This window comes from Budorcas taxicolor, chromosome X, assembly GCF_023091745.1.
Source record: "Budorcas taxicolor isolate Tak-1 chromosome X, Takin1.1, whole genome shotgun sequence".
NCBI lineage: Eukaryota > Metazoa > Chordata > Mammalia > Artiodactyla > Bovidae > Budorcas > Budorcas taxicolor.
The window spans coordinates 67,210,779-67,282,867 of record NC_068935.1 but is presented as its reverse complement, the minus strand read 5'-3'; the positions used below and the strand labels follow the sequence as shown (position 1 = coordinate 67,282,867).

General features: G+C 37.0%; 1 pseudogene; it reads right to left on the bottom strand.

Annotated features, from left to right (window-relative positions):
* Positions 1-13,376: 13,376 nt before the first annotated feature.
* On the bottom strand, positions 13,377-35,362 carry LOC128069503 (succinyl-CoA:3-ketoacid coenzyme A transferase 1, mitochondrial-like; annotated as a pseudogene).
* Between the last annotated feature and the right edge of the window lie 36,727 nt (positions 35,363-72,089).

Here is a 72,089-nt window from a genome sequence, read left to right as displayed (position 1 = left end):
TTAAAAGATCTGTGACTTTATGATACATGTAATAGTGTTCCGACTTGGTTCCTCTTGCTTATTTGTCCTTTCACCATGGAATAGGATCAGGTGATGAATGAGAACTGTTAAGGTTATTCAGACATACTCAGTGCAGCAGAATGCTATCCACGAAACGTTACACACAAAATTCCAAAATCATTGATGGGAAATGACCTAAAAATACAGGCATAAAAGTGTTGGCATCTTTTAGCTGTATTTGCTAACATGGACATTTAAGCAGTTGATAAAAGAGCAAAGTTGACTCAATTTTGTATTTCGTCTTGTCCTCAAATAATTTTTGATTCTGGATTGATGCAGTGATGCTTTTGTTCCTTCCGTATTTATGAAGGAAACACTTTTTTTTTAGTGTTTCTGAAAATAAAATCTGCTTGGTTTGAAATCAAGTGGTTGGAACACTTGACTTTTATTTTAAGCACATTGTTGATTCAAAGCTTCATTGAAGAAGCTTTCAATCAATGGATCATTCTGATTTTCTGTAATTACACACAGTACCTAAAATGATCATACTGCCCAAGGCAATCTATAGATTCAATGCAATCTCTATCAAATTACCAATGGCAAAAATTTTACCAATTCCATTCTTCATAACACAAAATTTTAAAATTTGTATGTAGGAACAGAAGACCTCAAATAGCCAAAGCAAACTTGAGAAAGGAAAATGGAGCTAGAGGAATCAGGCTTCCTGACTTCAGACTATACTACAAAGCTACAGTTTACAAAACTATATGGTACTGTCACAAAAACAGATATGTAGATCAATGGAACAGGATATAAATTCCAGAAATAAAGAGAGACAGTTATGATCAATTAATCTACAAGAAAGGAGACAAAGCTATACCATGGAGAAAAGACAGTATCTTCAATAAATGGTGGTGGGAAAACTGGACAGCTACATGTAAAAAACAAGAAATTAAAGTATTCTTTATCACCACACACAGAAGTAAATTCAAAATGGATTAAGGACCTAAATGTAAGATTATATGCTATAAAACTCTTGGAAGAAAACATAAGAACACACTTTGACAAAAATTGTAGCATTATCTTTTTTAGTCAACTTCAAAGATTGACTAAAAAATAAACAAATGGGACATAATTTGTTTTGCTATGCAAACACTTTTGAGTATTTTTAAAATGTGAGATAGGGAGGCGGTCCTAAGATGGCGGAGAAATAGGACGGGGAGACCACTTTCTCCCTCACAAATTCATGAAAAGAACATTTCAACGCTGAGTAAATTTCACAAAACAACTGAATGCTGGCAGAGGACATCAGGCACTCAGAAAAGCAGATCATTGTCTTCAAAAACAGTCACCATCCACCTAAGAAGGGGCGCCAGTTGTACACCCAGAAAACTGAGCAGCAGGAATGGAAAAGGCGATAAGTCACAGCGACCGCGCTTGTCAAACACCCAAGCTACTTGGACCTGGGAAGGGCACAAAACGCAGGCCCAACTGAGTCTGTGCCGCTGAGGACTACCTGAGTGCCTGAGCCTGAGTGGCTTAGACCGGGGAGGTGCATGCATCCCAGGGCCAGCCTCAGACTGTTCCTGGTGGAGCAAAACAGAGCCTAAGCTGTGGGTGCCGTGAGCCAGGGCAGGCCCAGCGTGGCTGAGACACTGCGAGCACATGCCAGTGTTATTTGTTTCCAGCATCCCTCCCTCCCCACAGCATGACTGAACAAGTGAGCCTAAAAAAAGAGCGTCCACCACCTCCCTCCTTCTGTCAGGGCAGAAAACAGACACTGAAGAGACCAGCAAACAGAAGAAGCTAAAACAGAGGGAGCCGCCTTGGAAGTGACAGGTGCAATAGATTAAAACCCTGTCGTTAGTACCAACTACATAGGAAGGGGCCTATAGATCTTGAGAAATATAAGCCAGACCAAGGAACTATCTGAAAATGAACTGACCCCACACTGCCCACAACACCACCAGAGAAAGTCCCAGATATACCTTTATTTTTTTTACGATCATTCTTTTTGTTTTTTTCTTTTCTTTTTCTTCTTTTTTTTTGAACATTTTTAAATGTTTAACTCCTCTAGTTCTCCTTTAATTTTTATTTTTATAACCTACTATTACTTTAAAAAATATCCTATTTTTAAAGCAAACACCATATATATATATATATATTTTTGTGGTGGTGGTTGTAGTTTTTTAATAATTCCTGTGACTTTTTTTTTCTTTCTTTTTTTCTTTCTTTCTTCATCTTCTTTTCTTTAATATTGTATTTTTGAAAATCCAACCTCTACTCTAGATTTTTAATCTTTGCTTTTTGGTATTTGTTATCAATTTTGTACCTTTAAAAACCTAATCTTCAGTACCCATCTTTACTTCATAGCAAGATTACTGGCTTGACTACTCTCTCCTCCTTTGGACTCTCCTTTTTCTCCACCAGGTTGCCTCTGCCTCCTCCCTCCCCCTTTTCATCTCTACCCAACTCTGTGAATCTCTGTGTGTTCCAGATGGTGGAGAACACTTAGGTTAATGGCTGGATCTGTCTCTCTCATTTTCATTTTCCTCTGTTATCCTCTTGGCCACCTCTGTCTCCTTCCTCCCTCTCCTCTTCTCTGTATAACTCCATGAACATCTCTGAGCGGTGCAGACTGTGGAGTGCAAATAAGGAAGTGATTACTGGCTAGCTTGCTCTCTCCTCTTTTGATCCTACCTCATCTCATTCCAGTCACCTCTACCTCCCCACTCCCTCTTCTCTTCTCCATGTAACTCTGTGAACCTCTCTGGGTGTCTCTCATGTGGAGAAACTTTTCATCTTTAACCTAGATGTTTTATCATTGGTGCTGTATAGATGGAGAAGTCTTGAGGCTACCATAAAAATAAAACTGAAAACTAGAAGCAGGAGGCTTAAGTCCAAATCCTGAGAAGACCAGAAAACTCCTGACTCCAGGGAACATTAATTGATAGGAGCTCATCAAATGCCTCCATACCTATACTGAAACTAAGCACCACCCAAGGGCGAACAAGTTCCACAGCAAGACATACCATGCAAATTCTCCAGCAACACAGGAACACACCCCTGACGTTCAATATACAGGTAGCTCAAAGTTACTCCAAACCCACTGACATCTCATAACTCATTACTGGACACTTCATTGCACTCCAGAGAGAAGAAATGCTGTTCCACCCACCAGAACTCCAACACAAGCTTCCTTAACCAAGAAACCTTGACAAGCCACTGATACAACCCCACCCACAGTGAGGAAACCCCATAATAAAGAGAACTCCACAAACTGCCAGAGTACAGAAAGGCCACCCCAAACGCAGCAATATAACCAAGATGAAGAGACAGAGAAATACCCAGCAGGTAAAGGAACAGGATAAATGCTCACCAAACCAAACAAAAGAGGAAGAGATAAGGAATCTACCTGATAAAGAATTCCAAACATTGACAGTGAAAATGATCCAAAATCTTGAAATCAAAATGGAATCACAGATAAATAACCTGGAGACAAGGATTGAGAAGATGCAAGAAAGGTTTAACAAGGACCTAGAAGAAATAAAAAGAGTCAATATATAATGAATAATGCAATAAATGAGATCAGAAACACTCTGGAGGCAACAAATAGTAGAATAATGGAGGTGGAAGATAGGATTACTGAAATAGAAGACAGAATGTTAGAAATAAATGAATCAGAGAGAAAAAATAAAAACAAAATAAAAGAAATGAGGACAATCTCAGAGACCTCCAGGACAATATGAAACACTCCAACATTCGAATTACAGGAGTCCCAGAGGAAGAAAACAAAAAGAAAGACCATGAGAAAATAATTGAGGAGATAACAGTTGAAAACTTGCCTAAAATGGGGAAGGAAATAATCACCCAAGTCCAAGAAACCTAGAGAGTCCCAAACAGGATAAACCCAAGGCAAAATACCCCAAGACACATATTAATCAAATTAACGAAGATTAAACGCAAAGAACAGATATTAAAAGCAGCCAGGGAAAAACAACAAATAACACGCAAGGGGATTCCCATAAGGATAACAGTTTCTTTCAATAGAAACTCTCCAGGCCAGGAGGAAATAGCAAGACATACATAAAGTGATGAAAGAAAATAACCTACAACCAGATTAGTGTACCCAGCAAGGATCTCATTCAAATATGGAGGAGAAATCAAAAGCTTTACAGACAAGCAAACGCTGAGAGAATTCAGCACCACCAAACCAGCTCTCCAACAAATGCTAAAGGATATTCTCTAGACAGGAAACATGCAAAGGGTATATAAACCCAAACCCAAAACAATAAAGTAAATGGCAACGGGATCATACTTATCAATAATTACCTTAAACATAAATGGGTTGAATGCCCCAACCAAAAGACAAAGACTGGCTGAATGGATACAAAAACAAGACCCCTATATATGTTGTCTAGAAGAGACCCACTTCAAAACAAGGGACACATACAGAGTGAAAGTGAAGAGCTGGAAAAAGATATTTCATGTAAACAGAGACCAAAAGAAAGCAGGAGTTGCAATACTCATATCAGATAAAATATACTTTAAAAACAAAGGCTGTGAAAAGAGACAAAAAAGGACACTACATAATGATCAAAGGATCAATCCAAGAAGAAGCTATAACAATTATAAATATATATGCACCCAAAATAGGAGCACCAGAATATGTAAGAAAAATGCTAACAAGTATGAAAGGGGAAATAAACAATAACACAATAATAGCAGGAGACTTTAATACCCCCACTCACACCTGTGGACAGATCAACTAAACAGAAAGTTAACAAAGAAATAGAAACTTAAATGAGACCATAGACCAGTTAGATGTAATTGATATCTATAGGACATTTCACCCCAAAACAATGAATTTCACCTTTTTCTCAAGTGCTCATGGAAGCTTCTCCAGGATAGATCACATCCTGGGCCATAAATCTAGCCTGGATAAATTCAAAAAAATTGATATAATTCCAAGCATCTTTTCTGACCATAATGCGTTAAGATTAGATCTCAATTACAGGAGAAAAATCTATTAAAAATTCCAAACATATGGAGGCTTAACAACACGCTTCTGAATAAACAACAAATCACAGAAGAAATCAAAAAAGAAATCAAAATATGCATAGAAACTAATGAAAATAAAACACAACAACACAAAACCTGTGGGACACTATAAAAGCAGTGCTAAGGGGAAAGTTGAAAGCAATACAGGCATACCTCAAGAAACAAGAAAAAAGTCAAATAAATAACCTAACTCTACACCTGAAGCAACTAGAAAAGGAGGAAATGGAGAACCCTAGGGTTAGTAGAAGGAAAGAAATCTTAAAAATTAGGGCAGAAATAAATGCAAAAGAAACAAAAGAGACCATAGCAAAAATCAACAAAGCCAAAAGCTGGTTCTTTGAGAGGATAAATAAAATTGACAAACCATTAGCCAGACTCATCAAGAAACAAAGGGAAGAAAAATCAAATCAATAAAATTAGAAATGAAGTAGGAGAGATCACAACAGACAACACAGAAATACAAAGGATCATAAGAAACTACTATCAGCTATTATGTGCCAATAAAATGGATAACGTGGAAGAAATGGACAAATTCTTAGAAAAATGCAACTTTTCCCAAAACTGAACCAGGAGAGAAATCGAAAATCTTAACAGACCTATCACAAGTGCAGAAATTGAAACTGTAATCAGAAATCTTCCAGCAAACAAAAGCCCAGGTCCAGACAGCTTGACAGCTGAATTCTACCAAAAATTAAGAGAAGAGCTAACACCTATCCTACTGAAACTCTTCCAGAAAATTGCAGAGGAAGGTAAACTTCCGAACTCATTCTATGAGGCCACCATCACCCTAATACCAAAACCTGACAAAGATGCCACAATAAAAGAAAACGACAGGCCAATATCACTGATGAACATAGATGCAAAAATCCTTAACAAAATTCTAGAAAAACAGAATCCAACAACACATTAAAAAGATCATACACCATGACCAAGTGGGCTTTATCCCAGGAATGCAAGGATTCTTCAATATCCGTAAATCAATCAATGTAATTCACTACATTAACAAATTGAAAATAAAAGCCATATGATCATCTCAATAGATGCAGAGAAAGCCTTTGACAAAATTCAACATCCATTTATGATAAAAAAAAAAAAAAATCTCCAGAAAGCAGGAATAGAAGAAACACGTCTCAACATAATAAAAGCTATATATGATAAACCCACAGCAAACATTATCCTCAAAGGTGAAAAGTTGAAAGCATTTCCCCTAAAGTCAGGAACAAGATAAGAGTTGCCCACTTTCACTGCTACAATTCAACATAGTTCTGAAAGTTTTGGCTACAGCAATCAGAGCAGAAAAAGAAATAAAATGAATCCAAGTAGGAAAAGAAGAAGTAAAACTGTCACTGTTTGCAGATGACATGATCCTCTACATAGAAAACCCTAAAGACTCCACCAGAAAATTACTAGAACTAATGAATGAATATAGTAAAGTTGCAGGATATAAAATCAACACACAGAAATTGCTTGCTTTCCTATACACTAATAATGAGAAAGTAGAAAAAGAAATTAAGGAAACAATCCCATTCACCATTGCAAGGAAAAGAATAAAATACTTTGGAATATATCTACCTAAAGAAACTAAAGACCTATACATAGAAAACTATAAAACACTGATGAAAGAAATCAAAGAGGACACTAATAGATGGGAGAAATATACCATGTTCATGGATCAGAAGAATCAATATAGTAAAAATGAGTATACATGCCAAAGCAATCTACAGATTCAATGCAAATCCTATCAAGCTACCAGCAGTATTTTTCACAGAGCTAGAACAAAGAATTTCACAATTTGTATGGAAATACCAAAAACCTTGAATAGCCAAAGCTATGTTGAGAAATAAGAATGGAACTGGAGGAATCAACCTGCCTGACATCAGGCTCTACTACAAAGCCACAGTCATCAAGACAGTATGGTACTGAAACAAAGACAGAACTATAGATCAAAGGAAACAAAATAGAAAGCCCAGAGATAAATCCACACACCTATGAACACATTATCTTTGACCAAGGAGGCAAGAATAAACAATAGATTAAAGACAACTCTTTATCAAGTGGTGCTGGGAAAACTGGTCAACCTCTTGTAAAAAGAATGAAACTAGAACACTTTCTAACACCATACACAACAATAAATTCAAAATGGATTAAAGATCTAAACGTAAGACCAGAAACTATAAAACTCCTAGAGGAGAACATAGGCAAACAACTCTCCGACATAAATCATAGCAGGATCCTCTATGATCCACCTCCAAGATTACTGGAAATAAAAGCAAAAATAAACAAATGGGACCTAATTAAAATTAAAAGCTTCTGCACAACAGAGGAAACTATAAGCAAGGTGAAAAGACAGCCTTCGGAATGGGAGAAAATAATAGCAAATGAAGCGACTGACAAACAACTAATCTCAAAAATATACAAGCAATTTATGCAGCTCAATTCCAGAAAAATAAATGACCCAATCAAAAAATGGACCAAAGAACTAAACAGACATTTCTCCAAAGAAGACATATGGATGGCTAACAAACACATGAAAACATGCTCAACATCACTCATTATCAGAGAAATGCAAATCAAAACCACAATGAGGGTACCATTTCATGCCAGTCAGAATGGCTGTGATCCAAAAGTCTACAAGCAATAAGTGCTGGAGAGGGTGTAGAGAAAAGGGAACCCTCCTACACTGTTGGTGGGAATGCAAACTAGTACAGCCACTATGGAGAACAGTGTGGAGATTCCTTAAAAAACTGTAAATAGAACTGCCATGTAACCCAGCAATCCCACTGCTGGGCATACATACCGAGGAAACCAGATTTGAAAGAGACACGTCTACCACAATGTTCATCGCAGCACTGTTTATAATAGCCAGGACATGGAAGCAACCTAGATGTCCATCAGCAGACAAATGGATAAGAAAGCTGTGGTACATATACACAGTGGAGTATTCCTCAGCCATTAAAAAGAATACATTTGAATCAGTTCTAATGAGGTGGATGAACCTGGAGCCGATTATACAGAGTGAAGTAAGCCAGAAAGAAAAACACCAATACAGTATACTAACACATATATATGGAATTTAGAAAGATGGTAATGATAGCCCTGTATGCGAGACAGCAAAAGAGACACAGATGTATAGAACGGACTTTGGACTCTGTGGGAGAGGGAGAGGGTGGGATGATTTGGGAGAATGGCATTGAAACATGTATACTATCATGTAAGAAATGAATCGCCAGTCTAGGTTCAATACAGTATACAGGATGCTTGGAGCTGGTGCACTGGGATGACACAGAGAGATGATATGTGGAGGGTGGTGGGAGGTAGGTTCAGGATTGGGAACACATGTACACCCGTAGTGGATTCATGTCAATGTATGGCAAAACCAATACAGTATTGTAAAGTAAAAATAAAATAAAATAAAAAGCACACACACACAAATAAAATGTGACATAATTTCCTTTGATATGCAAAGGAAGGTTTTGCATAGCAAAAGAAATTATGGACAAAACAGACAACTGGCAGAATGAGAGAAATTATTTGCAAGCAGTGTGACTGACAAGAGGTTAACAAGGGATTAATCTCCTAAATATACAAGCAATTCATGCAGCTCTATGTAAAAAAAAAAAAAAATGCTATCATAAATGGGCAGACAAAGTAAATAGGTATTTCTACAAAATAAACATTCAAATGGCCAAGAAGTACATGAAAATGCACTCAGCACTGCTGATTATTAGAGAAATGCAAATCAAAACTACAAGGAGACATTTACTTACACCAATTAGAATGGTCATCATCAAAAGGTCTACAAATGCTATAGAAGGTGTGGGGAAAAGGGAGCTCTCCTACAGTGTTGGTGGGATGTAAGTTGGTACAACTACTATGGAGGATGATATGGACGTTTTTAAGAAACTAAAAATAGAGTTACTGTATGATCCAGCATTCCCACTCCTGGGCATATATCTGGGAAAAACATGGTTGGAAAAAGTACATGCAACCCTGTATTCATTGCAGTGCTGTTTACAATAACCAAGGCATTGAAGCAACCTAAATGTTCATCAATTGTTTAATGGATAAAGAAGATATGGTACATATATAGAATGGAATATTACTTAGCCATTAAAGAGAATGAAATAATGCCATTTCCAGCAACATGGTGGAGCTGGAGCTGGAAATTATCATACTTAATGAAGTCAGTCAGAGAAAGACAAGTATATGATCGTGCTTATATGCAGAATCTAAAATAATAGACAAACAAGCTTATTTACAAAGCATAAACAGTTACAGGATTTAGAGAATGAGCTTATGTTACCAAGGGTAAGGGTGGGAGGAGGGATAGATTGGGAATTTAGGATTGACATGTACACACTGCTATATTTAAAACAGATCACAAACAGGACCTAATGTATAGCACAGTCAACTCTACTCAATATTCTGTAATAATCTAAATGGGAAAAGAATTTGAAAAAGAGTAGGTAATTGTGTATAATTGAATCACTTTGCTATACACCTGAAACTACACATTGTTAATCAACTATGTTCCAATATAATGTATAATTTTTGAAACGAAGTATAAATAAAAACTAAATAATGTTAAAAAAACAACCAGATTTTTTCCACACACTCTGTATTCCAATTTTGTGGGACTCAAATATGTGAGAAATCAGGTTTCTCTAATCAGAATTTAAGAGAGCTAATTTTGAAAGCTAACACCATATAAGGTGATAGTGGAAACCGTGGGAAGTGTTGATGAAGAAGGTCAGAAAGCTCAATTCAGATATTTTGAGATAATAACCTCAATAACATTGTTTGACTTTATGTAGCAAGGAATCATTTATAAACTACTATCCCGTATTTGGGAAGCCTCAGTGACTCAGTGATATAGAATCCACCTGCAGTGTAGGAGACAGGGGTTCAATCCCTGAGTGAAAGGACAGAGGAGTGAAAGACAGAATGAGAGGGATGAGAAGGATCAAGGGACTAGACTATCAGAAGAACCAGGAAATTACTAGAAGTTATGGAGATATGTTAGAGAAGACTCTTGTGAGTCCTTTGGACTGTAAGGAGATCAAACCAGTCAATCCTAAAGGAAATCAGTCCTGAATATTCATTGGAAGGACTGATGCTGAAGCTGAAGCTCCAGTACTTTGGCCACCTGATGTAATGAATGGACTCACTGGAAAATATTCAGATACTAGGAAAAATTGAAGAGGAGAAGGGGTGACAGAGGATGACATGATTTGATGGCATCACTGACTCGATGGACATGAGTTTGATCAAGCTCTGGGAGTTGTTAATAGACAGGGAAGCCTGGCGTGCTGCAGTCCATGGGGTTGCAAATAGTTGGACATGACTGAACTTAACTGATGGATATATATATATATATATATATATATAGATATATATATATATATAGATATATATAGATATATATATATATGAGGAGGACGTTGTCATAAGGTTTAAATGTTACAAAAGATGTAAAATGAAACTTTATCACTAATTCTGAGCAGTATATATATATATATTTTTTTTTCTTTCTTTTTTCCATTTGGAATATTTATTGTAGTTCTTAATGCATTTCCTAATACCTATGACACTCTTTAATCAAGAATATAAAGTCATCTACTTAGAATTTGCCACTCAACATGAGGAGCTTTCTTAGAATCACAGAAGAAGTAAGTTTACAAATCAGCAACTATCAATATCATACATTTTCCAAACCATAACTCTAACACGGATGTAAATTATTCCCCAGACCATGAAAATTCTCTAGAAAGTCCATTTTACCAGTATTGGGAGAGGAAGCTTTCAAACACACAGCCAGCCAGAAAGACCATTTTATATATGGAGTGTGCTTCTCTTCTCCTTCCTCTAAAATGACAGAACTGTAGCTGTATCTGAAGAGAAAGTGAATTTAATGACAGCCATTAGCTAAAAACTTGCAGATATGCCTATATCTGGTATGAGAGGAAAGATGTATTGCACTGTAACATGCCTACCTCTGTCCAGAGGACAGCAGTCTGGCCTGTCTTCAGTTGCCTGGACTTTTCTCCAATTTGATACCCAGGACGCTTGGTAGACCCCCTGGGGAACTGTTTGATAACTGAGGATACCTCGGAGGAGAAGGTCCTTACAAAATCTAATCTACAATGTTTATTTTCTAAGGATGAAGTTCACTGCACTTCAAATCCTGGATTTGCTCATCGTTATTTTCCCTAGTTTGATAAAGCTGAATAAAAAGTATTTTGCTCAAGGAAGAAGCCTGGGCAGAAGAATGAACACTGTTCTGTAGAAAAAGGCATTCAATATTTAGAAACTTTCCCCAGAAGAAAAAAGAGACCCTAAAAAGAAAAAATTCTTAAAAAACAAACAAACAAAAAAACTAAACCTCTCCTGTCATTGTTACTGCAGGTTCATGATAAATTACCCCACAGCTCCTCTTACCTTCAGTTCAGTTCAGTCGCTCAGTCGTGTCCGACTCTTTGCGACCCCATGAATCGCAGCACGCCGGGCCTCCCTGTTCATCACCATCTCCGGAGTTCACTCAGACTCACGTCCATCGAGTCCGTGATGCCATCCAGCCATCTCATCCTCGGTGGTCCCCTTCTCCTCCTGCCCCCAATCCCTCCCAGCATCAGAGTTTTTTCCAATGAGTCAACTCTTCTCATGAGGTGGCCAAAGTATTGGAGTTTCAGCTTTAGCATCATTCCTTCCAAAGAAATCCCAGGGTTGATCTCCTTCAGAATGGACTGGTTGGATCTCCTTGCAGTCCAAGGGACCCTCAAGAGTCTTCTCCAACACCACAGTTCAAAAGCATCAATTCTTCGGTGCTCAGCCTTCTTCACAGTCCAACTCTTACATCCATACATGACCACAGGAAAAACCATAGCCTTGACTAGACAGACCTTAGTCAGCAAAGTAATGTCTCTGCTTTTGAATATGCTATCTAGGTTGGTCATAAATTTTCTTCCAAGGAGTAAGCGTCTTTTAATTTCATGGTTGCAGTCACCATCTGCAGTGATTCTGGAACCCCAAAAAATAAAGTCTGACACTGTTTCCACTGTTTCCCCATCTATTTGCCATGAAGTGATGGGACCGGATGCCATGATCTTCGTTTTCTGAATGTTGAGCTTTAGGCCAACTTTTTTGCTCTCCTCTTTCTCTCTCATCAAGAGGCTTTTTAGTTCTTCACTTTCTGCCATAAGGGTGACGTCATCTGCATATCTGAGTTTATTGATATTTCTCCCAGCAATCTTGATTCCAGCTTGTGTTTCTTCCAGTCCAGCATTTCTCATGATGTACTCTGCATATAAGTTAAATAAGCAGTGTGACAATATACAGCCTTGATGTACTCCTTTTCCTATTTGGAACCAGTCTCTTGTTCCATGTCCAGTTCTAACTGTTTCTTCCTAGGAGGTATTATACAAGAAGCTCACAATACCATAGAGAAAGACTTCTAAGGATCCTTCTGGATACACAGGAATACTGTACTGTTTGAAAATGAAAGAACTGACTAATCAGTTAGGTTTATAGCTGTCTTCCTAAAAAACAACAACAACAAACTGTCATCTTTGGCAAAGCACAGGTAGTTATTTGGTTTGTTTATAAAGGCAACTTCTTGGTTGTATGTCAGCACCAATAGATTCTACACCCTTCGGTCTCTCCCACAAACCAGGTTACTTCTCTCACAGAGATATTCCTGTTTGCCTTCTTGGAAATTTATTTTAGTTACCAAAAGTGGGGAGGGAGAATGGATGCACTAAGGTGTATCACAAAGTCAGAAGCTCCAAAAGACAAGACAGAGAAGGTAAAGGAAAAACCTAATATTTAAGACAACATTTCTCCTAATTCAATCCACACAAATGTTATCTTTTAGAATTAGCACAATGCTGCCCTGGGTATACTCTGAGTGGAGTTCTTCTCCCTCCTTTTTTATTACATGTCATAATTTAGTTAGGAGGGAAAGTATACCAATTAAATTCTCCCTAAGGGCTCATCTTGGTACAAATTGTGCACAATTTAATGTATCTACCACAGAAGATGAAGATAAATCCAATGTGAGCACCAACTGTAAATATGACCTTCTCAGCACTTATAAAACAAATAAGCTAAACATATATATTTTTCCTTTTGGTTATTCATTAAAATGCCATAGCACGCTGGAGAGAACTAAATCTATATGGCTATAAAAGCAGTAAGATGCTAGAAGAAAACTAGACAAAAACTGTAAGATATACAATTATTACTGATGTCCTTCTAATAAACTCCTATGTGGTTAAAATGAAGAGCACAAGGCCTAGAACAGTGGTTTACTACACATTTTAAGTTGAGATCTGCCACATTGGTATGAGTTTTGGTGAAACTGTGAAATCACACCCAGTGCTCTTTTTTATGCCATCCACTGTAGGCCTTCCCAAAGTTCAATGAGAGTCAGACCCTTCTTGCTGTCCGCATCAAACACAGCCTTTTCAGTAATGATACGGTTGACACACTGCTTTCCTGTTAGAGGTAATGTACATTTCTCCATGATTTTATCTGCATTTCCCTTTGCTGAATGTTCCATGGTGACCACTACTTTGGTTCTGGCGCTGGACACTAGATCCATAGCCCCTCCCATTTCTTTCACCATCTTTCCAGGTATCATCCAGTTAGCCAGGTCACCATATTTGGAAACCTGCATGGCTCCTAGCGTTGTTAGATTGACATGTCCCCCTCTAATCATTGCAAATGATTCATCACTGGAGAAAGAAGAGGCTCCTGGAAGAACGGTAACTGTTTCCTTGCCTGCATTGATTAGATCAGCATCAACTTCATTTTTTAATGGGTATGGACCCAAACCCAGGACTCCATTTTCACACTGAAGATGGACAGTCATATTGGGGCTGATATAGTTGCTGGCCAGAAGTGGTATTTCTATGCCCAAATTGGCATACATGCTGTCGTCAAATTCAAGAGCTGCCTGCTTGATGATACATTCTCTGACATTATCTCCAGGTTTACCAGATGTGGTTTTTATATCTTCCTCTTTCTGGATTGATAAACGCTCAATTGTTTTCTTATATTTTTCTCCCTTTATAAGGCAATGTACATATATCTTAGGAATATGTATGTCTTCTGGGGCAAATGATCCAATATCGACAATTTCTTCAAACTGAAAAACACATTTCCAGCTCAGTCTGCCTTCCAGGCTTTCACCAAAGCCTGAGCAGTATATTTTGAGGCAAAATATTTCCTGACATTAAAAATGATGTATGTTTGACAGGAAATATAGGTCAACCAAATATAATAAACTTGTTTGTGTTACTTTTGTTTGAGCCTTCTTAAATATATCATTTGTTCATGGGCTATTTTATCAGGTTTGCATATTTAAATTCAACAAAAGAAGTATTGATATTTCATACTTTCCTGTATTAATCTTTTCTTGGTTAATATAGTATTGTCCTGTATTGACTAAAAACCCCAGCAATCCCACTGCTAGGCATACACACCAAGGAAACCAGAATTGAAAGAGACATGTGTACCCCAATGTTCATTGCAACACTGTTTACAATAGCCAGGACATGGAAGCAACCTAGATATCCATTGGCAGACGAATGGATAAGAAAGCTCTGGTAAATATACACAATGGAATATTACTCAGCTGTTAAAAAAATGCATTTGAATCAGTTCTAATGAGGTGGATGAAACTGGAGCCTATTTCACAGAATTAAGTAAGTCAGAAAGAGAAACACTAATACAGTATATTCATGCATATATATGGAATTTAGAAAGATGATAACGATGACCCTATATGTGAGACAGCAAAAAAGACACTGAGATAAAGAACAGACTTTTAGACTCTGTGGGAGAAGGCCAGGGTGGGATGATCTGAAAGAATAGTATTGAAACGTGTATTACAATATGTGAAATAGATTGCCAGTCCAGATTCGATGCATGAGACAGGGCATTCAGGACCAGTGAACTGGGAGGCCTCTGGGAGATGGGATGGGGAGGAAGGTGGGAGGACGGTTCAGGATGGGGGACACATGTGCACCCATGGCTGATTCGTGTTGATGTATGGTGAAAACCACTACAATATTGTAAAGTTGAGCGACTTCACCCCTAAAATAAATAAATTTAAAAAAAAAAAAAAAAACCTCAGTGCAACCAACTTTATTTCCCTCGTGGAAGGTCAGTCCATTCTAGAAAGACAAAGGAGCACTTAGTGGCAGATGCGGATGTATAATCACAAGTTTTAAAACTGTATAGCCTCATGCAGTCAGAAAATATTCACAGGATTTGTCATCAAAACATGAAGTTGGAAATCTGTCTTTAGTGGATTTTCCATTTTTGCTATTGGATCTTCTCTTTAATTACAAGAAACGATACTAGGTAAAAACAGTATCGAAGGAAACAGGAGATTTTTGATGTTATGAATATTTCTAGCTATGTTCATACTCATTTGACAGTGTATACACAGTAAATTAATTTGGATATACCTCAAAAGGTAACCATTGAGGTTTTATACCAATTAATAAATGAAAATTTGACTTCATATAGTTTGTTATATGAAGATAATTACCAACAGGTATGATAAGATGATATCATTATAAGTAGAATTTCAGCTCTGGAGCATCAAGGACTATATGCTTCAGAGGAGTAGGGAAGTTCTTTTTCTGGAATGAAATAATAGGAATTACTTGAACTTCAACTCTCCACTTGTCCCTTTAATATCACAGATCACCATAATTAACTACCAGTGCCTTTTAGAGAATTTGGAGAAACTTTTTGAGGCTTCACAATTAATCATCTATTCTAGGAAAATTAGCAAAACATAAATAATTTTGCAAAAATTAAAAACGGCATGCTGATAGTCATTTCGCAGGGTCCAATTGTAATCCATTTGATTACATGAAAAAATAATTTATGTGTTGTTTTTTGAATTTATCCTCAAACCTAGTTCATGCTTACATCTGAGAGGGAATGCATCACTCTATAATAAGAAACATAAGTTTTGACTTCCTATCTCCAGCTTTTCAGACAGTGGCACCAAGTGTGGGTCTGTAGTTTATTTTATGGGTTATTTTCTTGCATTTGAAAAATTCTAAAAAAGAAAAGTGCTCTTTTTCCTTATTGCCACTATTTCTCACTTGTGTAAAACCTCATGTACTTTGGAATTGGGAATAGAGCAGTAGACATTCTGAAAGTTAATATTCATATATGACACATTGAAATATTGACTAGAGGGATGTAATAAAAAAATGATTACCTTTACTTCCATGGTGGAACTAATTCTTAAAGTATACTTTAAAAATCCCAGTGAAATCAGCCTGCCAAGCAGTGTTTTCATATCCTCAGGTTACTGTACAGTTTCCTTTAGGCTTCCTTTTGCTTCTTAGTTTGCCTCTTAGTTCCATGCCACTATAAAAAATGGTTATAAATTATGAGAATGGAATGTGATTTAAATGATGATGAAGCAGATGGCTTACTCTTCAGCAGTTAGAAGGAATGCTCAAGAAACACATTTCTTAGCTTCAAGACAACCCATTCATGTTAATCTTACCTGCAGTGACCTTTTTGGGGCTTATTTAATAATAAAATTTAAAAATCTTTGTCTCCCATCTGAAAACATAAACCTTTCTGACATGCACAAAATTTTTCATTAAAATGCTCTTTATTCTTTCCTTTTTTTTCAAGTACAATGAAGTTATATTTCAATAACTTTAAACAAATTAAATATAAAAGAAAAAATCAGTTAACTTATTTACTAAGTATCCCAGAGCAATGTGTGTTAATGAATAGCAGCATTTGTGAAGCTTACATTATTAATGAAATATCCTTAAGTGTACCAGTAAAGAAAATATCTAGATATGAAAATAATTGGGACTGCTTATGAATGTAAATTAGACATAGTTTTACTCTGCCTTCTGTGATACAACTGTTATGAATAACTAATAGTATTCTCTAAGACATTATCACTTTGGCTATCTTCATTTCATTCATTATATTATAATTATAGTGAAGTTGATCTAAACTGATTACTCAAATACTTAAGCCTTTTCACCCAAAGATAAATGGATGAGTCTGTTCTGTGAAGGGAGCCTATGCAACTAATTTTTGTATTTGTTAACTTTTACAATACTTGCTTTGCTTTACCATCAATATATATGTTAATTTATTTATTTTGTTTCTATAACGTGGTTCTTTTTATTTTTTATTTTTAAAATTTATTTAATTGGAGGCTAATTAATTTAAAATACTGTAGTGGTTTTTGCCATACATTGATATGAATCAGCCATGCGTGTATATGTGTCCCCCATCCTGAACCCCCCTCCCACCTCCATCCCTATCCCATCACTCAGAGTCATCCCAGTGCACCGGCCCTGAGTTCCCTGCCTCATGCATCAAACCTGGACTGGCAATCTAGTTCACATATCGTAATATACTTGTTTCAGTGCTTTTCTCTCAAATGATCCCACCCTCACCTTTTCCCACAGAGTCCAAAAGTCTGTTCTTTATCTCTGTGTCTCTTTTGCTGTCTCACACATAGGGTCATCATTACCATCTTTCTAAATTCCATATATATGCATGAATATACTGTATTTGTGTTTTTCTTTCTGACTTACTTCACTCTGTATAATAGGATCCAGTTTCATCCACTTCATTAGAACTGATTCAAATGCACACTTTTTAATAGCTGGGTAATATTCCATTGTGTATATGTACCACAGCTTTCTTGTTCATTCATCTGTTGATGGACATCTAGGTTGCTTCCATGTCCTAGCTATTGTAAATATTGATGAACATTGGTGTACATGTGTCTCTTTTCAATTCTGGTTTCCTTGGTGTGTATGCCCAGCAGTGGGATTGCTGTGTCGTATGGCAGTTTATTTCCATTTTTTTAAAGGAATCTCCACACTGTTCTCCATAGCGACTGTACTAGTTTGCATTCCCACCAACGGTGAAAGAGGGTTCCCTTTTCTCCATACCCTCTCCAGCATTTATTGTATGTAGACTTTTGGATAGCAGCCTTTCTGACCAGCCTGAGATGGTACCTCATTGTGGTCTTAATTTGCATTTCTCTGAGAATGAGAGATGTTGAGCATCTTTTCATGTGTTTGATAGCCATCTGTATGTCTTCTTTGGAGAAATGTCTGTTTAGTTATTTGGTCCATTTTTTGATTGGGTCATTTATTTTTCTGGAATTGAGCTGCAAGAGCTGCTTGTATATTTTTGAGATTCTTTGTCACTTACTTCATTTGCTATTATTTTCTCCCATTCTGAAGGCTGTCTTTTCACCTTCCTTATAGTTTTCTTTGTTGTGCAAAAGCTTTTAAGTTTAATTAGGTCCCATTTGTTTATTTTTTTTCATATCATGGAATTTTATTAATCTTGATACATAAATATAGCATGTCTTTCTACACAAAGGTCCTCAAGATGAGTTTATATTTTTTCTAGTACATATAAAATAAAACTGTCCAGCCATATAAAACCTGCCCTTGTTTGCACTATATAGAGCACATGCTCAGAAATCCAGTTTGAGTAGACTCTAGATCAAAAATAACTTGCAAATACTTCATCTATTGAGGAAAAAAAAAAGTCTATGTATTAAGTTCAGTAACATAAAGAATAAAATTATCACTTGAAAGAAAGCAAAATTCTTTGAATAAGCAGATTATTAACATTTGCCTGTGTGTTTTTTCTTTAGATTTTAGCCTTCATCCTTATAAGGAATATCCCTGGGTATGCTTGTTCAGTTTACAGTTCATTTTTTGCTTGGTTTGGAAAAATTTCATTAGAGGTTAGTATATTAATATTTTGATCTGTCTTATACTACCCAGTGTTTTATGGAGCTGTGTATATAAATGTATATATAGATGTGTAACTGACTTTTTTTTTTAAACCAAAGCTATTTTTATGAAATTATAGGCAAGAAACTTTGAACTTCAACAGCAGTATTGTAGAATGCTTTTAAAGTCTTATTTAAATGGCTAAATACAGATGACTTTCACATATTTATTTTGTCTTTCAAGTACAGCCAAGGTGAAGAAATAGGAAGAGAAAAAAAATGAAATAGATACAAATGAAATTTGTAAATAGACATAAATGAAATCAAGCTGAGAGGATTTTGATTTGTTATTCATTCATAATTAAATATTATTTTGCTGGAATTTAGTTTATTGATGCTTATCATAATAAAATTCACTCTTATTGAAAGTTTGGGGAATTTTTAAAACTCATTATTTTGTGTGCAGTAACTAATATGAATTTATCCTCAATTTTTGCTCTTATTTCTATTACTCTTGGAGGTGGGTCATAGAGGATCCTGCTGTGATTTATGTTGGAGAGTGTTTTGCCTATGTTTTCCTCTAGGATTTTTATAGTTTATTGTCTTACATTTAGATGTTTAATCCATTTTGAGTTTATTTTTGTGTATGGTGTTAAAAAGTGTTCTAGTTTCATTCTTTTACAAGTGGTTGACCAGTTTTATGTTTAAAATTGACGTTCATTTTTCTTTCTATTCTTCAACATTTCAAGGGAAAAATCTTAACTTAATTACTTAAGTTAATTAATTAACTTAATTATAAAGCTATAAAATGCAAATAACTTTATATTTTTGGTCTTCTACAATCTCATTTTTTTTCTTGCCCTATGAATAGAAAGTTAAATGTAAAGTTAAATATAAAGGCTAAAGATGTATAGTTAAAGATTAGTACATGGTCAACTATTTCACTATATCTGGCTCTATAGTGGCAGATTGCATGGTGAGCTGAAGGTTAGGGAAATTATGTTAACTATCTCAATAGGTGATTTATCACTTACAAAGCCTATAGAGCAGGAAGTTCCTCAAGTCCATTCACAGTTAAATTCAAGAATTGGTAGCTGGTTGATTTTTATACTGACTTTGAGGTACATTACAGTTGTGATGGGGGATTTGAACTATTTGGACAGCTGCTAGAAATGTCATTCTATTAATATCAAGACATGTGTCTGACTATGCCTACCAGTCCCTTCCTTCATTAATACTTACTAACTATAAGATAATATTGTTACTCTCTCCTGTAGGTACTGTGACTTTTAAACACTTCTTTCGTAGTCAGAATTTGAACCAGAGAAAGACTTCTTATCATGGTTTGCTTTTCTGAGAAATGAAATTCCCAAGAGTACAAGTCTCCAGACTCAGGTGAATTTTATCTCTAGTTATGGGGGTGGGCACTAAATACATGTACATATTATTAATATTCCAGGTGATGAATCAGTAATCTTGAATGAGAGAGATGTCAGAAGCTTAAGAGATAGAACAGTTTGATCTTAAAAGCTTTATTTACAAAATTTCACAAACATAAATGTTTTATAAGATGTAGAAATGTTGCTTGCAAATAAATATAGTCACGTTGATTTGTAGATGATTAAATAACTTTACTGAAATAATACTATTTAATGAATTTAAGCAATTCCCACAGAAGTAGAACTGAAAATCACTATGCAGAAATTACTACTAACTCATCTTTGCTTTTTTAACAGCTTAACTTCTTTTTAAAAATTTTGATTTTCTTTGCCTTTGCTGTATTTTCTTCATAAATTATTTTCCCCCTTTAGGACAAAGTTGAAGAGCAAGCTATGCAAGGAGAAGATCAGGTAAGAAAATAATAGTAATAGCAACAACAAAATCTATTGAGAAATGTTAAGTAAAAAATAATTTGTTGTAATGCTAAGAACTGAATATGATAAGATGGATATACTCACCTTTATAATTTTATGATTCAAAGTATAGTTACTAAATTGCTTTGGGATTGCTGCTATTAACAGCTGCCTGTAATGTGGAACAAAATTGAGTCAAATGGGACCTTTTCTGTACATTAATTACCCAGCTGGAAACATCTGGATGGCTAGTTGTTTCACTTTCCATGGAGACCATTTAAGTTTGTTCTGTAAAAGTTTTAGCACCTCATCTCTTTTGGGTCTGGCATTTTAGATGTCCTGATATTTGGAAACACTATCCTTTCTTGTCTGTACTGTTTAAGCTGTGTGTGTGTGTGTGTGTGTGTGTGTGTGTGATATGGTGTATGATGTCCAAGTTATTGGTGGACAATTATTAGTTAGTTTGTGTTTTTGCTAGTGTGTAAGAGCTATTAAACAGTAGGATTTTTTTTTTCATTTTTCATAGGGGGTATACCTGTTTACCAGATAATTTCTTATGATTGATTTACCATTGTACTAAAGATGTGTCTTACAAATGAGAAAAATTTGCAAGTGAATACACAGAGAGACTGTTAGAATATGGATATATTTCATCAAAGAGATACTGATTTATTAATTTTCAGTCACAGAACATAACAGAAAGAATTGTTACATATAATTAGCTATGGCAGGTAGGGAAAGTGCACTGGGAGATTCCTTTGCAAATTTCCTTGTATATATAAACTTAAATTGTTTAAGCATAAGTTAACAGTTTATGGATGTTTAAAAAATATATTGTCATCCTAGGTGCAATATATAAACACTCAATTATAAAATTTGATAATCACTTATTAGAAGTGTATAAGATTGATACCTTGAACCCAGATTTGAATGTAAAGAGTTTCCATTTAGCTACTTTTGAGCATTGTTATGACCTCTCTTTCCTGAGTTCTGAAGTTCTTAGATTCTTTTGGGTTTCCATATTTTCTGGTTTTAATCCCTTTCAACCTACTGTTGTAGTATATATCTTTGGTGTTTATAGTAGTCCCCAGTAGGAAGATTCAAGTATATTCTCAATTGTAAACTAAATATTGTCAAATTGACTGTCCTCAAGTGAAATTTTATCAATAGACTGTTGAGTTAATCTTATCTTGGGCCATCATGGGTATATAGCAGCCTCAGAGAAATCACACGTCTAAACTATTCAGCAGAGTGGTTTCAAATTAGACTCTAGAGTCAGGCTGCCTGGATTTACATATCAGATAAAACTTACTGTGACCTTGTGCACTATACTCAACTGCTCACAACTTTCATTGCTTTATCTCCAAAATGGAGATAGTGCCAATGCTGAAAACTGTTGTAAATATTGCCAAAGATAATTATCTTTAGTGTTTTTTTTAAATAGTATTTGGTAAATATTAGCTACAGATGCTAAATCTCTTCCTCCTCCTCTTTCTCTTATTTCCACTCCTCTTCCAACTAATTCATATCCTCCTCATTGCTCTTGCTATTGTTGTTATTATTTTATAGCTATATCCTATGGTTTCCCGGGGCTTCCCAGGTGGCACTAGTGGTAAAGAACCTGCCTGCCAATGCAGGAGACATAGGAGACATAAGAGACGCAGGTTCTATCCCTGAGTTGGAAAGATACCCTGGAGGAGGGCATAGCAACCTATTGCAGCATTCTTGCCTGGAGAATCCCATGGACAGAGGAGGGAATAGCAGGCAACATTCCATAGCATCTCAAAAGATTTGGACATGACTGAAGTGGCTTAGCACACATATGATAGTTTCCTAGCTCTCTGCTCCAAACTATACTGCATAGTTCAGTCAGAAAAATCTTTCCTCAACATTATCTTCAAACATTCCCTTGTGAAAAAACTGATTAAAATCAGACTGCCAAATCTACTATTAAAAGTCCCTTGTGAATATAATGCCTGTCTGTAATGCCAGCTCTCCAGTTCATTTTTCAGTATTTAGAACTTTCCTAATTTATTTCAAGCAATTAAATCCTATTGATGTTGCAGGTTAAAAACAACAGGTGGTAATGGAAAGGAAAGGAGACATCTTGAAAAATTATGATGGTGATAGTAAAAGTAATAATATTAACCGTTTTCACTTGTAAACTGCAAAACACCCATATATCAATAAATATATGTGTTGTGTTAGTTACCCAGTCTTGTCCAACTCTTTGAAACCCCATGGACTGTAGCACCCCAGGCCTCCCTGTCCCTCACCATCTCTTGAAGTTTGGCCAAGTTCATGTCCATTGCATCATTAGTGATGCCATCCAGCCATCTCATCCTCTGACGCCCTCTTCTCCTTCTGCACTCAATAATTCCCTGCATCAGGGACTTTTCTAATGAGTTGGCTGTTCAGATCAGGTGACCAAAATACTGGAGCTTCAGCATCTGTCCTGATGGGTATTCAGAGTTGGTTTCCCTTAATATTGACTGATTTGCTCTCTTTGCTGTCCAAGGGACTCTCAGGAGTCTTCCCTACCACCACAGTTTGAGGGCATCAATTCTTTGGCACTCTGCCTTCTTTATAGTCCAGCTCTCTCAACTGTTTGTGACCACTGGGAAGACCATAGCCTTGACTATGCTGACCTTTGTCAGCGGACTAATGTCTGCTTTTCAACACACTGTCTAGGCTTGTCAGAGCTTTCCTGCTGAGAAGCAATCATCTTCTAATTTCATGGCTGGAGTCACCTCCACAGTTTCCCCTTCTATTTGCCATAAATTAATGGGGCCAGATGCCATTTTCTTAGATTTTTTTTAAAATTTAGTTTTAAGCCACCTCTTTCACTCTCCTCCTTCACCCTCATCAAGAGGCTCTTTAGTTCCTCTTCACTTTCTACCATTAGAGTGATATTATCCACATATCTGAGGTTGTTGATGTTTCTGCCACCTATCTTAATTCCATCCTGTAACTCATCTTATCCATCCTGGCATTTCTTATGATTTACTCAGTGAATATGTTAAATAAACAGGGTGACATCAGACAGTCATGTCATACTGTTTTCTCAATCCTGAACCAATCAGTTGTTCCAAACAGGGTTCTAACGCTTGTTTCTTGACCTGCATACAGGTTTCTCAGGAGACAGGTGAAATGGTCTGGTACTCCCATCTTTAAGAGATGTCCGCAGTTTGTTATGGCCCATATAGTCAAAGGCTTTAGCATAGTTGATGAACCAGTGATAGATGTTTTTTTCTGGAATCCCCTTGTGTTTCGGTTCCTCTCATTCCTCTGCCTTTTCTAAATTCAGCTTGGATGTCTGGAAGTTCTTGGATCATGTAATGCTGAAGCCTGGCATGCAAGATTTTAAACATGACCTTACTAGCATGGGAGATGAGTACAATGGTCTGATGGTTAGAACATTCTTTAGCACTCTTCTTTCTGGGAATTGGGATGAGAATTGATCTTCTCCAGTTCTGTGGCCACTGCTGGGTCTTCAAGATTTGCTGACATATTGAATACAATACTTTGATGGCATCATCCTTTAGAGTTTTGAATAGGTCTACTGGAATTCCAACACATACACTAGCTTTATTAACAACAACAGTGCTTCCTAAGGCCCACTTGACTTCATACTCAAGAATGTGTGGCTCTGGGTGACTGACCACACCGTCATGGTTATCCTATTCATCATGATCTTTTTTTGTACTGTTCTTCAATATATTATTTCTGCCATCTATTATTTCCATCTCTTCTTGATTGCTTCAGCATTTAGTAGATCTCTACCGTTTCTGTCCTTTATTGTGCCCATCTTTGGGCAAAATGTTCCCTTGATTTTTACAGTTTTCCTGATCTCTAGCCTTTTCCCTTCTGCTGTTTTCTTCTATTTTTGTGCAGTGTTCATTGAAGAAGGCCTTCCTGTCTGCTGTTCTTTGGAACTCTGCGTTTAGATGGATGAACCTTTTCTTTTCTCCCTTTCTTTTCTCTTCTTTCTTCTACTATTTGCAAAGCCTCATCAGATAACCACTTTGCTTTCTTGCTTTTCTTTTTCTTTGGGATGGTTTTTTTAGCTGCCTCCTGTACAATATTATGGACCTCTATCCATAGTTCTTCAGTTCTTCAAGTGCACAGTTTACTATATCTAATTTCTTGAAAATATATGTATGTATCTGTGTATGAAGACTAGTTCCAAATAGGAGAAGGAGTACGTCAAGGCTGTATATTGTCACCCTGCTTATTTAACTAATATGCAGAGTACATAATGAGAAATGCTGGGATGGAAGAAGCACAAGCTGGAATCAAGATTGCCGGGAGAAATATCAATAAACTCAGATATGCAGATGACACCACCCTTATGGCAGAAAGTGAAGAGAAACTAAAAAGCCTCTTGATGAAAGTGAAAGAGGAGAGTGAAAAAGTTGGCTTAAAGCTCAACATTCAGAAAATGAAGATCATGGCATCTGGTCCCATCACTTCATGCGAAATAGATGGGGAAACAGTGGAAACAGTGCCAGGCTTTATTTTGGGGGGCTCCAAAATCACTGCAGATGATGACTGCAGCCATGAAATTAAAAGGCGCTTACTCCTTGGAAGGAAAGTTATGACCAATCTAGATAGCATATTCAAAAGCAGAGCTATTACTTAGCCGACTAAGGTCCATCTAGTCAAGGCTATGGTTTTTCCATTGGTCATGTATGGATGTGAGAGTTGGACTGTGAAGAAACCTGAGCACCAAAGAACTGATGCTTTTGAACTGTGGTGTTGGAGAAGACTCTTCAGAGTCCCTTGGACTGCAAGGAGATCCAACCACTCCATCCTAAAGGAGATCAGCCCTGGGTGTTCATTGGAAGGACTGATGCTGAGGCTGAAGCTCCAATACTTTGGCCACCTGATGAGAAGTGTTGACTCATTTGAAAAGACCCTGATGCTGGGAGGGACTGGGGTCAGGAGGAGAAGAGGATGACAGAGGATGAGATGGCTGGATGTCATCACCGACTCGATGGACATGAGTTTGAGTGAACTCTGGGAGTTGGTGATGGACAGGGAGGCCTGGCGTGCTGAGACTCGTGGGGTCACAAACAGTTGGACATGACTGAGAGACTGAACTGAACTGATGTATACTTTTAGATGTACAGAATGCTTTATAGATCCTTTCCTAACTGATATTTTTCATCAGACAAAGGCAAAGGATTTCTCTGAAGGGGTCAATATACAGAAAAAATATATGCACTTTTGGGTATTAGAGAAAATCTTGAGTTTTTTTAGAAAAGCATCAGCCTTAGAACAGATTAGTGGATTACGAACTGATGGTTAGTACTAGTGGTGTACTGGGGGCAGAACTCTTCAAATAGTAGTTTGTGAGGAAGGGTCATCCCTAATGAAAAGTTTGAGTGAAGGGACAGGGATTGGAAAGCACAATGTATGTTTGGGAGATAAGGAAAGACCACAGCCTTTCCTATAGGGAAATAAAAGGGGATTAGGCTGGAGAGTCAACGTGGACATTTATAATGCTTTGGATTTCTATTAATGGAAGTTGCAGAGAAGTCAAATTCTAATATACCATCTTCAGTTCAGTTCAGTTCAGTCACTCAGTCATGTCCAACTCTTTGCGAACCCATGAATTGCAGCACGCCAAGCCTCCCTATCCATTACCAACTCCCAGAGTTCACTCAGACTCGCATTCATCGAGTCCGTGATGCCATCCAGCCATCTCATCCTCTGTCGTCCCCTTCTCCTCCTGCCCCCAATCCCTCCCAGCATCAGTCTTTTCCAATGAGTCAGCTCTTCACATGAGGTGGCTAAAGTACTGGAGTTTCAGCTTTAGCATCATTCCTTCCAAAGAAATCCCAGGGTTGATCTCCTTCAGAATGGACAGGTTGGATCTCCTTGCAGTCCAAGGGACTCTCAAGAGTCTTCTCCAACACCACAGTTCAAAAGCATCAATTCTTCGGCGCTCAGCCTTCTTCACAGTCCAACTCTCACATCCATACATGACCACAGGAAAAACCATAGCCTTGACTAGACGGACCTTAGTCGGCAAAGTAATGTCTCTGCTTTTGAATATGCTATCTAGGTTAGTCATAACTTTTCTTCCAACCCCTGATTATTAAGATCCAAAGGGGCTACCTTTGGAGTTGTGTATAGAGTCATTAGGTTCCTTTCTCCTCAAATTTTGATTATATTATACTTCATAGATAAGAAAAAGGAACATGATTACCTTTGCCTTTGTCACATATCAAAACAAATAGGATTCTCATTACTGTTGGATATTATGCCTTTTTTAGTTGGCAAGAATTTGCATTTACTCTTTTCTGCATCTGTATACCAAAGTCTAAAGTTTTAGGTACTCTGAATGAAAATTAATGAAAAAAGTTATATGATTAGATTGTGGTATGCTGGTAAATGTTTAACAACTCTGTCTGTGTGGGAAAAAAACAGGCATGAAATATGTAGATAGATATAGAATATTTTAATATATATATGAACATTATGATATGTTACTGATACTAGAGATATATAGCACATAATTTACAAATAATAATAAAATAAGCATTATTGTTGTACAGTAAATTCCTTGTAACTAATTGATTTTCAGAAAATGGTGTCATTGATTTTTGATGAGTTCTTATATTGTAGCAAGCTATATTTCCAATTAACAAAAGAATGAAATTACACTGTTAAAGATGCCAGGAGAAATATCAATAACCTCACATATGCAGATGACACCACCCTTATGGCAGAAAGTCAAGAGGAGCTAAAAAGCCTCTTGATGAAAGTGAAAGAGGAGATCGATAAAGTTGGCTTAAAGCTCAACATTCAGAAAACGAAGATCATGGCATCCGGTCCCATCACTTCATGGCAAATAGATGGGGAAACAGTGTCAGACTTTATTTTGGGGGGCTCCAAAATCACTGCAGATGGTGAGCGCAGCCATGAAATTAAAAGATGCTTACTTCTTGGAAGAAAAGTTATGACCAACCTAGATAGTATATTCAAAAGCAGAGACATTACTTTGCTGACTAAGGTCTGTCTAGTCAAGGCTACGGTTTTTCCTGTGGTCATGTATGGATGTGAGAGTTGGACTGTGAAGAAGGCTGAGCACCGAAGAATTGATGCTTTTGAACTGTGGTGTTGGAGAACTCTTGAGAGTCCCTTGGACTGCAAGGAGATCCAACCTGTCCATTCTGAAGGAGATCAACCCTGGGATTTCTTTGGAAGGAATGATGCTAAAGCTGAAACTCCAGTAGTTTGGCCACCTGATGAGAAGAGTTGACTCATTGGAATAGACTCTGATGCTGGGAGGGATTGGGGGCAGGAGGAGAAGGGGACGACCGAGGATGAGATGGCTGGATGGCATCACGGACTCAATGGACGTGAGTCTGAGTGAACTCCGGGAGATGGTGATGAACCGGGAGGCCTGGCTGCTGCGATTCATGGGGTCGCAAAGAGTCGGACATGACTGAGCGACTGAACTGAACTGAAATTTAGGTGATATTTCTGTTTATGTTAATGACAAACAAAGTTGAAGCAGTGAATATTTGTATTAAGAGTTCACCCTTTCATCAATATTATGAAATCCTTCTGTTTAATATTAATTTTTTAAAATTGGAGGATAATTGCTTTATATTATATTAGTATCTGCCAAACATCAACATGAATAAGCCATAGGCGTACATATATCCCTTCCCTCTTAAACCTCCCTCCCTTCTCCCACTCCATCACACCCCTCTAGGTTGTCACAGAGCACTGGGTTTGAGCTCCCTGCATGGTACAGCAAATTCCCACTGGCTATCTATTTTACATATGGTAATGTATATGTATATGTTACTGCTTTATTCATCCCAACCTCTCCTTCCCCTACTGTGTCCACAAATCTGTTCTCTGTGTCTGTGTCTCCAGTGCTGCTCTGCAAATAGGTTCATTAGTACCATCTTTCTAGATCCACATATATGTGTTAATATGCAATATTTGTTTTTTCTGACTGTCTTCACTCTGTATAATAGATTCTAGGTTCATTCACCTCATTAGAACTGACTCAAATGTGTTCTTTCTATGGCCAAGTAATATTCCATTGTATACATGTACCACATCTCTTTCATATTTACTTATTTATTTTTAATTGGAGGGTCATGACTTTACAATATTGTGGTGATTTTTGCCATACATCAACATGAATTGGACATAGGTATACCTGTGTCCCCTCCCTCTTGATACCAGCTCCCATCCCCGCCCCTCATTCCCTCTAAGTTGTCGCAGAGCACTGGCTTTGGGCTCCCTGCATTATACATAAAACTCCACTGGCTATCTATTTTATATATGGTAATGTATATATTTCAATGCTGTTCTCTCAAATCATCCCACCATCTCCTTAGCCCACTGTGTCCAAAAGTCTGTTTTCTATGTCTATGTCTACTTTGCTGCTCTGCACATAGGATCGTCAGTACTGTCTTTCTAGATTCCATAAATATGTGTTAATAGATGATATTTGTTTTTCCTCTTTCTAACTTATTTCACTCTGTATTATTATACAGGCTCTAGGTAGATCCACCTCATTAGAACTGACTCAGATGCATTCCTTTTTATAACTGAGTAATAGCACACTGTGTATATGTACAACAACTTCCTTACACATGTGTCTGTTGATGGACATCTAGATTGTTTCTATGTCCTAGCTACTGTAAATAGTGCTGCAATGAACTTTGGGGGTACATATGTCATTTTAAATTATGGTTTCCTCAGACTGTATGCCCAGTAGTGAGATTACTGGGTCATATAGTAGTTTTATTCATAGATTTTTAAAGAATCTCCATACTCTTCTCCATAGTGGTTGTATCATTTTGCATTCCCATCAAATGCATAAAAGAGTTCCCTTTTCTCCACACTCTCTCCAGCATTTATTGTTTGTAGGCTTTTTGATGATGGCCATTCTGACCAGCGAGAGTTGATACTTCATTGTAGTTTTGATTTGCATTTCTCTAATAATGAGCAATGTTGAGCATCTTTTCATATGTTTGTTAGCCGTCTGTATGTCTTCTTTGGAGAAATGTCTGTTTAGGTCTTCTGCCCACTTTTTGATTGGGTTGTTTGTTTTTCTGTTATTGAGTTGCATCATCTGCTTGTATATTTTGGAGATTAGTCCTATGCCAGTTGTTTCATTTGCTGTTATTTTCTCCCATTCTGAGAGTTGTCTGTTCACCGTATTTATTCTTTTGCCATTCAAAAGCTTTTAAATTTATTTTGTTCCCATTTGTTTATTTTCTTTTTATCTCCATTACTCTAGGAGATGGGTCATAGAGGATGTTGCTGTTGATTTATGTCAAGGAGTGTATTGCCTGTGTTTTCTTCTAAGAGCTTTATAGTTTCTGGCCTTACACTTAAGTGTTTAATCCATTTTGAGTTTATCTTCGAGTATGGTATTAGGAGGGGCACTAGTTTCATTCTTTTACATGTAGCTGTCCAGTTTCCCCAGCACCAGTTCGTGAAGAGGCTATCTTTTCTCCATTGTATATTTTTGCCTCCTTTGCAAAACACAAGGTGTCTGTAGGTGTGTGGGTTTATCTCTGGACTTTCTACCTTGTTCCATCAGCCTATATTTCTGGTTTATTGCCAGTACTGTACTGTCTTGTTGACTGTAACTTTGTAGTATAGTCTGAATTGAGGAAGGTTGATTCCGCCAGCTCTTTTTCTTTCTCAAGATTGCTTTTGCTCTGCAAATCCTTTCGTGTTTCCAAAAAATTTTAAAAATTGTTTGTTCTAGTTCTGTTAAAAATGCCATTGGTAGTTTGATAGGGATTGCATTGCATCTGTATATTGCTTTGGGTAATACAATAATTTGACAATATTGATTCTTCCAGTCCAAGAACATGGTATATCTCTCCATCTGTTTGTGTTAACTTTGATTAATTTCATCAGTGTCTCATAGTTTTCTGCATATAGGTTTGTGTCTCTTCTGGTAGGTCTATTCCTAGGTATTTTATTCTTTATTTGTTGTAATGGTGAATGGGATGTTTCCTTAATTTTTCTTTATGAGGTTTCAATGTTAGTGTGTAGGAAAGCAAGGGATTTCTGTATATTAATTTCATATCCTTCAGCTTTACTAAATTCATTGATTAACTCTAGTAGTTTTCTGGTGGCAGTTTTAGGGTTTTCTATGTATAGAATCATGTCATCTGCAAACAGTGAGAGTTTTACCTCTTGTTTTCCAATATGCATTCCTTTTTATTTCTTTTTTTCCCCCTCTGATTGTTGTGGCTAGGACTTCCAAAACTACGTTGAATAATAGTGGAAAGAGTGACTTTTTTCTAATCTTAGAGAAATTATTTTCAGTTTTTTTTACCATCGAGAATAATGTTTGCTATAGGCTTGTATACATGGCCTTTAGTATGTTGAAGTTTGTTCCTTCTATGCCTACTTTATGGATAGCTTTATCATAAATGTGTATTGAATTTTGTCAAAATCTTTCTCTGCATCTATTGGTAGATCACATGATTTTTGTCTTTCAGTTTGTTAATATGGTGTATTGCATTGATTTATATGCATATATTGAAGAACTCTTGCATCCCTGGGATAAAGCTCACTTTATCATGATGTATGATCCTTTTTCATGTGTTGTTGGAATCTGTTTGCTAGAATTTTGTTTAGGATTTTTGAGTCTATGTTCATCAGTGATGTTGGCCTCTAATTTTCTTTTTTGTGACATCTTTTTGTGGTTTTAGTATCAGTGCGATGGTGGCCTTGTAGAATTAGTTCGGGAGTTTTCCTTCCTCTGCAATATTCTGAAAGAGTTTGAGTATGCTGGTTGATAGATCTCTAAGCTTTTGGTAGAATTCGTTCAGGAAGCTATCTTGTCTTGGAGTTTTGTTTGTCTTCTGTGCTTGTGATTGGTTTATTCATGTTTTCTATGTCTTCCTGGTTCAGTTTTGGAAGTTTATACTTTTCTAAGAATTTGTCTATTTCTTCCTGTTTGTTTTATTGGCATAAAGCTGCTCATAGTATTCCCTTACTAGCCTTTGCATTTCTGCTTTGTCTAATGTAACTTCTCCTTTTTCATTTATTTTATTGATTTGAGCCTCCTCCCTTTTTTTCTTGATGAGTCTGACTAATAGCTTGCCAATTTTATGTATCTTTTCAAGAACCAGGTTTTAGTTTTATTGATCTTTGCTATTGTCTCCTTCATATCTTTTTCATTTACTTTTGTGCTGATCTTTATAATTTCTTTCCTTTTATTGACTTTGGGATATTTTGTTCTTATTTTCTAGTTGCTTTAGGTGTAAGGTTAGGATATTTATTTGATTTCTTTCTTGTTTCTTGAGGTATGCTTGTATTGCTATTACCTCCCCCCTTAGGACTACTTTTAATACAGTCCATAGATTTTGAGTTCTCATTGTCATTTGATTCTAGGTATTTTTTATTTCCTCAGTGAACTTTTGGTTATTCAGAAGCATATTGTTTACTCTCCATGTGTTTGACTTTTTAATAGTTCTTTTTTTCCCCCTGTAGTTATCTAATCTTATAGCTTTGTGGTCAGAAAAGATGTTTGAAATGATTTTAATTTTTTTTTAAATTTATCAGGGTTTAATTTGTGACCCAAGGTGTTATCAATCCTGGAGAGTGTTTCATGTGCACTTGAGAAAACAGTGAAATTACATTTTTTTTTTTTTTTGGATGGAATGCCCTGTAGATATCAATTAATTTCAACTGGCCCAATATATTGTTTAAAGTTTGTGTTTCCTTATTAATATTCTGTCTATATGATCTGTTCATTTGTGTGAGTGGAGTGTTAGAGTCCTTGACTATTATTGTGTTAATGTTTATTTCCCATTTATTAGTCATTAGCATTTGCCTCATGTATTGTGGTGCTCCTATGTCGAGTGTGTATATATTTATAATTCTTATAGCTTCTTAGATTGATTTCTTGACCATTATATAGTGTCCTTCCTTCTCTCTTGTAATGGTCTTTATTTTAAAGCCTGTTTTATCTGATATGAGTATTCCTGCTCCCACTTTCGTTTGATTTCCATTTGCATGGAACATCTTTTTCAGCCCATCACTTTCAATCTGTATGTGTCCCTAAGTCTCAGGTGGGTCTCTTGTAGACAGCGTATATATGGGTATTGATTTTTTTATCCATTCAGCTAGTCTGGGTCTTTTGGTTGGAGCATTTAATCCATTTGCATTTAAGATAGTTATTGATATGTATGATCCTATTACCATCTACTTTATTGTTTGAGGTTTGTTTGTGTAGTCCTTTAGTTACTCTTGTGTTTCCCGTATAGAAAAGTACCTATAGCATTTGCTGTAAAGCTCGTTTAGTGGTGCTAAATTCTCTTAACTTTTGCTTGTCTGTAAAGCTTTTGATTCCTCCTTTGAATCTGAATGAGATCCTTTCTGAATAGAGTAATCTTGATTGTAGGTTTTTCCCTTTCATCAGTGTAAGCATATCTTGCTACTCTCTTCTGGCCTTCAGAGTTTCTGTTGGAAAATAAGCTCTTGGCCAGATGGGGATCCCCTTGTGTGTTATTTGTTGCTTTTCCCTTGCTGCTTTTAATATTCATTCTTTGTGTTTGATTTTCATCAGTTTGATTAATATGTGTCTTAGCATGTTTATCCTGTATGGGCCTCTATAGGCTTTCTGGATTTGGGTGCCTATTTCCTTTCCCGTGTTAGGGAAAATTTTCAACTGTAATCTTTTGGAATATCTTCTCACACCCTTTCTTTTTCTCTCTTTCTTCTGGGAGCAATATAATTTGAATGTTGGTGTGCTTAGTGTTGTCCCAGAGGCCTCTGAGACTGTCCTCATTTCTTTCCTTCTTCTTTTTTAATTTTTATTTTTACTTTATTTTACTTTACAATACTGTATTGGTTTTGCCATACATTGACATGAATCCACCACGGGTGTACATGCGTTCCCAAACATGAACCCCCCTCCCACCTCCCTCCCCATAACATCTCTCTGGGTCATCCCCGTGCACCAGCCCCAAGCATGCTGTATCCTACATTGGACATAGACTGGCGATTTGTTTCTTACATGATAGTATACATGTTTCAGTGCCATTCTCCCAAATCATCCCACCCTCTCCCTCTCCATCTGAGTCCAAAAGTCTGCTCTACACATCTGTGTCTCATTTCTTTTTATTTTTTTTTTCATTATTCTACTCTGCTTCAGTTATTTCCACCATTCCATCTTCCAGCTCACTTACCTGTTCCTCTGCCTCAGTTATCTGCCACTGGCTCCCTCTAGTGTATTTTTAATTTCAGTTATTGTGTTGTTCATTGCTGATTGTCTCTTTATTTTTTCTAGAATCTTTTAAAACATTTCTTGTATCGTCTTCACCTATGCCTCCAACCTATTTTTCTGTGCCTCCATTTTATTTCCAAGATTATGGATCATCTTTACTATCATTGCTCTGAATTTTTTTTTCAAGTAGATTGCCTGTTTCTTCTTCATTTTTTTGTCTTGTGGTTGTTTACCATTTTCCTTCATCTGCTGCATGTTTGTCTTTTCAGTTTGCTTACTTTACTGTGTTTGAGGTCTCCTTTATGCAGGCTGGTAGGTCATTGTTCCTGTTAATTGTGAAGTCTACACTCCATGGGTGGAGTTGGACCAGTGCTTTGTGAAAGTTTCCTGGTTGGTGAAGGTTTATGCCTGTGTTCTGGAGGATGAAGCTGGGTCTTGTCTCTCTGAAGGGCAGTGCTGTGTCCAGTACTGTGTTTTGGAGTGTCTGTGGGCTTGATGTGGCTTTAGGCAGCCTGTCTATTGATGTTCACAGTTGTTCCTGTTTTGCTGAAGGATTGGTGTGAGGCGTTCAGTGCTGGGGCTTGCTGGCCTTTGGAGGGGGATTTGTCTTAGTGTTACGATGGAGGCATTTGGGAGATCTCTCATCAATTAATGTTTTATGAGGTCAGGAGTTCTCTACTGGTTCAAAGTCCTGGACTTGGATCTCCCACCTCAGGGTTTGGGCATGTCCCCTTACTGTAATACCAAGACTTCACAGGACACTCAGCACAGAAGACAAAACCCCAAGACTAATGGTGAAAATAACACTTAGCAGCCAAGAAATTCACACTCTTACAAAGAGAAACAAAAGAGATGAAAGAGAAGATAAAAATATAGAAAAACTGGAGTCAAAAAAGATGACAATCCAAAAAAGATACTCATAAGTAAAAATGAATATTAAAACTAGACTAGCAAAAATACAAATTCAATGAACTAAAGAGTACTATAAAAAAGGAAAATAAAATGAATTTACTTAAAAATACAATGTTTTTTAAAAAGGAAACAGGTTATAAAAAATAAAAATTAAAGGAGTAATAAAGAATGAACAACATTAGAACAATATGAAAAAGAAGAAAAAAAAATATATGGAAAGTTTCAATAAGAAGAATGTCCTTGTGATTTTTCTATTTACCTTTCCACACAGTGTGCTCCAGTGAATATGCCTACACAGAAAGCCCTCCATTATTTCTAGTAAAGTCTCTGGATCTGTTGTGGATAGTATAGGGTCAACTCAGACTCAGGTCTTGCCTTATTCCTGCTTGAACTTGCTTCCAATGTCCACAATTTCCCCTAAAGTCCACAGTCTCAGGCTGATTGTGGGGATTTATCCACTGCACCTGTGGCTGCAGGAGTGACTTCCCCTTCTCTTCTTTACTCACAAAGCTCCTGGTTCTCTGCTTTGGGCTTCACCATGCCTGTTTGTAGGCCACCCTCAGGTGTCTGTTCCCTTCCCAGACACAAGGGGGCGAAAGTAGCAGCTTATTAGGGCTCAATTTTCAGTTGGGCTGGGAAGAGAGGTATGGCAGACACAGTTGGGGTTGGGAGAAGTGCCTGCTGTGGTCAAGACTGCGGGAGGTTGCCAATCTGAGGCAGATCGTGGGCTTTCTCAGGACAGGTGGCCCTGGATTTTGGGTTCTTCAGCAGAGCCAAGCTGCTCAGGCTCCCAGGAAGGTGTGGCCAGTGACCTGTGGCCACCTGTAGCTTGGTGGCACCTATAACCCCTAGGAACGAGAGCATGGTGGCCTCCTGTCCTCCACCTCTGGCACCCATGCAGGCCTTGGCAGAAATCTAGCTCTCACGTTCCCCTCTCTAGTATTGCAAACTGCAGTTCCATCTAGTTCTACCTTTAGCATTCTTGCAGGACTTTCTACTTCTGGAGCTGCAGAGTGCATCTGGCTTGCCCCACTTACTGTATTTGAGAAGGTAGGGTCCTGCATTCGCCAAGTGTGTGGAGTTAGAGCATTCCCACTGCAATGATCCCTAGCCTCTCTAGCCGGCCCAGGCATTTCCCTGGACTCCCTCACCTGTGTCCTACTAGCCCCCTCAGAATATCTTTAAGGCAACCAATCCTGGTCATGTAAGCCACTTCTTATCCGGGAAGTGCTCTTTGGCAAGTATGTCTTTAGTGAATTCTCTCCATTTTGTCTTGCAACCACCTGTAGCTGTGTTTCCCTTTGAAATTCCGAAGCTACTTACTGTCACTGCCTGTGAAGGGGTTTCCAAATGTGAGGAAATGTTTCCTCCTTCAGGACTTCCTCCCTAGGGTGCAGGTCCCTATTCCAAAATCCTTTGCCTTTTTTTTTTAAATCTCTTTATTTTTCTATGCCTTATTCTGAGGCCATTGGTTTACTTTTTCAGAAGTTTGGGGTCTTCTGCCAGAATTCAGAAAGCATTCTGTAAGTGTTGTTCCACATGCAGATGGATTTTTTATGTATTTGTGGGGTGAAGGTGATCTCCCCATCTTATTCTTCTGCCATCTTGAACGTCCTCTCGAATTCCTTCTTTGTTGAATCACATGATAGATTTTGAAACTCAAAGAATATTTACTTAACTTTTTATTCCATTTACAGTACAATGGCTGCCAACGTGACTGTCACATTTCCAAGCTTAATCTGTGCTGTTGACATTTCTTCATCACTTTCACAGATCTGAATTGTGAACAAAGCAATAGATCAGGACTTGATTTGTAGAATCAGAAATCTTTCTATTTCCATTGTGTGACTATTCCCTCTATGGTTCAATCTACCAACATGATGGAGCTAGAAGGAAATGTACAGTACCACATCCTCACACACATACAATAAATGTAAATACTCAAGAGGACAGGTATAGTAAAGTGTGGTAAAAAAGCAAAGAGATGGTGGATTTTGAACATTTATTACTTTGTTTTTAACATTATTTACTTAATTATACATTTATTTAATTTAATTATGTTTAATAATGCCTGTGTTTATCAATGAGCTTGTGAAATTCCTGACAATTTACTGATTGCCTCTAGCAATCCAGTTTTAATGCACCATGAAAAAATGTCATTGATTCATTAAAAACCTGTGAAGGATCCTGGGTGTTATCAAGTGTGTTTTTATTGAGATATAATTGACATAGGATTGTGTAAGTTTATGGAGTGCAAGGTGTTGATTTGATACATTTATGTATTGCAGTATGATTACCAGTGCAGTGTTAGCTAATACCTGTTTCATGTCAGACAATTATTTGTGTATGATGACAACATTTAAGATCTAGTCTCTTAGCAATTTCGAAGTGTATAATCTAGTCTCTTAGCAATTTTGAAGTGTATAGTACAGTATTGTTAACTAAAGTCGGAATGATGTACATTAGAGCTCCAGGACTTACTCATCTTCTAATTGCAAATTTGTATCCTTTGACAATTTCCCTAATCTCCACACCCATCCCTAGCTCCTAGTAACCACCATTTTAATATTTATTTGTGTAAGTTAGGCTTGTTTTACATGCAAATCAGAATCACCTTGAGATATAATCTAACACTGATTAGAATGGCTGTCATCAAAAAGGCAAGAGATAACAAGTTTTGATGAGAGTGTGGAGGAAAAGGAATGCTTGTGCATTGCTGGTGGGAAAAGAAACTGGTGTAACTACTATAGAAAACATTGAGATTTCTCAGAAAATTAAAGACACAATTATCATATGATCCAGCAATCTCATGTTTATTGTAAGATTAAGCAAGCCAAGATATAGAATCAACCTAGGTGTCTATCAGTGGATGAATGGATAAAGAATGTGTTTTTTATACACACACACACACACACACACACACACACACACACACACACACACTGGAATGTTATTCGGCCATGAGAAATAATGAAATCTTGCCATATGTGACAACATGGATGAACCTTGAGGGAATTATGCTAAATGAGATGTCAGAAAGAGAAAGACAAGTACTGCACAGTATCACTTATATGTGGAATCTAAAAAAGCTCAACTTATATCAAGCATTTTGAAGCATTGAACATTGTTATTTATAGAGAGGAGCTCACTGTAAAAACGTAGCAGTTAGTAAAATTATTGTACCTATAAACTCTGTAAGAACTGAAAGGCCTGCATATTGAACAGCATCTTTAGTATTAATAATTTGTGATATTTCATAGCATCTTTGGAAACCTTCAATAAATTTTAAGCAATAAATACAGCACCAAATATTATAGGAGTAGGGAATATTAAGATGGGAAAATGAAGAAGAATGGGGAGTCTCAATTGGAAGAGGAAGAAGGAGGCATCCATCTCAATGTGTGTGTATGTGTTTAGCTGCTAAGTTGTGTCCAACTCTTTTGTGACCCCATGGACTATATAGCCCGCCAGGTTCTTCTGTCCATGGGATTTCCCAGGCAAGAATACTGGAATGGGTTGCCCTTTCCTTCTCCAGGGGGTCTTTCCAACCCAGGGATCAAACCCACATCTCCTGCATTGGCAGGCAGATTCTTTACCACTGAGCCACCTGGGAAGCCCATCCATCTCAATAGTAACACTGAAAAAAGTATATCCAGTTGTATTAGTTTTCTAGTGCTGCCATAATACATTACCACAACAAGGGCTTACAACATCACTATTAATAGTTTATTTGAGAGTTTTGTAAATCAGAAGTCCAGAATGGGTCTCAATGGATCAATATGAAGGTGTTTGCACAGCAGCTTTCCTTTCTTGATGCACTAAAGGTGAATCTATTTCCTTGTTCATATAGGTTGATGGCAGAATTCAGTTTCTTACAGTTGTAGGACTGAGTTCCCTGTGGCTTTGCTGGCTGTCAATGAGAGTAATTCCCAACTTCAAGAAGTTACTTATATTCTTTGCCACATTGACCCCCTTTCTTCATCTTAAAAGCAAGCATTGATTGATTGTTGATTGGTCTTTCTTATGTTTTGAATCTCTCCAGCCTCTTCCTCTATTGTGATGTCTCTGTGACCTCCATTTCTCTCTTCCACTTGTGCCTTTAAGGGTCCATGTTATTGCACTTCTCCATGCAGATGATCTAGAATAATTTTCCCATTTTTAAAGTCAGCTGCTAAGAAACTTTAATTCCACCAGCAACCTTAATTCCCTTTTGAAACATAACATAACACATTAACATATTCCAGGGATTATGACATGGACATTTTTTGTGGGGGTGAGGGTAGTACTCTGCTTACCAAATCAGAGCTTTTCTATAAGCTAAATTAAAAAAATGAAAAATGAAATTTAGCTCACCTGTATTTCTGCTCTTACTCCTTTTGATGTTAAGAAATGATGATCTCTCACTCTTTTCTTTCCATTTATCCCCCAGGAATGCCTGCCTTTAGCCATTTTATTTGTCCCTATGTGTAAATGGATAGAAGTTCACTGTTATCAGAAAGGCTACATTGTATTTAGTGTAAAACCTTTCCATCTTTTAGCTCAAGCAGAAGATTTGTAATTCTCTATGATCTTGGACAAGTTATTTAACTTCACTTATCTTCAGTTTCTTCATATATTAAGAGGGATCAAATAGCTCCCTTGCAGGATTGTTGTGAGGGTTAGAAATAATATAAGAAAATCATGAATTCAATATATATATTGAATATATATACCACTGCCTATAGTATAGTGGGGGTTTAAGAAATGATGCCTGTTATTATTATTAGAAGCCATTATGCCATTAATTGGGCTTCCCAGGTGGCTTAGTGGGTAAAGAATCTGCCTGCAATGCAGGAGATGCAGGAGACGCAAATTCGATCCTTGGATCAGGAAGATATGGAGGAGGGCATGGAAACCTACTCCAGTATTCTTACCTGGAGAACCCCATGGACCAAGGAGCCTATGGGCTACATTCCGTAGGGTTGCAAAGAGTTGGACATGATTAAAGTGATTGAGTACACATTCATGCATGCCACTAATTATGTTCCATTTTTAGTAAAGTTTATTTAGTCCAGGTCATCAATTTTGTACCATGTCTACAATGCATACTAAGATCAAATGATTGTATATCACAGTAAAAAAAAAATCACAAAGTATTGGTTTCTGACATTAATGGGTCTATTTACACAATTGGTATACCTGTTGTGGTTCAGTTGCACAATCTTCATCTGCGTGTCTGACTCTCTGCGACCCCATGGATTACAGAACGCCAGGCTTCCCTGTCCTTTATCATCTCCCAGAGTTTGCTCAAAATCATATCCATTGAGTCACTGATGCCATTCAAACATGTCATCCTCTGTCGTCCCCTACTCCTCCTGCCTTCAGTCTTTCCTGGCATCAGGATCTTTTCCAGTTAGTCGGCTCTTCTCATCAGTAGCCAAAGTACTGGAGCTTCAGCTTCAGCATCAATCCTTCCAATGAATATTCAGGAGTGAACAACTACAGGATTGAATGGTTTGATCTCCTTTCAGTCCAGTTGCTCAGTTGTGTCCAATTATTTGCCACCCCATGGAATGCAGGACACCAGGCCTGCCTGTCCATCACCAACTCCCGGAGTTCACACAAACTAATGTCCATCGAGTTGGTGTTGCCATCCAGCCATCTCATCCTTTGTCATCCTCTTCTCCTCCTGCCCCTAATCCCTCCCAGCATCAGGGTCTTTTCAAATGAGTCAACTCGTCACATGAGGTGGCCAAAGTATTGGAGTTTCAACTTCAGCATCAGTCATTCCAATGAACACCCAGGACTGAACTCCTTTAGGATGGACTAGTTGGATTTCCTTGCAGTCCAAGGGACTCTCAAGAGCCTTTTCCAACACCACAGTTCAAAAGCATCAGTTCTTCAGTGCTCAGCTTTCTTCACAGTCCAACTCTCAAATCCATACGTGACCACTGGAAAAACCATAGCCTTGACTAGACAGACCTTTGTTGGCAAATAATGTCTCTGCTTTTGAATATGCTATCTAGGTTGGTCATAACTTTCCTTCTAAGGAGTAAGCGTCTTTTAATTTCATGGCTGCAATCACTATCTGCAGTGATTTTGGAGCCTCAAAAAATAAAGTCTGACACTGTTTCCACTGTTTCTCCATCTATTTCCCATGAAGTGATGGGACCAGATGCCATGATCTTCGTTTTCTGAATGTTGAGCTTTAAGCCAACTTCTTCACTCTATGCTATCACTTTCATCAAGAGGCTTTTTAGATCTTCATTTTCTGCCATAAGGGTGGTGTCATCTGCATGTCTGAGGTTATTGATATTTCTCCCGGCAATCTTGATTCCAGCTTGTGCTGCTTCCAACCCAGCATTTCTCATGATGTACTTTGTATATAATTTAAATAAGCAGGGTGACAATATACAGCCTTGATGTAGTCCTTTTCCTATTTGGAACCAGTCTGTTGTTCCATGTCCAGTTCTAACTGTTGCTTCCTGACCTACATACAGATTTCTCAAGAGGCAGGTCATATGGTCTGGTATTCCCATCTGTTTCAGAATTTTCCACAGTTTATTGTGATCCACACAAAGGCTTTGGCATAGTCAATAAAGCAGAAATAGATGTTTTTCTGGAACTCTCTTGCTTTTTCGATGATCCAGCAGATTTTGGCAATTTGATGTCTGGTTCCACTAAAACCAGCTTGAACATCTGGAAGTTCACAGTTCATGTATTGTTGAAGTCTGGCTTGGAGAATGTTGAGCATTACTTTACTAGCATGTGAGATGAGTGTAATTATGTGTAGTTTGAGCATTCTTCAGCATTGCCTTTCTTTGTGGTTGGAATTAAAACTGACCTTTTCCAGTCCTGTGGCCACTATTGTGTTTTCCAATTTGCTGGCACATTGAGTGCAGCACTTTCATAGCATCATCTTTGAGGATTTGAAATAGCTCAACTGGAATTCCATCATCTCCACTAGCTTTGTTCATAGTGATGCTTCTTAAGGCCCACTTGACTTTGCATTCCAGTATGTCTGGCTCTAGGTGAGTGATCAAATCATCGTGATTATATGGGTCTTGAAGATTTTCTTTTGTACGGTTCTTCCATATATTCTTGCCACCTGTTCTTAATATCTTCTGCTTCTGTTAGGTCCATACCATTTCTGACTTTTATTGATCCCATCTTAGAATGAAATGTTCCCTTGGTATCTCTAATTTTCTTTTTTCAAAAAGCAAAAAAAGAACTTTATGAAGCTGAGAAAGGTTATGTACTAAAAGCTTCTTACCTTTAAAATATGAGAATATATTTGTCACTTTGAGTTGGGAAAACATTTTTTCCTTATTATATAGCATTCATTAATCACTTCTTACACATACAGGGAAAACTGCTAATGGCATCAATTTTTATTAACATTACCCTGATGTGAGTAACTTTTTTTTTCAATCTTTTTTTTTTTTTTTTTAATTTTGAGGCTAATTACTTTAAAATATCGTGGTGGTTTTTGCCATACATTCATGTGAATCAGCCATGGGTGTACATGTGTTCCCCATCCTGAACCTCGCTCCAACCTCCCTCCCCATCACATTCCTCAGAGTCATCCCAGTGCACCAGCCCTGACACCCTGTGTCATGCATTGAACCTGGACTGGTGATCTATTTCACAGATGATAATATACAGGTTTCAATGCTATTCTCTCAAATCATCCCACCCTTGCCTTCTCCCACAGAGTCCAAGAGACTATGTCTCTTTTGCTGTCTCGCATATAGGGTAATCGATACTATCTTTCTAAATTCTATATATATGCGTGAATATACTGTATTGGTGTTTTCTTTCTGACTTACTTCACTCTGTATGATAGGCTCCAGGTTCATCCACCTCATTAGAACTGATTCAAATTCACTCTTTTTAGTAACCGAGTAATATTCCATTGTGTATATGTACCACAGCTTTCTTATCCATTCGTCTGCTGATGGACATGTAGGTTGCTTCCATGTCTTAGCTATTGTAAACAGTGCTGCGATCAACTTTGGAGTATACGTGTCTCTTTCATTTCTGGTTTCTTCAGTGTGTATGCCCAGCAGCGGGATTGCTGGGTCACATGGCAGTTCTATTTCCAGTTTTTTAAGGAATCTCCACACTGTTCTCCATAATGGCTGTACTAGTTTGCATGCTCAACAACAGTTTAAGAGGGTTCCTTTTTCTCCACACCCTCTCCAGCGTTTATTGTTTGTAGACCTTTGGATAGCAGCCATTCTGACCGGCGTGAGATGGTACCTCATTGTGGTTTTGATTTGCATTTCTCTGATAATGAGTGATGCTGAGCATCTTTTCATGTGTTTGTTGGCCATATGTATGTCTTCTTTGTAGAAATCTCTGTGTAGTTCTTTGGCCCATTTTCTGATTGGGTTGTGTATTTTTATGGAACTGAGCTGCAGGTGTTGCTTGTATATTTTTTAGGTTAAGTCTTTGTCAGTTGCTTCACTTGCTATTATTTTCTCCCATTCTGAAGGCTGTCTTTTCACCTTGCTTATAGTTTCCTTCCTTTTGCAAAATCTTTTAAGTTTAATTATGTCCAATTTGTTTATTTTTGCTTTTATTTCCATTACTCTGGTAGGGGGGTCATAGAGAATTTTGCTATGATTTATGTCGGAGAGTGTTTTGCTTATGTTTTCCTGTAAGAGTTTTATAGTTTCTGGTCTTACATTAAGATCTTTAATCCATTTTGAGTTTATTTTTGTGTATGGTGTTAGAAACTGTTCTAGTTTCATTCTTTTACAAGTGGTTGACCAGTTTTCCCAGCACCACTTGTTAAAGAGATTGTCTTTTCTCCATGGTATATTCTTGCCTCCTTTGTCAAAGATAAGGTGTACATAGGTGCATGGGTTTATCTCTGGGCTTTCTGTTTTGTTCCATTGATCTATGTTTCTGTCATTGTGCCATTGCCATACTGTATTGATGATTGTTGCTTTGTTGTAAAGCCTGAAGTCAAGCCAGTTGATTCCTCCGGTTCCATTCTTCTTTTTCAAGATTGCTTTGGCTAGTAGGTCTTTTGTAATTCCATACAAATTGTGAAATTATCCTAATTCTCTGAAAAGTACTGTTGGTAGCTTGATAGGGATTGCATTGAATCTATAGATTTTTTTGTGTTCAGTTCAGTTCACTCGATGAGTCATGTCCGACTCTTTGCAACCCCATGAACAGCAGCACACCAGGCCTCCCTATCCATCACCGACTCCCAAAATCCACCCAAACTTATATCCATTGAGTCGGTGATACCATCCAATCATCTTGTCTTCTGTCGTCCCCTTCTCCTCCTCCTCTCATTCTTTCCCAGTATCAGGGTCTTTGCAAATGAGTCAACTCTTCGCATGAGGTGGCCAAAATATTGGAGTTTCTCTTCAACATCAGACTTCCAATGAACACCCAGAACTGATCTCCTTTAGGATGGACTGGTTGGATACGCTTTCAGTCCAAAGGACTCTCAAGAGTCTTCTCCAACACCACAGTTCAAAACTATCAATTCTTTTGTGCTCAGCTTTCTTCATAGTCCTACTCTCACATCCATACATGACCACTGGAAAAACCATAGCTTTGACTAGTTGGACTTTGTTGACACAGTAATGTCTCTGCTTTTTAATATGCTGTCTAGCTTGGTTGTAACTTTCTCTCCAGGTAGTAAGCGTTGCTTTTGGTAGTATACTCATTTTCACTGTATTGATTCTTCTGATCCATGAACATGCAATATTGCTCCATCTATTTGTGTCCTTTTTGATTTCTTTCATCAGTTTCTATATATAGGTCTTTTATTTCTTTAGGTAGACTTATTCCAAAGTATTTTTTTTTTTCGTTGCAATGATGAATGGAATTGTTTCCTTAATTTCTCTTTCTGTTTTCTCATTGTTAGTGTATAGGAATGCAAGGGATTTCTGTGTATTAATTCTATATCCTGCAACTTTACTATATTCATCGATTAGCTCTAGTAATTTTCTGCTGGAGTCTTTAGGGTTTTCTATGTAGAGGATCATGTCATCTGCAAACAGTGAGAGTTTTACTTCTTCTTTTCCAGTCTGGATTCCTTTTATTTCTTTTTTTTCTCTAATTGCTGTGGCCCAAACTTCCAAAACTATGTTGAATAGTAGTGGTGAGAGTGGGCATCCTTGTCTTGTTCCTGACTGTAGGGGAAAAGCTTTCGGCTTTTCACTATTGAGGATAATGTTAGCTGTGGGTTTATCATATATGGCTTTCATTATGTTGAGGTATCTTCCTTCTTTGCCTGCTTTCTGGAGGATTTTTATCATAAATAGATGTTGAATTTTGTCACAGGCTTTCTCTGCATCTATTGAGGTAATCATATGATTTTTTTATCTTTTAATTTGTTAATGTGGTGTATCGCATTGATTGATTTGTGAATATTGAAGAATCCTTGCATCCCTGGGATAAAGCCCATTTGGTCATTATGTATGATCTTTTTAATATGTTGTTGAATTCTGTTTGCTATAATTTTTTAAAGGATTTTTGCATCTATGTTCATCAGTGATATTGGCCTGTAGTTTTCTTTTTTTGTGTTATCTTTGTCAAGCTTTGGTATTAGGGTGATGGTGGCCTCTTAGAATGAGTTTGCAAGTTTACCTTCCTATTCAGTTTTCTGAAAGAGTTTGAGTAGGATAGGTGTTAGCTCTTCTCTAAATTTTTGGTAGAATTCAGCTGTGAAGCCATCTGGACCTGGGCTTTTGTTTACTGGAAGATTTCTAATTACAGTTTCAATTACTGTGCTTGTGATGGGTCTGTTCAGATTTTCTATTTCTTCCTGATTCAGATTTGGCAAGTTATATATTTCTAAGCATTTTTCCATTTCTTTCAAGTTGTCCATTTTATTGGCATGTAGTTGTTGATAGTAGTCTCTTATGATCCTTTGTATTTCTGTATTGTCTGTTGTGATTTCTCCATTTTCTGTTCTAATTTTGTTGATTTGGTTCTTCTCCCATTGTTTCTTGGTGAGTCTGGCTAATGGTTTGTCTAATTTATTTATCTTCTCTAAGAACCAGCTTTTAGCTTTGTTGATTTTTGCTATGGTCTCTTTTGTTTCTTTTGCATTTATTTCTGCCCTAATTTTTGTAATTTCTTTCCTTCTACTAATCTGGGGTTCTTCATTTCTTCCTTTTCTAGTGGCTTTATGTGTAGAATTAGGTTATTTATTTGATTTCTCTTCTGTTTCTTGAGATAGACTTGTATTGCTATGAACCCTTAGCACTGCTTTTACTGAATCCCATAGGTTTTGGCTTGTTGTGTTTTCATTTTCATTCATTTCTATGCATATTTTGATTTCTTTTTTGATTTCTTCTGTGGTTTGTTGGGTATTCAGAAGTGTGTTGTTTAACCTCCTATATTTTTATTTTTAATAGTTTTCTTTCCTGTAGTAGACATCTAATCTTACTGCATTGTGATAAGAAAAGATGCTTGAGATGATTTCAATATTTTTTGAATTTTCCAGGGCTAGATATGGCCCAGGATGTGATCTATTCTGGAGAAGGTTTGTGTGCATTTGAGAAAAATGTGAAATTCATTGTTTTACGGTGAAATGTCCTATAGATATCAGTTAGGTTAAACTGGTCCATTGTATCATTTAAAGTTTGTGTTTCCTTGCTAATTTTCTGTTTAGTTGATCTATGCATAGGTGAGTGAGGTATTAAAGTTTCCCACTATTATTCAGTTCAGTTCAGTTCAGTCACTCAGTTGTGTCCGACTCTTTGCTATCCCATGAATTGCAGCACACCAGGCCTCCCTGTCCATCACCAACTCCCGGAGTTCACTCAGACTCATGTCCATCGAGTCAGTGATGCCATCCAGCCATCTCATCCTCTGTCGTCCCCTTCTCCTCCTGCCCCCAATCCCTCCCAGCATCAGAGTCTTTTCCAATGAGTCAACTCTCTCCATGAGGTGGCCAAAGTACCGGAGTTTCAGCTTTAGCATCATTCCTTCCAAAGAAATCCCAGAGCTGATGTCCTTCAGAATGGACTGGTTGGATCTCCTTGCAGTCCAAAGGACTCTCAAGTGTCTTCTCCAACACCACAGTTCAAATTCTTTGGCACTCAGCCTTCTTCACAGTCCAACTCTCACATCCATACATGACCACTGGAAAAACCATAGCCTTGACTAGACGGACCTTTGTTGGCAAATAATGTCTCTGCTTTTCAATATGCTATCTACTTTGGTCATAACTTTTCTTCTTTCACCCACTATTATTGTTTTACTGTTAATTTCCCATTTTATATATCTTAGCATTTCCTTACATATTGTGGTGCTCCTATGTTGGGTTCGTATATATTTATAATTGTTATATCTTCTTCTTGGATTGATCCTTTGATCATGATGTAGTGTCCTTCTTTTTCTCTTTTCACAGCCTTTATTTCAAAGTCTATTTTATCTGATATGTGTATTGCTACTTCTGCTTTCTTTTGGTCTCCATTTGCCTGAAGTATCTTTTTGCAGTCCTTCACTTTAAGTTTATATGTGTCCCTAGGTTTGAGGTGTGTCTCTTGTAGACGGCATATATACAGATCTTTTCTCCTTTGCTTTTTGCTTCTCTTCTTTTCACAGCTATTTGTAAGGCCTCATAGCTATTTTTAAGGCCTCCTCCTCCTAGGAATGCAAAAAAAAAAAAAGCCATTTTGCTCTTTTTGCGTTCCTAGGGACTCTCAAATGTCTTCTCTAGCACCATAATTCAAAAGCATCAATTCTTCAGCACTCAGCCTTCTTTCTAGTCCAACTGTCACATTCATACATGACTACTGGGAAAACCATAGCTTTGCCTATACAGACTTTGTCAGCAAAATGATGTCTCTGCTTTTCAATACGCTGTTTATGTGTATCACAGCTTTTCTTCCAAGGAAAAAGTCTTTTAATTTTGTGACTGTGGTCACCATCTGCAGTGATTTTGAAGCCCAAGACAATGAATATTTCACTGTTTCCACTTTTTACCCTTCTGTTTGCCTTGAAGTGATGGGATCAGATGCCATGATCTTAGTTATTTGAATGTTGAGTTTTAAGTTTTGCTCTCCTCTTTCACCTTCATCAAAAGGGTCTTTAGTTCCTCTTCACTTTCTGCCTTTAGGATCGTGTCATCTACATATCTGACGTTGTTGATATTTCTCCCCACAGCCTGTGTATCTGATCTAGTATAATGATTTTAAGAATAAATGAACATATCCTTGCAACTGTTAACGAAGACACTTCACTAGTTATCAGTAACAGATAATAGGGCTTTCCAGTTGGCACTAATATTAAGGAACCTGCCTGCCAGTGCAGGAGACAGGATTGATGCTGGTTCAATCCCTGGGAAGATCCCTGGAAGAGAGTGTGGCAACCCACTCCAGTATTCTTACTTGGAGAATCCCATGGACAGAGGAGCCTAGTGAGCTACAGTCCATAGGATCATAGAATCAGATACTACTGAAGTGACTTAGCACAGACATACACATGCGATAGATAATAAGGGTTTTGTATTTTTTAAAACAAAGACACTATTTATATTATGGTATATTAAAATATTTATCCATGTAAAACTGGAAGTCGTGTTTCTTTAGCTTATACTGATAGATAAACTTTCATTTTACTTGGACAATTTAATCTCTCCCTCTCTTTTAAATTTTTACTGGAGTGTAGTTGATATACATTATTGTATTAGTTTCAGGTGTAAAAGAAAGTCAATTATATATGTCCATTCTTTTTTAGATTATTTTCCCATACAGTCCATTACAGAGTATTGAGTAGAGTTCCCTGTGCTGTACAGTAGGTCCTTATTAGTTATCAATTCTATATATCAGTTCAGTTCAGTCACTCAGTCATGTCCGACTCTTTGCGACCCCATGAATTGCAGCACGCCAGGCCTCCCTGTCCATCACCAAATCTAGTAGTGTGTATATGTCAATCCTAATTTTCCCATTTATGCCTGCCTCCCTTAAACCCTGGTAACAGTGTTTTGTTTTCTGCACCTGTAAACTCTATTTCTATTTTGTAGATAAGTTAATCTGTACCTTTTTAAAGATTCCACATATAAGTGGTATCATAATTTGTCTTCCTCTGATTTACTTCACTCTGTATTATAATCTCTAGGTCCATTCATGTTGCTGCAAATGAAATTATTCCTATCTTTTTTCAATATCTGAGTAATATTGCATTGTGGGCCTCCCAGGTGGTGCAGTGTTAAAGAATCTACCTGACAGTGCAGGAGACACAGATTCAATCCTTGAGTGGGGAAGCTTCCCTATAGTAGCAAATGGCAACCTGCTCCAGTATTCTTGCCAGAAGAATTCCATGAATAGAGAAGTCTGTGGGTTACAGTCTGTGGCATCACAAAGAGTCCAACACAATTGAGTGACTGAGCATACATATTCTCTTATTCTGAGGGATCTCTTTTCATTAAGTTTATGGCTTCCTTTGCTGTGCAAAAGCTTTTTTGTTCATGGCCCATTTGTTTATTTTTGTTTTTATTTCCATTACTCCAGTTGTGGATCAGAAAAGATCTTCCTGCAACTTATGTCAAAAAGTATTCTCCATATGTTTTCCTTTAAGAGTTTTGTAGTATCTGGTCTTATATTTGTGTCTTTAATCCATTTGTGTATTGTGTTAGGTCGTATTCTAATTTCTTTCTTTTACGTGTAGTTATCAGGTTGCCCAAGCACCACTTATTAAAGAACCTGTCTTTTCTCCATTGTATATTATTTCCTCCTCTGTCATAGACTTGGTAACCGTAGGTGTGTGGATTTATCTCTGGGCTTTCTATCCTGTTTCATTGAGCTGTATTCCGTTTTTGTACCAGTGCCATACATTTTTAATTACTGTAGCTTTGTTGTTAGTGTGAAGTCAGGGAGCCTGATTCATCCAGTTCCATTTTTCTTTCTCAAGATTGCTTTGGCTATTCATGGTCTGTTTCCATGCAAATTAAAAAAATTTTTTTTTCTAAATCTGCAAAAAATAGCATTACTAATTTGATAGGGTTGGATTGAATCTGTAGATTGCTTTGGGTAGTATAGTCATTTTAACAGTATTGATTCTTATAATCTAAGAACATTGTATATTTCTACAGATCTGTTGTATCATTTTGACTTCTTTAATCAGTAGTTTTCTGAGTACAGGTCTTTTGACTCATTAGGTAGATTTATTTCTAGATATTTTTATTCTGTCATATGTGGTGGAATTGTTCCATTTATGTCTCTTACTGATTTTTCATTGTTAGTATATAAGAATGCAAGAGATTTCTATTTCTTGATTGTGTATCCTACAACTTTACCAAATTCACTGATGAACTGTGGTAGTTTTCTGGTAGCATGTTTGGGTTTTCTTTGTATAGTGTCATGTCATCTGCAAACAGTGACAGTTTTCCTTCTTTCCCTGAATTACTTTTATTTTTTTCTTCACTGATTGCCATGGCTTGGGCTTCCAAAACTGTGTTGAATAATAGTGATGAGAGTGGGCATCTTGTCTTATTCATGATGTTAGAGGGAATGCTTTCAGTTTTTCACCATTTAGAATGATGTTTGCTGTGGGTTTGTGGAAGTCATCTTTAAACAAATTTTACTACTTTAATACTCCATATACAATTAGAAAGCCTTGCTTATTTTTCCTTTATTGCTTTCTTCAAATCTATCTCTTCTTTTCCATTCTTACTGATGAGGTACAAAATGTATCTGTGATAACTAACAAGTCATGTACGTGTAATCATTACACTGTACTTCAGAAAATATTTTATCTCTAAAGCATCAATTATGCTGTAAAAGTGTAGTTGTACCATTACACTGTTGCCAAAAGATAGCATATGAGAGGCAGAATGACCTAAAGTATCCAGGTCAGAGTGATTCAAAACCTCAGAGCTTTGGGAAACAGTACCAGTTCAGTTCAGTTCATTCACTCAGTCTTGTCTGATTCTTTGCGACCCCATGGACTGCAGCATGCCAGGCTTCCCTGTCCATCACCTACTCCCAGAGCTTGCTCAAAATCGTGTCCATCGAGTCAGTGACGCCATCAAACCATCTCATCCTCTGTCATCCCCTTGTCTTCCTGCCATCAGTCTTTCCCAGCATCAAGATCTTTTCCAATGAGTCAGTTCTTCACATCAGGTGGCCAAACTGTTGGAGTTTCAGCTTCAGCCTCAGTTCTTCCAATGAATATTCAGGACTGATTTCCTTTAACATTTACTGCTTTTCTTTTCTTGCAGTCCAAGGGACTCTCAAGCGTCTTCTCCAGCACCACAGTTCAAAAGCATCAATTCTTGGGCCGTCAGCTTTTTTTTTTTAATATAAATTTATTTATTTTAATTGGAGGCTAATTACTTTACAATATTGTATTGGTTTTGCCATACATCAACATGAATCTGCCACGGGTGTACATGTGTTCTCCATCCTGAACTTCCCTCCCACCTCCCTCCCCATACCATCCCTCTGGGTCATCCCAGTGCACCAGCCCCGAGCATCCTGTATCGTGCATCAAACCTGGACTGGCCAACTCTCATATCTATACATACCTATACATGATTACTTGAAAAAACATAGCTTTGATGAGACGGACCTTTGTCAGCAAAGTAATGTCTCTGCTTTTTTTTTTTTAACTTTTTATTTTTACTTTAGTTTACTTTATAATACTGTATTGGTTTTGCCATACATTGACATGAATCCACCACGGGTGTACATGCGATCCCAAACATGAACCCCCCCTCCCACCTCCCTCCCCACAACATCCCTCCGGGTCATCCCCGTGCACCAGCCCCAAGCATGCTGTATCCTGCATCGGACATAGACTGGTGATTCGATTCTTACATGATAGTATACATGTTTCAATGCCATTCTCCCAAATCATCCTACCCTCTCCCTCTCCCTCTGAGTCCAGATGCCATCTAGGTTGGTCATAACTTTTCTTCCAAGGAGCATCATCTTTTTATTTCATGGATGCAGTCACCATCTGCAGTGATTTTGTAGCACCAAATAATTAAGTCTCTCACTGTTTCCATTGTTTCCCCATCTATTTGCCATGAAGTGATGGGACTGGATGCCGTGATCTTAGTTTTTTGACTGTCGAGTTTTAAACCAGCTTTTTCACTCTCCACTTTTCACTTTCATCAAGAGGCTCTTTAGTTCTTCTTTGTTTTATGCCATAGAGTGGTGTTATCTGTGTATCTGAGGTTATTGATATTTCTCCCTGCAATCTTGATTCCAGCTTGTGTTTCATCCAGTTCAGCATTTTACACAATGTATCCTGTATATAAATTAAATAAGCAGGTTGACAATATACAGCCTTGACATATTCCTTTCCCAACTTGGAACCAGTCCATAATAATATAGCAATAAGGAAAGCACTTATACAGGATGTGAGGCTGAATTCCTCTATAACTCTGCTTATCTCATAAATTTTTCCTTGGCTTTATTAAAATAAACATAACTTTTCCCTTTAATCATACTGACATTTGAAAGTATATGAAGGATAGTAACATTTTTATGTAAAATATTTAGCCAATGCTAGGCAGCTCGTCTCCATAGACCTGAATTAAATGTACAGCATCCAAAATCAATCTAGAGTTGAGTATTTCTAATAGCTTATTTTTGTGACCTTGGGAAACATTAATTATTATATTAGTCTTATGTTTATTGATTATTTTTTGTGTCAGCCCCTAAGATAAATACCTTACCTGAATTATTTAATTTACATTGCTTTTTTTGGCCTTAGTTTCCTGTTTTGTAAGGTGTAGTTAATAATAACTTGTATATCATCAAATTGTAATCAGGATTGAATGTATTAATGTAATGCAGAGTTCCTGACTCACAACTAGCACAACATTAGCTGTTATTATCATGATAATAATTATTAATCCATTCCAATCTTCTTTCTTTTTTACAAATTTGCTAGAAGCCTAAAAGCCCTTTTTGAATGTTCTCATCCCCACAATATTCAGCAGGTGCTGACCACATGTTGTTAAATGATCCTGATGAACAGAATAAAGTATCCCACTTTTTATATACATAAGGTCACAACTTCCCTCTTACTTAGTGACCTGAGTAAGTAGGTACTTATTACTCGACTTTCAGATTGTTCTAAAAGCCTAGTAGGCACTCCAATGGCTCTAAATTGTTTCCAGATAAGGTAAAATGAAAAAGTTTGTTTTATGAAAAATGCTTTGTTTAAAAAATCAGATCACATTACATTTACATTAGAATTTTTTCAGCCTCTGTGTTTATGAATCTATGAAGCATTTGATTACCTTCATTGTCTAATTAAAAACTGTAAGATTTCACCTATTGTACAGTGACAACTGACATTATATAAATTATAGCCAGTAGAGATCTTTCTTTGCTATGTTTTTACTATATCTTAGAATTTTTAAATGTCTCATTAAAAAAATTAAAACTGCATTTTAATATAATAGTAGTTCTATTTTTACCACTCAGAGAAAATTTTACCAGTTTTTCATCAAAAGCTCTTTAGGGTATCCTTTTGTTCAGTATTATTGAACTTTTCCCCATTAAGTCTAAAGCGATTAATGATTTTTTTGCCCTCATTTCCTATGTCTATCCCCATTCATCTATACTGCACACCCCACCATCCCAATACTTCTAGGTTAGAAAGAAGAAGGTGGCAGCTATTAAAAGGAATGTAGCCTTTCCATGACTTCCTGTCAAGAAAGTATAGGTTGGAATAGATATATGGATTCACACAGCTTCTAAAGTCAATTATCCATATATTATACTTCAAGAGGGCATCAATAGACAGCATGCAGTTCATGTCCCTTAACACATGCTAGCAAACCCACAATTTGAATACGTATCACTAAGTTATAAGTAATCATAAATTATCTGAAATCATAAGATCCACACTATAATATGTGTGTCCCTCAAATAACTTCCAAATCACTCCATCATGAGTTGACTTGAAAAATAGTAAGGCTCAACTTTTAATATATGAAGTTTGTTTTCTTTACCTTAATTCAGTTGGATGTGACTCAGCTTCATCAGCACTGTTATTCCTTTACCTTCTGTTCTTTAAATGCATGTTATGAAAGAGATTATTAAAATCTGTGAGGTCTTATTAGCAGAGATCATTGCTTGAAGTAGTTTATTTCATATGTGAATTAAAAAAATACTATTTTATTTTTCCCATTTCCATAAAGAAGTGGCTTTGTCAGTATGCCTTTTCAACCACATACTCTTATTATTAAATGAATAGTTGATTTTTTAATTTTTTTAAATTTATTATTATTATTATTTTAAATTTTACTTTACAATACTGTATTGGTTTTGCCATACATTGACATGAATCCGCCATGGGTGTACAGGAGTTCCAAATACTGAACCCCCCCTCCCACCTGCCTCCCCGTATCATCTCTCTGGGTCATCCCAGTGCACCAGCCCCAAGCATCCTGTATCCTGTATCGAACCTAGACTGGCGATTCATTTCTTACATGATAGTATACATGTTTCAATGCCATCCTCCCAAATCATCCCACCCACCCCCTCTCCCACAGAGTCCAAAAGTCTGTTCTATACATCCGTGTCTCTTTTGCTGTCTCGCATACAGGGTTATCATTACCACCTTTCTAAATTCCATATATATGTGTTAGTATACTGTATTGGTGTTTTTCTTTCTGGCTTATTTCACTCTGTATAATCAGCTCAGGTTTCATCCACCTCGTTAGAATGGATAAAAATGTATTATTTTTAATGGCTGAGTAATACTCCATTGTGTATATGTACCACAGCTTTCTTATCCATTCATCTGCTGATGGACATCTAGGTTGCTTCCGTGTCCTGGCTATTATAAACAGTGCTGCAATGAACATTGGGGTACACATGTCTCTTTCAATTCTGGTTTCTTTGGTGTGTATGCCCAGCAGTGGGATTGCTGGGTCATAAGACAGTTCAGTTTCCAGTTTTTTAAGGAATCTCCACACTGTTCTCCATAGTGGCTGTACTAGTTTGCATTCCCACCAACAGTGTAAGAGGGTTCCCTTTTCTCCACACCCTCTCCAGTATTTATTGCTTGTAGACTTTTGGATTGTAGCCATTCTGACTGGTGTAAAATGGTACCTCATTGTGATCTTGATTTGCATTTCTCTGAAAATGAGTGATGTTGAGCATCTTTTCATGTGTTTTTTAGCCATCTGTATGTCTTCTTTGGAGAAATGTCTATTTAGCTCTTTGCCCCATTTTTTGATTGGGTCGTTTATTTTTCTGAAATTGAGCTGTATAAGTTGCTTGTATATTTTCGAGATTAGTTGTTTGTCAGTTGCTTCATTTGCTATTATTTTCTCCAATTCCAAAGGCTGACTTTTCACCTTGCTTATAGTTTCCTTTGTTGTGCAGAAGCTATTAATTTTAATTAGATCCCATTTGTTTATTTCTGCTTTTATTTCCAGTATTCTGGGAGGTGGATCATAGAGGATCCAGCTGTGATTTATGTCGGAGAGTGGTTTGCCTGTGTTCTCCTCTAGGAGTTTTATAGTTTCTGGTCTTACATTTAGATCTTTAATCCATTTTGAGTTTATTTTTGTGTATGGTGTTAGAAAGTGTTCTAGTGTCATTCTTTTACAAGTGGTTGACCAGTTTCCCCAGCACCACTTCATAAAGAGATTGTCTTTAATCCATTGTATATTCTTGCCTACTTTGTCGAAGATAAGGTGTCCATAGGTGTGTGGATTTATCTCTGGGCATTCTGTTTTGTTCCATTGATCTATATTTCTGTCTTTGTGCCAGTACCATACTGTCTTGATGACTGTGGCTTTGTAGTAGAGCCTGAAGTCAGGCAGGTTGATTCCTCCAGTTCCATTCTTCTTTCTCAAGATAGCTTTGGCTATTCGAGGTTTTTTTGATTTCCATACAAATTGTGAAATTATTTGTTCTAGCTCTGTGTAAAATACCGCTGGTAGCTTGATAGGGATTGCATTGAATCTGTAGATTGCTTTGGGTAGTATACTCATTTTCACTATATTGAAATGTGTCATTGTACCTAAAATCAACTAGGACCTGGCAGTTCAGTCTTATGGCATGGTAGTTTGAATGCCTTCTATCTTCTGGTTTTATTTAGTTCATGGTAGATCTTTGGAGATATAGTTATCACACATATTTTGTAATTAGTTTTATCATTTTCTCTGAACAATATGGAATCTTACTATGACACATGTAAATTTATAATATGGATGATAAATTATTGAAAATATGCTTAATACAGTGGAGTGTTCCATTCTGAAGTCCTGTTAATTGATTTTAAGTATTTTATTTTAAATCCAATTGACTATTCATGCATGTATTTCTGCCTGTATTATATTTGTGGAAATAGCATCCCTAATCACAACTGTTGGGCTTCCCTTGTGGCTCAGATGGTACAGAGCTTCCCTTGTGGCTCAGATGGTACAGAATCTGTCTCCAATTCCAGAGACTTGGGTTCAATCTCTGGGTCAGGAAAATCCCCTGGAGAACAGAATGACAACCCACTTCAGTGTTCTTGCCTGAAGAATCCCATGGACAGAGGAGCCTGGGGGACTATAATCGATGGGTTCACAGAGTCAGACACAATTGAGCGATTAATATACACATCACAACTCTAGAATTTAGGGGGACTAAATAGGTAAAGGCAATAACAAACTCAGTCTTTGGCCTGAAAGGCTGATCTGTGTCGAATATCATCTCATTATTTATGAAGTTAGTGTTGTTCAGAAGGACCTAGCCACTTCTCATTTAGTCTTTATGTACACCGTTACTGTGGTTTTCAATGATCTTCCCTAAGGGAGTGATGCCACTAAGTTGGTTGAATAGGAGATGCCAGCATCCATCCCTCCACAAAGACTTACAATTAGACCCACCCACTATGAAAAACATGTCTGGGAGAGCTCTGGAGTCCAGTTATGAAACTTTGGCAGCAGTACAGTAGAACAAAAATTTTTAGAACAATCACATAAAAACGGAAAGATAATAACTTAATTTTGTGTATATCTTCTGATTCCCAACCTGACATTGCTCAGCACCAAGAAGGAAGTTCCCAGCTAGAAAGAGTTCCACTTGCACGGAAAGGAAGAGTGAATTGAGACCACTACTTCCTCAGTTTTTCAAGAATACTCAATGGGGAAAAGGTAGTCTGTTCAATAAGTGGTTTGGATAAACTAGATATTCAAATATAAAGAATAAATTTGGGCCTCTGTCTTATACTATTCACACAATTTAAATTGAAATGGATTAAAGACTAAAATTTAAGACTTAGAAGAAAACATAGGGAAAATACTCTTTGACATTTGTCTTGGCAACAAGTTTTTGATATTACACCAAAAGCACAGGCAACAAAAGCAAAAATAAACAAGTAGAACTACATCAAACTAGAAAGCTTTTGCACAACAAATCAACAAAATGAGAAGGTACTGTCCAGAACGGGAGAAATATTTACAAACCATTATCAGGTAAGAGGTTAATATCTAAAATATTTGAGGAACTCAGATAAGTCAATTTCAGGAAAACAAAGAACCTAACTAAAAATTAGACAGAAGACCTGTCAGTTATTTTTCTAAAGAAGACATGCAAATGGCCAATATGTACATGTAAAGGTTGTCAACATCACTGATTATCAACTCAATGCAATTTGAAACCTCAGTGAGATATCACTTCACACATTTTAGAATGGCCGTTATCAAATAGAAAAGAAATAACAAGTGTTGGCAAGGGTGTGAAGAAAAGGAAACCCTTTGTACACTGTTAATGGGAATGTACATTGGTACAGCCCCTATGGAAAACAATATGGTAACTCTTCAAAAACCTAAACATAAAACTACCATATGATCCAGCAATCCCACTTCTGGGTATATATACAAAGAAAATAAACTCACTATTGCAAAGGTATATCTGCACCCCCATATTTATTTCAACATTATTCACACTACTCAAGACATGTAAACAACCTAAAGGTCCACTGGTAGATGAATGGATAATGAAAACATCACACACACACAGAGTAATATTATTCACCCATATAAAAGGAGAAAATCTTGGTATTTGGAAGAACTTGGGTTAAACTTGAGGGCATTATGCTAGGTGAAGATAAGTCAGACATATAAAGATAAATACTGTGGGATCTTATGTGATGAATCTAAAAAAAAAAAAAAAAAGAAAAAAAAAACTTACAGAGTAGAATAGTAGTTACCAGGATCTTTGAGGTGGTGGAAAGGAGTAGATGTTGATCAGTTAGTACAAAACTGAATAAATTCTGGGGGCCTAATATACATCATGGTGGCTATATTTAACCAAACTGTTTTGCACTTGAGAGTTTCTAAAGGAACTTACAACCATTGGAGTATATTGTTAAAACCTATATGGGCTTATATGACAATCCCACAGAAATTGTTCTTCTCAATGGTGAAAAAGTAAAAGCATTCCCTCTAAGATATGGAAGAAAACAAGGGTGCCCACTCTCACTGCTATTATTCAACATAGTTTTGGAAGTCCTAGCTATGACAATTAGAGAAGAAAAAGAATAAAAGGAATCAACGTCAGAAAAGAAGTAAAGCTCTCACTTTTTACAGATGACATGATACTATACATAGAAGACCCAAAGAAACTATCAGAAAATTACTAGAGCTAGTCTATGAATTCAGCAACGTTGTGGGATACAAGGTCAATACATGGAAATCACTTGCATTGCTATATACTAATGATGAAAAATTACGAAGAAAAATTAAGGAATCAATCTCATTCACTGTTGCAACAAAGGAATAAAATATCTAGGAATAAACTTACCTAAGAAGACAAAATAACAATATGCAGAAGAGTATAAGACACTGATGAAAGAAATCAAAGTTGACATAAATAGATGGAGAGATATCCCATGCTCCTGGGTAGGAAGAATTAATATTGTGAAAATGACTATACTACCAAATGCAATCTACAGATTCAATGTGATCCCTATCAAATTACCAATGGCATTCTTCACAGAAGTATAACAAAACATTTCACAATTCATATGGAAACAAAAGACCCTAAATAGCCAAAGCAGTCTTGAGAAAGAAGAATGGAGCTGGAGGAATCAATCTTCTTGACTTCAGACTATACTACAAAGCTACAGTCACCAAAATAGTATGGTACTGGCACAAAAAGAGAAATATAGACTAGTGGGACAAGATAGAGAGCCCAGAGATAAGCCCACACACCTATGGGTACCTTATGTTTTACAAAGGAGACAAGAATATACAATGAGGAAAAGATAACCTCTTTGATACGTGGTGCTGAGAAAACTGGACAGCTATATGCCAAAGAATGAAATTAGAATACTTGTTGACACCATACACAAAGACAAACTCAAAAGGGATTAAAGAACTTAATGTAAGACCAGAACCCATAAAACTCTTAGAGGAAAACATAGGCAGAACAACGATGACATAAAGCAAGATCTTCTATGACCCACTTCCTAGAGTAATAGAAATAAAAATAAATAAACAAGTGGGACCTAATTAAACTTAAAAGCTTTTGCCACAGCAAAGGAAGCTACAAGCAAGGTGAAAAGACAACCATCAGAATGTGAGAAAATAATAGCAAAGGAAAAACTGTCAAAGAATTAATTTCCAAAATATACAAGTAGCTCATACAACTCAATAGCAGAAAAACAAACAATCCAATAAAAAAGTGGGTAAAAGAGCTAAACAGACATTTCTCCAAAGAAGACATACAGATGGCTAACAAACACATGAAAAGATGATCAACATCACTCATTATTAGAGAAAGGCAAATCAAAGCTACAATGAGATACCACCTCACAGTCAGAATGGCCATCATCAAAAAGCCCACAAACAATAAAGTTGGAGAGGGTGTGGAGAAAAGGGAACCCACTTGCATTGTTGGTGGGAATGTAAATTGTTACAGCAACTATGGAGGATGGTATGGAGATTCCTTAAAAAGCTAGGAATAAAACCACTACATGACCCAGCAATCACACTCCTAGGCATGTACCCTAAGGAAGCCAAAATTGAAAAAAACACATTGCAGATCTATTTTCAATAGCTAGAACATGGAAGCAACCTAGATGTCCATTGACAAATGAATGGATAAAGAAGCTGTGGTACATACATATAATGGAATACTCAGCCATAAAAAGGGACACATTTGAGTCAGTTTTTATGAGGTGCATAAACCTAGAGCTTATTATACAGAGTAAATCAGAAAGACACACACACATATGTATATACACATATATATATAGTATCAGTTCAGTTCAGTTCAGTCACTCAGTCGTGTCTGACTCTTTGTGACCCCATGAATCGCAGCACGCCAGGCCTCCCTGTCCATCACCAACTCCAGGAGTTCACTCAGAATCACGTCCATCGAGTCAGTGATGCCATCCAGCCATCTCATCCTCTGTTGTCCCCTTCTTCTCCTGCCCCCAATCTCTCCCAGCATCAAAGTCTCTTCCAATGAGTCAACTCTTCGCATGAGGTGGCCAAAGTACTGGAGTTTCAGCTTTAGCATCATTCCTTCCAAAGAAATCCCAGGGTTGATCTCCTTCAGAATGGACTGGTTGGATCTCCTTGCAGTCCAAAGGACTCTCAAGAGTCTTCTCCAACACCACAGTTCAAACGCATCAATTCTTTGGTACTCAGCCTTCTTCACAGTCCAACTTTCACATCCATACATGACTACTAGAAAGACCATAGCCTTGACTAGACGGACCTTAGTTGGCAAAGTACGTGAACGTGAAGTCGCTCAGTCATGTCCGACTCTTTGAGACCCCATAGACTGTAGGCTACCAGGCTCCTCTGTCCATGGGATTTTCCAGGCAATAGTACTGGAGTGGATTGCCAGTTCCTTCTCCAAGTTGGCAAAGTAATGTCTCTGCTTTTGAATATGCTATCTAGGTTGGTCATAACTTTTCTTCCAAGGAGTAAGCGTCTTTTAATTTCATGGCTGCACTCACCATCTGCAGTGATTTTGGAGCCCAAAAAATTAAAGTCTGACACTGTTTCCACTGTTTCCCCATCTATTTCCTGTAAAGTGATGGGACCAGATGCCATGATCTTCGTTTTCTGAATGTTGAGCTTTAAGCCAACTTTTTCACTCTCCTCTTTATACATATATATATATTGTATGTATATTATACATATAATATATACAGTATGTATATATATATTGTATATTATATATATACACATATATAGTATGTATGTATATTGTATATTATATATATACATATGTATATTGTATATTATATATATACATATATATGTATCTATATATATTATATATATATATAATACACTGGTGCATATATATGGAATTTAGAATGATGGTACTGATGAGTTAATTTTCAGGGTAGAAATGGAGAAACAGGCATAAAGCACCGACCTATGGGCATGGTGGGAAGGGAGGAGGGAGAGTGTGAAATGTATGGAAAGAGTAAGGTCAAAATTTACAATACCATATGTAAAATAGATAGCCTATGAAATTTTGCTGTATGACACAGGGAACTCAAACAGGTGCTCTGTGACAATCTAGAAGGGTGGCATGGGAGGGAGAAGTGATGGAGTTTCACGGGGGAGGGGACATGGATATACTTATGGCTGATTTTTGTTGATGTATGACAGAAAAACCAGAAAATTCTGTAAAACAATTTTTCTTCAATTAAAAAAAAATAGAGTGGCAAAAATCTATATCGGCTAAGGTGACACCTGCTGTATGTTTACAAGTTACACAATAGGGTGAATGAACTAAAGGTGTGGCTTTCTCACCAAAGATAGGCCCAAAGTAATTGCAGTTGAGAAAGAAAGAGACAGAGTGATAGAGAAAGGCAATAAAGCAAAGAAATATGGAGAATTCAAGATGTATGAGTAGTGAAATGAAAACTTATGTCCTTTCAAAAACCTATACATAAATGTTTATAGCAACATTATTCATAATATCCAAAATGTGGAAACAGCCCAAATGTCTATTGCTTGATATATAAATAAAGCACCATATATCCATACAATGAAATACCATTCATCAGTAAAAGTAAATTAGATACAGATACATGCTACAGTATGGATGATCTTTGGAAATATTATGCTAAGTGAAAGAAGACAAGTGCAAAGGATTATATATTATATGATCCAATTTATATAAAATGTCCAAAATAGGCAAATCCATAGAGACAGAAGGTAGATTTTTGCCTCTTGTTGGGAGTAGAGTGAGCTGAGGTGGGAGAAGGTGGAGGAAATTGAGAGTAGCTGTTAATGGGTATGGGCTTCCCCAGTGGCTCAGTGGTAAAGAGTCCACCTGCAATGCAAGAATTGCAGTAGATACAGGTTTGATCCCTGGTTTGGGAAGATTCCCTGGAGGAGGGCATGTCAACCCACTCCAGTATTCCTGCCTGGAGAATCTCATGGACAGAGGGGCCCAGAGGGCTACAGTCCATAGGGTCACAAAGAGTTGGGCATGACTGAAGCAACTTAGCGTGTATGCACTCATGTTAATGGGTTTGGGAGAAGATGAAAATGTTCTGTAATTATTGGCAATGGTTGCATAACTCTGTGAGGATACTAAAAACCATTGCATCTTATAATTTAAGTGGATGAATTGTATAATATATTAATAGTAATTTTATCTCAAAATAAGCTCAAATTTAAAAGAAAGTAAATCTCAAAAATGTTCAGAGGACACAAAAATTATATGAGGTAATAAATGTGTTAAGTAACTTTAGGATGGTAATTATGTCAGAATATACACATGCATCAAATAATCACATTGTACATTTTAGAATTATACAGTGTTACATGTTAATTATTTCTCAGTAAAGCTGTTGGGGGTAGAGAAGTATGATGCATGATAATAATGTCTGTTCAACATAAATAGCCTTAGAGTGATATTTGAGAAATGTAAAATTTGTTATGTACACTGTATATAGCAAATCCCCTCAATTAGAAATAAAAAATGCTTTCTTTATGGGTAAACTATTAGGATAATAACACTACTGGATAGATGATGTTAGCAAGTGAAAGCTCTGCACTTAAAATAACTGCAGGAAGAGGTAGAGACCTAGATAAAAAAAGTGAGTTTTCCAGTCATAAAGGAGAATCAGAATGTCTCTGAGTCTAGCATTTATAAGGCTAATGTCCTTCCATTGTAAAAAAAAAAAAAAAAAAAAAAACCTGACAAAAACTGTTAACAATCATACTCAGAGTGACTTAAATGGCATTTAGTCATAAATGCATTATTGACAGAATTTATGTTCTTTATTGACAGAATATAAATATAGGGGCTACTGTATAATGAGTTTCAAAAAAGAATTTATATTTTAAAAACAGTGCTAAAGTTTTTAAAGTTCACTTGTGAAGTTCCATACTACAGTGTATTTTAAAATATCTCACTGTTTGCTTGTTTTACTGATGACTGCTTTGGAAGTTTGTGTGAATAGTGAAGGGATGGACTTGCACAACTCCAGGAGTTTGGCTGTTGATAGATTTTTTTTCAAGGTGTTGAAATAGTGATGTCTGTTGCCAAAAATATGAGAACTGAATAATATTTGATAGAGAAGAACAGGTTACAGACTTACTATGGGGTAGTTGCTTCATGATGTCTGTATAATTGATTTGATATTTTCACAGATATAACAAGCTGAAATTTATAGTATAGGCATTTCAGCAATTCATGTACACTTTTCTAAAAGTACAGCTAATGTCAGTTAGCAAACTAAATTCTATTCACAAAACTGAGTACATGTATATATGTGTGTATGTATATATACACATATGTATGTATAACATACATATACACCTATATATGTGATTGATATGTTTATATCTTTTAATATATACTATACTATGTGTGAAACCTAAGACATGAAATTGAAACTCTGTGAAAAAACTAGATTGTTGGGCTAGATGGACCATTTCAAAATATCACAAATAGAATAACATATAGCTATACTGACATTGTGCCAACTAGTAGGATGAAAATGGGTGAAAACTGTCACCCATCCACATGTTTAATATGATGCATATGCTTAGGTCATTGTTCTTCATTTTCAGTTGGAAACTTTGAGCATTTATATAAGTCTTAATTCCTCCACGCCCCAGACGTTATTGTACTTTAGGCAGTTAATCAATAATGATTTCTGAAACCAATAGGTCCATTCTAATACAGCAGTTTGACTTGCCATAATAAAGAAATAACCAAAGAAATATTCACCTTACATCATGTGGAGATGATGAATTTACATTTTACAATGAATCATGCTTTTCTGATATTCAGTGGTACTGAAAAGGGGTGAAATTAATTCTGGAAAGTAAAGATAGAACAAAATACACAAACCTCTAATAAATATATGACTTTAATTAATTCAACAAATTTACTGAGGGCCAACTATGTGCCAGACTGTTCAGTATTACAATAAACTTAACAGCATGGTACCTGCACTTGTATAACTAACATTCTAAATAATGAGGATAGGCAATTGATACAAAAATAAATGAATAATTTCATGATTTTTTAAAAAAGAAAATCATAATACGTTCACATATATCTCATCTTCCATTATAATCCCTACAATGCTGATCACAAAGCATGATTCAACATTAAACAGGTAGTCAAACTCTTATTCAAGAATATTATATACTGATTTAATTTAAAACTCCAATTTTGAATTTTTTTCACATAAACTTTGGCAATAAAGTAGCTTCTGCCCACAGTCCAAAATACTACTGAAGATCGTATTGTTGCTGTTGTTCAGTCGTTCGGTCATGTCTGACTCTTTGCAACTCCATGCACAGCACTGAATCTGATGTCCATTTAGTCAGTGATGCCATCCAACCATCTCATCCTTTGTTGTCTCCTTCTCCTCCTGCCTTCAGTCTTTCCCAGCATCAGGGTCTTCTCAAATGAATCAGTTCTTTGAATAACTCCAAAGTATTGGAGTTTCAGCTTCAACATCAGTCCTTCCAATGAACACCCAATACTGATTTCCTTTGATGGACTAGTTGGATCTCCTTGCAGTCCAAGGGACTCTCAAGAATCTTCCCAACACCACAGTTTAAAAGCATCAATTCTTTGGTGCTCAGCTTTCTTTATAATCCACCTCTCACATCCATACATGATTACTGGAAAAACCATGGCCTTGACTAGACGGACCTTTGTTGACAAAATAATGTCTCTGGTTTTAATATGCTGTCTGCTGCTGCTGCTGCTAGGTTGCGTCAGTGTGTCCGACTCTGTGCGACCCCATAGATGGCAGTACACCAGACTTTCCCATCCCTGAGATTCTCCTAGCAAGAATACTGGAGTGGGTTGCCATTTCCTTCTCCAATGCATGAAAGTAAAAAGTGAAAATGAAGTTGCTCAGTCATGTCCAACTCATAGTGACCCCATGGACTGCAGCCCACCAGGCTCCTCTGTGCATGCAATTTAGGTTGGTCTTAATTTTCCTTCCAAGGAGTAAGCGTCTTAATTTCATGGCTGAAATCACCATCTGCAGTGATTTTCAGCTCAGTTCAGTTCAGTTCAGTCACTCAGTCGTGTGTGACTCTTTGCGACCCCATGAATTGCAGCACACCAGGCCTCCCTGTCCATCACCAACTCCCAGAGTTCACTCAGGCTCACGTCCATCGAGTCAGTGATGCCATCCAGCCATCTCATCCTCTGTTGTCCCCTTCTCCTCCTGCCCCCAATACCTCCGAGCATCAGAGTCTTTTCCAATGAGTCAACTCTTCGCATGAGGTGGCCAAAGTCCTGGAGCTTCAGCTTTAGCATCATTCCTTCCAAAGAAATCCCAGGGCTGATCTCCTTCAGAATGGACTGGTTGGATCTCCTTGCAGTCCAAGGGACTCTCAAGAGTCTTCTCCAACACCACAGTTCAAAAGCATCAATTCTTCGGTCCTCAGCCTCCTTCACAGTCCAACTCTCACATCCATACATGACCACAGGAAAAACCATAGCCTTGACTAGACGGACCTTAGTTGGCAAAGTAATGTCTCTGCTTTTGAATATGCTATCTAGGTTGGTCATAACTTTTCTTTCAAGGAGTAAGTGTCTTTTAATTTCATGGCTGCAGTCACCATCTGCAGTGATTTTGGAGCCCCCCAAAATAAAGTCTGACACTGTTTCCACTGTTTCCCCATCTATTGCCCATGAAGTGATGAGACCGGATGCCATGTTCTTCATTTTCTGAATGTTGAACTTTAAGCCAGCTTTTTCACTCTCCTCTTTTACATTCATCAAGAGGCTCTCTAGTTCTTTACTTTCTGCCATAAGGGTGGTGTCATCTGCTTATCTGAGGTTATTGATATTTCTCCTGGCAATCTTGATTCTAGCTTGTGCTTGTTCCAGCCCAGCATTTCTCATGATATATTCTGCATATAAGTTAAACAAGCAAGGTGACAGTATACAACCTTGACGTACTCCTTTTCCTATTTGGAACCAGTCTTTTGTTCCATGTCCAGTTCTAACTGTTGTTTCCTGACCTGAATACACATTTTTTAAGAGGCAGGTCAGGCGGTCTGGTATTCCTATCTCTTTCAGAATTTTCCACAGTTTATTGTGATCCACACAGTCAAAGGCTTTGGCATAGTCAATAAAGCAGAAATAGATGTTTTTCTAGAACTCTCTTGCTTTTTTGATGATCCAGTGGATGTCGGCAGTTTGTTCTCTGGTTCCTCTGCCTTTTCTCAAACCAGCTTGAACATCTGGAAATTCACGGTTCATGTATTGCTGAAGCCTGGGTTGGAGAATTTTGACCATTACTTTACTAGCGTGAGATAAGTGAAATTCTGTGGTACTTTGAGCAATCTTTGGCATTGCCTTTCTTTGGGATTGGAATGAAAACTAACCTTTTCCAGTCCTGTGGCTTATTGGAAAAAATGTTTCCTCTCTGTGAAATGAATTTAAAACCCTAAAAGGAAAGAAAACAAATGTCTGATAGATTTTCACATTTTGAAAATAAATAAGAAACAAATCGATACATTTAAGTGATTGATCTTAAACCAAACATAGAGTCTTTCCATTTCACCGCACTGAACAATGGCATGCATCAAAAATTTCCCATCGTTTCTTGTCCCTCTGGGACCAAATATATTTAATAATGTAGTAGAAAGGGAGCATTGAGCATCAGGAGCCTTCTGTTTCCAGGATGAGGTCTACTAATAGTTAGCTGTATGATTTTGGGAGACCATTTACAGGAGTTGGCAAATTAAAATATTCCTAAGAATACAAATTCAGGAAATAAATCCTACTAATTCTTTTTTTTTTTCATCTTTTTTTTTCTATATAAATGATAACCCATTCCTGTATTTAGTTTTCCTGGTACATTATTCATCCTTTCGTTTATTTTTCCCATTTACACAATTACATAATAATTAAATATTCAAATTTGGCAGGCACAAATTATATAGAGAATGAAACTCTTCTGTGTTTCTTTCCCTTCTCTTGAGAAAGCCACTTTATACGTGCCAGATTTTCTTTCTTTAACTTTACAATATTGTATTGGGTTTGCCATACATCAACATGAATCCACCACAGGTGTACACGTGTTCCCAATCCTGAACCCCCCACCCACCTCCCTATCCATACCATTCCTCTGGGTAACCCAGTGCAACAACCCCAAGCATCCTGTATCATACATGGAACCTAGACTGGCGATTAGTTTCTTATATGATATTATACATATTTCAGTGCCATTCACCCAAATCATCCCACCCTCTCCCTCTCCCACAGAGTCCAAAAGACTGTTTTATACATCTGTGTCTCTTTTGCTGTCTCACATACAGGGTTATCATTACCATCTTTCTAAATTCCATATATATGCATTAGTATACTGTATTGGTGTTTTTTTCTTTCTGGCTTACTTCACTCTGTATAATTGGCTCCAGTTTCATCCACCTCATTAGAACTGGTTCAAATGTATTCTTTTTAATGGCTGAGTAATACTCCATTGTGTATATGTACCACTGCTTTCTTATCCATTCGTCTGCTGATGGACATCTAGGTTGCTTCCATGTCCCGGCTATTATAAACAGTGCTGTGATGAACATTGGGGTGCACGTGTCTCTTTCAGTTCTGGTTTCCTCAGTGTGTATGCCCAGCAGTGGGATTGCTGGGTCATAAGGCATTTCTATTTCCAGTTTTTTAAGGAATCTCCACACTGTTCTCTATAGTGGCTGTACTACTTTGCATTCCTAACAACAGTGTAAGAGGGTTGCCTTTTCTCCACACCCTCTCCAGCATTTATTGCTTGTAGACTTTTGGATTGCAGCCATTCTGACTGGTGTAAAATGGTACCTCATTGTGGTCTTGATTTGCATTTCTCTGATAATGAGTGATGTTGAGCATCTTTTCATGTGTTTTTTAGCCATCTGTATGTCTTCTTTGGAGAAATGTCTGTTTAGTTCTTTGGCTCATTTTTTGATTGGATTGTGTATTTTTCTGGAACTGAGCTGCAGGAGTTGCTTGTTGAGATTAGTTGTTTGTCAGTTGCTTCATTTGCTATTATTTTCTCCCATTCCGAAGGCTGACTTTTCACCTTGCTTATTGTTTCCTTTGTTGTGCCGAAGCTTTTAATTTTAATTTGATCCCATTTGTTTATTTCTGCTTTTATTTCCAGTATTCTGGGAGGTGGGTCATAGAGGATCCTGCTGTGATTTATGTCGGAGAGTGGTTTGCCTATGTTCTCCTCTAGGAGTTTTATAGTTTCTGGTCTTACATTTAGATCTTTAATCCATTTTGAGTTTATTTTTGTGTATGGTGTTAGAAAGTGTTCTAGTGTCATTCTTATACAAGTGGTTGGCCAGTTTTCCCAGCACCACTTGTTAAAGAGATTGTCTTTAATCCATTGTATATTCTTGCCTCCTTTGTCGAAGATAAGGTGTCCATAGTTGTGTAGATTTATCTCTGGGCTTTCTATTTTGTTCCATAGATCTATATTTCTGTCTTTGTGCCAGTACCATACTGTCTTGATGACTGCGGCTTTGTAGTAGAGCCTGAAGTCAGGCAGGTTCATTCCTCCCGTTCCATTCTTCTTTCTCAAGATAGCTTTGGCTATTCGAGGTTTTTTTGATTTCCATACAAATTGTGAAATCATTACTTCTAGCTCTGTGAAAAATACTGTTGGTAGCTTGATAGGAATTGCATTGAATCTATAGATTGCTTTCGGCAGTATCCTCATTTTCAGTGTATTGATTCTTCCGATCCATGAACATGGTATATTTCTCCATCTATTAGCATCCTCTTGTATCTCTTTCACCATTGTTTTATAGTTTTATATATATTGGTCTTTAGTTTCCTTAGGTAAATATATTCCTAAGTATTTTATTCTTTTTGTTGCAATGGTGAATGGAATTGTTTCCTTAATTTCTTTTTCTACTTTCTCATTATTAGTGTATAGGCATGCAAGGGATTTCTGTCTGTTGATTTTATATCTTGAAACTTTACTGTATTCATTGATAAGCTCTAGTAATTTTCTGGTGGCATCTTTAGGGTCTTCTATGCAGAGGATCATGTCATCTGCAAACAGTGAGACTTTTACTGCTTTTTTTCCAATTTGGATTCCTTCTATTTCTTTTTCTGCTCTGATTGTTGTGGCAAAAACTTCCAGAACTATGTTGAATAGTAGTGGTGAAAGTGGGCACCCTTGTCTTGTTCCTGACTTTAGGGGAAATGCTTTCAATTTTTCACCGTTGAGGATAATGTTTGCTGTGGGCTTGTCATATATAGCTTTTTTTATGTTGAGGTGTGTTCCTTCTATTACTGCTTTCTGGAGAGTTTTTATCATAAATGGATGTTGAATTTTGTCCAAGGCTTTCTCTGCATCTATTGAGATAATCATATGGCTTTTATTTTTCAATTTGTTAATGTGGTGAATTACATTGATTGGTTTGCAGATATTGAAGAATCCTTGCATCCCTGGGATAAAGCCCACTTGGTCATGATGTATGAACTTTTTAATGTGTTGTTGGATTCTGTTTTCTAGGATTTTGTTAAGGATTTTTGCATCTATGTTCATCAGTGATATTGGCATGTAGTTTTCTTTTTTTGTGACATCTTTGTCAGGTTTTGGTATTAGGGTGATCGTGGCCTCATAGAATGAGTTTGGAAGGTTATGTTCCTCTGCAATTTTCTGGAAGAGTTTGAGTAGGATAGGTGTTAGCTATTCTCTAATTTTATGGTGGAATTCTGCTGTGAATTCCCATCTGGACCTGGGCTTTTGTTTGCTGGAAGATTTGTGATTACAGTCTGGCTAATGGTTTGTCAATTTTATTCATCTTCTGAAAGAACCAGCTTTTGGCTTTGTTGATTTTTGCTATGGTCTCTTTTGTTTCTTTTGCACTTATTTCTGCCCTAATTTTTAATATTTCTTTCCTTCTACTAACCCTGGGGTTCTGCATTTCTTCCTTTTTTAGTTGCTTTAGGTGTAGTGTTAGCTTATTTATTTGACTTTTTTCTTGTTTCTTGAAGTATGCCTGTATTGCTATGAACTTTCCCCTTAGCACTGCTTTTACAGTGTCCCACAGGTTTTGGGTTGTTGTATTTACATTTTCATTCATTTCTATGCATATTTTGATTTCTTTTTTGATTTCTTCTGTGATTTGTTGTTTATTCAGAAGCGTGTTGTTCAGCCTCCATATGTTGGAATTTTTAATAGTTTTTCTTCTTTATTTGAAATCTAGTCTCACTCCATTATGTTCAGAAAAGATGCTTGGAATGATTTCAATTTTTTTGAATTTATCAGGGCTAGTTTTAGGGCCCAGGATATGATCTATCCTGGAGAACGTTCTGTGTGCCCTTGAGAAAAAGGTGAAATTCATTCTTTTGGAGTGAAATGTCCTATAGATATCAATTACGTCTAATGGGTGTATTGCATCTTTTAAAGTTTGTGTTTCCTTGTTAACTTTCTGTTTAGTTGATCTATCCATAGATGTGAGTGGAGTATTAAAGACTCCCACTATTATTGTGTTATTGTTAATTCCCCCTTTCATACTTGCTCGCATTTGTCTTACATATTGTGGTGCTCCTATGTTGGGTGCATATATATTTATAATTGTTATATCTTCTTCTTGGATTGATCCTTTGATCATTATGTAGTGTCCTTTGTCTCTTTTCACAGCCTTTGTTTTAAAGTCTATTTTATCTGATATGAGTATTACTACTCCTGCTTTTTTTTGGTCTCTATTTGCATGGAATATCTTTTTCCAGCCCTTCACTTTCAGTCTGTATGTGTCCCTTGTTTTGAGGTGGGTCTCCTGTAGACAACATATATAGGGGTCTTGTTTTTGTATCCATTCAGCCAGTCTTTGCCTTTTGGCTGGGGCATTCAACCCATTTACGTTTAACCCATTTACAGATAAGTATGATCCCATTGCTATTTAATTTATTGTTTTGAGTTCAGGCTTATACACCCTTTTTGTGTTTCCTGTATAGAGAAAATCCTTTAGCATTAGTTGGAGAGCTGGTTTGGTGGTGCTTAATTCTCTCAGCTTTTGCTTGTCTGTAAAGCTTTTGATTTCTTCTTCATATTTGAATGAGATTCTTGCTGGGTACAGTAATCTGGGCTGTAGGTTATTTTCTTTCATCATTTTAAGTATGTCTTGCCATTCCCTCCTGGCCTGAAGTGTTTCTATCAAATGATCAGCTGTTTTCCTTATAGGAATCCCCTTGTGTGTTATTTGTTGTTTTTCCCTTGCTGCTTTTAATATTTGTTGGTTGTGTTTGACCTTTGTTAATTTGATTAATATGTGTCTTGGGGTGTTTCGCCTTGGGTTTATCCTGTTTGGGACTCTCTGAGTTTCTTGGACTTGGGTGATTATTTCCTTCCCCATTTTAGGGAAGTTTTCAAGTATTATCTCCTCAAGTATTTTCTCATGGTCTTTCTTTTTTTCTTCTTCTGGGACTCCTATGATTCGAATGTTGGAGCATTTCATATTGTCCTGGAGGTCTCTGAGATTGTCCTCATTTCTTTTAATTCGTTTCTCTTTTTTCTTCTCTGATTCATTTATTTCTACCATTCTATCTTCTATTTCACTAATCCTATCTTCTGCCTCCGTTATTCTTCTATTTTTTGCCTCCAGAGTATTTTTGATCTCATTTATTGCATTATTCATTATATTTCTTCTAGGTCCTTGTTTAACCTTTCTTGCATCATCTTGATCCTATCTCCAGGCTATTTATCTGTGATTCCATTTTTATTTCATGATTTTGGATCATTTTCACTGTCATTATTCAGAATTGTTCATCAGGTAGATTCCCTATCTCTTCCTCTTTTGTTTGGTTTGGTGGGGCTTTATCCGGTTCCTTTACCTGTTGAGTATTCCTCTGTCTCTTCATCTTGTTTA